This window comes from Medicago sativa, chromosome 5 (assembly GCF_051527215.1).
Source record: "Medicago sativa cultivar Bolivia chromosome 5, Bolivia_mono, whole genome shotgun sequence".
In the NCBI taxonomy this organism is placed as follows: Eukaryota; Viridiplantae; Streptophyta; class Magnoliopsida; order Fabales; family Fabaceae; genus Medicago; species Medicago sativa.
Window position 1 is genome coordinate 62,261,852 of NC_140753.1, and position 70,651 is coordinate 62,332,502.

The 70,651-nt window shown below is 33.6% G+C and overlaps 3 long non-coding RNA genes across 19 annotated transcripts; 2 read left to right on the top strand and 1 right to left on the bottom strand.

Moving 5' to 3' along the window:
- Positions 1-23,291: 23,291 nt before the first annotated feature.
- Positions 23,292-24,057, bottom strand: LOC146923825 (uncharacterized). The gene is made up of 2 exons (XR_015009896.1): positions 23,920-24,057; positions 23,292-23,511 (listed from the first exon to the last, which is right to left on the bottom strand). It is a non-coding gene; the product is annotated as an uncharacterized LOC146923825 (long non-coding RNA).
- A 2,820-nt stretch (positions 24,058-26,877) lies between these two features.
- On the top strand, positions 26,878-35,292 carry LOC146923826 (uncharacterized). 17 transcript variants are annotated; one of them, XR_015009893.1, is made up of 15 exons: positions 26,878-27,225; positions 27,717-27,742; positions 28,022-28,074; positions 29,405-29,480; positions 30,218-30,329; positions 30,412-30,501; positions 30,879-30,979; positions 31,565-31,687; positions 31,887-31,977; positions 32,689-32,756; positions 33,656-33,772; positions 33,853-33,949; positions 34,087-34,162; positions 34,760-34,888; positions 35,042-35,292. It is a non-coding gene; the product is annotated as an uncharacterized LOC146923826 (long non-coding RNA). The 17 variants fall into 17 exon arrangements; XR_015009886.1 differs by lacking the exon at positions 30,218-30,329 and adding an exon at positions 32,360-32,523 and having other exon boundaries at positions 31,544-31,687; positions 34,092-34,162; XR_015009884.1 differs by lacking the exon at positions 30,218-30,329 and adding an exon at positions 32,360-32,523.
- Positions 35,293-43,121: 7,829 nt separating this feature from the next.
- LOC146923827 (uncharacterized) lies at positions 43,122-44,675 on the top strand. The gene is made up of 3 exons (XR_015010933.1): positions 43,122-43,272; positions 43,722-44,252; positions 44,350-44,675. It is a non-coding gene; the product is annotated as an uncharacterized LOC146923827 (long non-coding RNA).
- Positions 44,676-70,651: the final 25,976 nt, after the last annotated feature.

The window sequence follows — 70,651 nt, forward strand, 5'->3', positions numbered from 1 at the left end:
TTTGAAGAATATTGACCGAATCACATAATGGAAAAATTAGGGTTCATAGAAAATTTAGACTCAAATTCGATTGGAATTGGGTTTGCTTCGGAAACAATCGATTTAGAGAATTCCTCATTCGATTTCATGAATCATTAACACAATATTGAGAAATTTTGGATCGAAAATGGGGTTCAGGGTAGATGACTTGAATTTGTTAAGGAACACAGTCGCTTTGCGTTGGACATGGAAAACCTTTTAAGAAATTTGTTAATACCATGTATTGAAATTCATCGATTCAAATAGCCATACCCATATATGATTGAAAACTAATTTCAAGTCATGCCACATACAAATAAAATAATAAAGTCATATACGACATACACAAACCCCTAATTTAATATCAAGAATAATTGACTCGATTTATACACAACAAATTGTGATTCAACCAAAATAGGGTTCATACGTGATAGCCATAATTGTATCTATTTGGCTCTGATACCAATTGATGAAAGTTTTAATTTTTTTTAGCCATAGATCACTAGATACAAATTATAGCATATCATCAATAACAAAGAAAGAACAAGAGATTGTGTACATTTGAATTAGGTTGATGAGAATAATCGTAGACAACGCCGACAACTATGAGAGGGGTAACTACCCTCATTCCGTCTAGCTCTAGGTTTTCACCAATATTCAGAATAATTAACCGTCTAATGGGATGACGTTTAAATAGCTAAACGGCTGAGGGCAGGGACCTCTCATTGGGCTTATCTAAATGGTCCAACCCATCACGGTCCATTTAGTAACAAAAGCCCAATCACTCAAATTCATCATATAATTAGTGCTTAACACAATAGACCATAATTTATATTATGACATCAACTTATAATAATTGATTATTGTCAATCCATAATTTATTAATTAAATAATTAATCCAACAAAGATTGTATGTCTTTTAATTCTTTGGTGAAACAGATACAAGGCATGAGAGAGAGAGAGAGAGAGAGAGAGAGAGAGAGAGAGAGAGAGAGAGAGAGAGAGAGAGAGAGAGAGAGAGAGAGAGAGAGAGAGAGAGAGAGAGAGAGAGAGAGAGAGAGAGAGAGAGAGAGAGAGAGAGAGAGAGAGAGACGTTTGAAATTTTACAAGGGATGCAGAAAATAAATACACGTATGTAGTTTATTTGAATAGCCTCATTATCAAAATGTATTGATAAATAGCCATGAGCTTGCGTGGAAGCATCTATATCATGCAAATTTATAATTCCTTTACTCTCTATGCTATGCTATATGTTTTTTAATTGTTCGTTCGAGATCAGCTTAGCTTCTGTCTGATGCTGCAACTTATTTAAGGATGGATAAATTAAATATTTTGGTGTATGAGCATTCCCTTTTAAGTTTTATCTTTCTTAATTGTGCCGAGCCTTTGAATTTTGAAACTACTTACAAGTGATTCAAATGTGCCCAACTTTTTTAATTACACGGCATTCCCTTTGAACTTTTTTAATTGTGCCGAACCTTTGGTTAATTAGTAAGTTACAAATGATTCAAACTATTATTCAATTTATAAAAATTTTAATTTTACGAAAATTAGATATTTTTTATTTTTAATATAAAATTTAGGCTAATTTTGTCAACGTGGTTGAAATTTTAATACTGTAGTTCATATTTCCTTCTTTTCAAACTTCCCATTTTGCGTGGTGTGGGGGTAAGAACTGGTATGGAAGAAATTTTGTTCCACTCCCCTTTTCTCTTATGCGGACTTCTTTGTTCTAAATTGTGTGATTTGGACAAGTGGTCGAGATCATTTAACTGAGTTAAGATGAATGATGTGTAATCTGAACCATCTCCTCTTCGGGTGGGTGGAGTGAAAATTGCACCTACAATAAAATATAATCACACCAAATAAGTGGAACGTATCTTCCTCCTCTTGTTCACAAACAATGCATGGAGGAGAGCACTCCACAGTCCACACCATGATTATGCAATCACATGTTATGAGGCAAGACACTTTGCAACACTCACGCCAAATAAAATTCTTCTCTTTAGGTGGAGCTTTAGTACACCAAATACAATCTCAATCATCTTCGACTTTCAAATGATTAATATTTATAATTTCATTGATACATAAATTATAAGCACATCACGATGTGTATTTCCCGGGCTTCTGTACTCTCCAAATCAACCTGTCTTGCATAGCATACCTATACATAAAGGTGATAGGTATTCAAAGCCTTTGCACGGTGAGTACCAAAGTCTGCAACCTTCATGTTTGCTAGCCATCCATGCATATCATTTGAAGAGAGCAAGTCAAAAGGTTTTAGGTCAGCTTTAGAAATTTAAATGCAAAGTCAAAATGTTACATTAATGGTAATTTGGTGTGTCAATAAAAGAAAGTAATTTGGTAAATTCTTCGTGGCCCAATGAAACATAGACATGTGACATTTTTTTGTCTTTTAGTACACAAAGACTTTTTCAAAGTGTGCCACTATCTTCTTTAACACAAACACCCATTGAATGAATTTTAACCATACCTAAAGTGTATCTTTCACACAAACATGGATTTTGATATCTCAATGAGACTATGAGACCCCTAACCTGGATTAAAAAAAGAAGTTTGACATGATAGGCTTGTACCAAAGAAATGTTACGTCAAAAAGGGGGCCATGATTAAGGGGTTCAGTAGGGACTAAGTAAATGAAGCGTAGTGGTTTTTAACTTATTTTACAGCTCTAAGTAGAAACGTTCATTATGATGAGTGACGCATATGAATATCAATGACATGGCGTAAATGGTATCACATGGTAAAAAAAACTATGAGATGTCAACTAATATATTTGAGGGTATGCTTTAATATTGATATATTGATGAGTGTTGGAGAGCCGTCCGAAACGAGTTAGGAGTTGTTGTGGTGGTAAGGATGGAAAGACACCACAATTGGGGTGGATTTCCAATTGATAAATCGAAGATACGCTACAATTGGCTTTGGAGGTTGTGGTTGATAAGTCGAGGATTAGCGCCACGGGCACAACGATAAATTAAAATGACGAAATAAAAACATAAAACTATAACAATTCAAAGGGATCTGACTGGAGGGAGTTTAATACTCTCGTGCCACTAAGCTTGAAAATGATGGATGCATTGATGCCTTCATGTTTACGTAAAAATAGAGTTGAAAATGGACAATAAATATCATCGAGAATGATCACGTGCTTGGTGGACTTCATTTCCTTTCTATTTGATTTGATTGGTCTTAAAATTATTTCTTTGAGCTACCACATTAGAATTTTAATGTGAACTCCATTCAAGTGACTTTCTAATTGCTATGGGCTACATGTTGACTACCTTCGTGTGCTAAAAACATGAATAAGCATCTACTACCTCCGTCCCGGTATAATTGACCTACTTTGGTTTTTCACACAGATTAAGAAAAGTGTATAAATAAAGGGGAAAGTGGAATATATTGTATTGGGAATGATAAAAGTAGTGTTATTTAGTGTTATATTGTATTGGGAATGATGAAAGTTGTATTGAAAATTGAAATGGATCAGTTTTTTTGGGACACTTTTTTTTAGAAAATGGGTCAGTTATTCCGGGACGGAGGGAGTATATGGGTGTTACTTTTTTTTATATGTTTCCTTCCACATGATCCAAGTGAACTCTTAATCACACACACAAATATATATTGCAATCAATGACTAGTATAGGAGGTAGCTAAGAAAAATATGCACATTGGAGCTAAGAAAAATACTATGCAAATTTAGAGATATTGTTGTACATAAAAACACGGTGAAAGGGCAATTTTCATTTGATGTGTGTTAATATATAAATAATCGAACATCTCTATTATATATATTTGCCTTAATTTTTTTGAAGAGTACACATGTCACCTTCAAATTCTAAAGAGCATTGAATGTTTCTCCATGTCATAAAAATGTGTACACCTATGAAGCATGTGACAAGTAAATGTACATGTAATCATGTCCATGTTCCAAGACAATCCTTATTAATTTGATTCCTTAAATTTTGTTTTTAATATAGAAATTATGGGTATTTGAAAAAATCATAAAGCTAATATCTGATTCTGGAATTAAAAGGAAAACAAAATAATGTGACTCATATTGAATCATATGGATAAAAGCATCAATAGGAAAGAAAAAAAAATTGAATTATTGTTTTGATTTATTGAGAAAAAACTAGACATGCCCATTTACATTTTCAATTTAGCGTAATATTTTTTCTTTCAGCTATAGTTTTACATATTATCTTAACCAATTCAATTTTTTTAATTCACATCATCACCTCACTCATTGTCAATTTGAATAGTTACTAATAAAAAATTTCTCTCACACAATTATCTTTGATAGTACAGTAAAAGCACATATTTTCAATTCTTAGTGGGTAAGAAATGCATTGATGTATCGATATTCAAAATCAGACTTTTATTGTATCAAATATTCATTCATTTATTATATCAGAAAATTAAAGGGGTAATTGATGTTATTTAATTGTTTTGTTTGCTATAAATATTGCTTCTAACTTTCAACATTTTCACACCATTTCAAAATTCATTCTTAATTTTTAAAATTCTTCTAAAATTTCTCTTTTGTTTATTCGAACTTCTTCATGGGTTTGTTATTCATATTAGTTGCTTTCTCATTCTTTAGTTGTTTGATGATGACAAAGCAAAGTTGGTGTAACCATGTTGTTTTACTTATTTCTTAAATATTACATGAATGAAAAAGATAGATATTAACTCTAGCAATACCTGTAAATTATGGAACATGAAGTGGTGTAGCACACCTCTCCACAATTTTTTATTCTTCACATTTGAGGGACAATTTTGTTGTATCAATGATTCCATTAGAAGCACATTTTGTTACGTGGTAGTGATAATTTCTTTTGTGTATAACATTTGAGTTTGTCTTTTTTATTGCTACAATTTTTATTTTATTTTTGAGAAATATTGCTACAATTTTTGTGAAGTCATGTTATTCGAACATCCAAAAATTAATAAATATCTGTTTAAAAATACATTGTTTATGAATAATGATAGGACTACAAGAAAGACCATACGAAAAAGCAATAAAAAATTGAATAATATCTAATCTTTATCTTTATCTTTATAATATAAATTTGACTTGCATCTCTATCTCTATCTCTATTATAAACATTTGTCTTAATTTTTTTGAAAAGTACACTTGACACTTGCAAATGCAATTATTCATTTAATTCTTTTATGACAACATATCTCTCTCATCAAAGCATATTCCTTCTTATTTTTCTGTGATTAAAACGTAAATAGTGTGACTAAAAAATGAATGGTTTAATGGCGTCTAAATGCTATTAACTTTCATTGCATTTTTTTGATTGCTAATCCAATGATTATTTGACAAATGTCATTATTATTTTATTGACCAATCCGATTGCATCAATTTGTTTTATTGCATCATCATTTTAATTTTTTTTTATTCTTTTTATTGCTTAACGCTTTTTTATTATATATTAGGAAAATGTTCAATTGTGCATAAAAGACATTGATCACACTACCAAAAAAAAAGACATTGATCAAGCAAAACGTTTTTTATTGTATACCTGGAGGCAGGAAATGTTTGATTGGGCATAAAAGACATTGATTAAGTTCACCCACACATATATGCATATAGCAAAAAGCGTAAGATTGGAATGGATTGTACAATAATCATACATTTTCCCCTAAAAAAATTCATACGTCTTTTTATTTTTTTTTATTTTGCGCGTATGTAATAAATCAGTGCCACAAATTGAGGATCTAAACAATAGGAGTAATGTCATTGAATTTTACCCTATAAATAAGAGAAATGATATTTTGACAACCACTTTTTGACAACTTTTGGACAACTTTCTCTCTCATACTCACATGATGTTGTTATTCTCTCTCTTCCTTTTTCTCTCTCCATTGTTTTTGACCAATAAGAAGTGAGAAAAACAAGGTTGTCATCAAATGGATGTCAAAATATCATTACTCTATAAATAACTATTCTACTTTCATTATTTCGTACACCAATTCGACATTCAGTCAAAGAATTCTAAATTCTATCAAAATTTTATATTTTTCATGTTTTCAACTAATTTAGTTGTTCTCTTTTTCCTTTTTTTTTGTGTCAAGAAATTGTTCTCCTTTTGTTAATGACTCCAAAACCAATATATATATATATATATATATATATATGGGTTTTGCTAGAAGCCAACTATGAATGTGTCTTTTAGCAATCCACACCTCAAGGTGTGGTTTCCACTTTTTAGTTATAACTTTGCTAAAAGGCACCTTCATAAAAATTAGTTGGTGTCTTTTAACAAATGCTCATAGAATAACTTGCTAAAAGACACCTTCATAAAAGGTGTCTTCTAGCAAAACCCTATATATATATATATATATATATATATATATATATATATATATATATATATATATATATATATATATATAGATTAATCCTATAAGAGAATCTTGGAGTTTGATTATTTGTATTATTTCTATATACCTATGATGCAAAAGAAAAAAATGGGGTTAAGACAATGGATTGATGATTGATATTTATAAATAATTTTTACATAATTTGATCGATTTCATAAATGATGAATTATGGTTTCAAGTTTATTATATTATTATTTATGTATATAACAAGTGAGGTATTGATGAAAATTGGAAAACATCTCTTATATCAAATGATGAATAAGGAGGTAGGATTTATTTATTTTTTGAGGGAAGGTTGGATTTATTTATTGACCCCAATATAAGTCTAACTTGAACCAAATATCAGCTGTTAAATCTAACGCATCAAATGGCTCATTGAACCTTCATCATGGGCAAATCCCTATATCCTCAACATGACTAAGCTTTATATTTTGATAGCATACAAATATTGCACGTACAGTTTGACAGTTTGTGGTTTGATCAACCCCAATCATCAAGATTAAATTATAAATCGGTGAACATACCAATATATCTAGATTATGTTGGTTCAGTGATCCTCAAATATGTCAAATGCTTAATTATTATTTTTTAAGAATTTGAAATGAATTTTGTCACGTGGCATCATATTATTTATAACATCGAAGTGAAATTTAAATTCTCCGATGTGGGGAGATAATCTTCTAGCAAAATATATAAAAAAAAAAAAACAATTAAGGAGGTAAAGATCAGTTTTGCTTTCAGTTTGTAAGTCTGGGTAGTTAATAGGCATGCCCCATAGTGAAGAATTTAAGTGTTGTAAAACTATGAAAGAGGAGGACAACCCGAATACATATGCTTCAAATTTGATATATATATATATATATATATATATATATATATATATATATATATATTTTATAAAGTTTTATAGGCCATTTGATGCATAAGATTTGACGACTGAGATTTGGTGTAAGTTTTATGACTTATACATATGATTTTTCTTTGTAGTGATAATAATACATACATAAAGGAGAAGTGAGTTAGTTTTAATATATCTAATATGATAATTAGTAATTTTTTGATATTAACCCTTCAATTCTCAAAGACTACACATTGTATAATCTGACCAAGATTTGTTCACTCATACATTCCACTATAAACCAAAAGGTTAAAAAAAAAAGATTTCAATGGTTTTACTTTGTGATGAATATTTTATTATTAGGACCGTATTCATTTGTAATTTTTTTTATTTTTAACTCTAATAATTGATAATTACCTTTATTTTCTCTCATTATATATATTTTTAAAAAGATCAAAATGAATTACATGTTAACCCGGAACACTATTTCCCTAACACAAGGTGTGCCAGAGATAATAGTTTAGAAGTTACGTCACGGGTTTATCAATAATAATAACAGTCAGCCAACACCCAAACATAAAAAAGGGTGTTGGCACCATTCATTAAAAGAAAACAAAGCTAACTTGCCTTGAACCACCAAATTACATCAAATTTTGGGTCTACACAAATTTATGAATTTGATTGTATTTTTGTTATAAACATTGCTTTCATTTTCAATATTTCTCACACCATTTTGATATTCATTCGTTCAATTCAAAATTCTTCCTTAAATTTACAATTCTAATCAATTATAATTATTAATTATTTTTTTAAAATGTATCATACCAATTAACCATCCATTATTGTATTTATAGTCATAGCAATGACAATCATATGGTTTCAATGCAAAGATATCATGTATTACAAAAAATAAATGAGGATGCACCTTTCTTTCCTTTCAAATTTGAAACCTTAACCATTCTTTCGTTTATTTGCACTCATATATTTCATCTACTATAGTCCACAATTTGTGCATATTTTTTTGCACACATATGAAACTCATTTATCACCCATGAAATTATCACCATGATTTATTGATCATAAAAATTTATAATATGTATGCATTTTGTCAACTTAGCATAACACATTAGCATTGTTCCATATATGGTTTGACCCCGCAAAGACCAAAGTAAAGGAAGTTGAAATAATATAAAAAATTTGAAATAGTTTGAATATTGAATATCAAAAATATTGAGTAAATGAGATCCAAAAACTAACAAAACATTTCATCATAACGTTTGGATTTTTTAGTGAGCCTACAATGGGATGGATTATTACATTTGTCTACGACAAACCCCACAAGTGATATTGACAACAGATCTTCATCAAAAACCTTAAGACATTAGGAGAGATTTGTAATCTCACTTATATGTTGTTCAATATCTAATTTTGCATCCAACGTAGAAGTTTAACTGACACATATCACTTTAACGTACATCTCTCCCTTGAGTGTGAAACTCTATATGTCTATGATATGGTGAAATAGCCAAATTAGGTCAAATTGACAAAAAAAAAATGTGGGTTGATGACAGTTTCATAGAGGGGTGTTTTCTTTTCTACTTTATTTCATGAAAAGAGAGATGTTAAATTAAAAAAGGAAAGAAGACGAAAATCAATTTGAACATGAGAGAAATGATAAGAAAAAAGAGAGATTTTCTAAAAAAATTATGAGTTTGTTGAAAGAGTTGGAGATTAACCGGTAATATCTAATTAGCACGTATTTTGTCAACTTAATATAACACATCTCAAATTTATTTGTTAGATCCCACCAAAGACCAAAAGTGATGAACGAATATGAAATAATAGATGTTGAAAAAAAAAGTATTGTGTTGACCAAAATAAAATTGCGTGAATGTGAATGACATCCAAAATAAATAATTTAAGATAAAAAATAAATAAACAAATTATATCCAAAAACTAAAAAAACAAATCATCATAATGTTGAAATTTTCAATGGATCCTATATTGGTTTGTATCATTGTATTAGGTTAAGAGATCACACAAATAAGATTGACACCACGTTTTTATCCAAAAAAAATTAGGCATACGTATATGAGTCATCTCATAAATATGTTATTCAATATCTACTCTTCCATCCATTGCAGAAATTTAACTAATATTTTACGCACTAACATCTATCCCTCAAGTATGCAACTTTATGTGTCCCTAATTATCTGACACAACCAAATTAGGTCAAGTAGAGGCACACCATGATCAAAAAGTTGGATTGGTGGTAATTTAGTGGAAAGTGGTTTCTGTTTCTTTCTTTCATGAGAAGAGATAAAGGAAAATAGAAAGAATAAAAAAAGGCATGAAAATAAATTTGAGATTGAGAGAAATGATATCTGTAAAAAAAAAAAGAATTGTGTGTTTTATCCATGAAGTTATAAGGAACGGAGTGAGTTATTGATAATTTTATGGGTTCGTTGAAGGGGTTGGTGATTTTTGGGTAATTAATTTACCAAAAAACTAGAAGCAATTTAAAAAAAAACATTTAAAAATGTATAATATACACTTATTTTGTCAACTCAGCATAGCACATCATCATTTTTCTATAACTGAATCCCACCATAGATCAAACTTGAAGGAATTTAAAATAATTGAGATTAATTAAAAAATATTTCATGAAAGCGAATGATATCCAAGAACTTAAATTTAATATAAAAATCAAATAAATGACATCCAAAAACCAACAAAAAATAGTTCATCATAATGTTCATAGTTCTGACGGAGCCTACAATGGGTTGGACCATCTCATTATTCTAAGAGCAACCACACCAGTGACATTGAAATCACATCATCATCGAAAATGTTAAAACATTAGGTATATTGGTCACCTAACTTATATGTTTTTGAACATCTATGCTTGCGTCCAATGCGAAACTTTAAGTAACAATTGCACATTAACATACCTCTTTTAAGTGTAAGACTCTTTGTGTATTTGATCAGGTGACGTAGCAAAATAAGGTTAGCGAAGACACACATTGGTAAAAAAGGTAGAATGATGGTGGTTTCATAGAGGAAGGTTGATTCTCATATCTTTCACGAAAAGAGATAAAGAAAATAGAAAAAGAATATGAAAATGAAATTTGAACATGAGATAATTAAAAATAGCGTGTGTTTTACCTGTGGAAGTATTGGAAAATGTAAATAGAGCGAGTTACTGATAATTTAATGGATTAGTTGAAGGAGCTTGAGGCGTGTAATGAACTCGATTAATAATATGCTACATCTTTTTAAAATATCTAATAAACATGTACTTTTTAAACTCAACATAACACAATTACATTTTTCCATTGCCAAATCTCCCCAAAGACAAAAAAAGATGGTATTTGAAATAATAGAAGTTGGATAGAAAAAATTGCATGAATGTAAATAACATCCTAAAACTTATTTTTAACATAAAAAAAAATTAAGCATATAACACTCAAAAATAAAACAAAAAAAGTTCATCATGACGTTCAAAGTTCTGGGGGAGCTTACAATGGGTTGGATAATCATAATTAACTAAGAGAAACCTGACAACTGAAATTGCCACCACATTTGCACCCAAAACCTTCAGATATTATGTATATTGATTGTCTCATTTATATGTTGTTCAATATATACTCTTGCATCCAATATAAAAGTTAAACCCACACATGACACATTAACATCTTTCTCTTAAATATGACACTTTCTGCATCTATATTTTATGAGATATACAAATAAGGTCAAAGACACAACATGCTAAAAAATATGGGCTGATGATGGTTTCATAGAGTGATATTTTTGTTCCTTTCCTTCACGAGAAGAGAGAAAGTAAAATAGAGAAATAAAGAAGATGAAAAAAGAATTTTAACATGAGAAAAATGAAAAGGGTAAAAAACATTAGGAGTGTGTGTTTTATCTGCGAGAGTATGAGGAATAGAGTGAGTTGCTGGTAATTTTATGGATTTAATTTGTTGAAGTTGGAGATTTCAGGGTAATTATGCTACAAAAATATTAGACTCATTAAAAAATGCCACATTATGTAAAATATCTAACAATCGTGTATTTTGTTAACTTAATAGGACACATCTACATTTCTCTATTGTCAGATTCCACCAAAAACTAAAAGTGAAGAAATTTAAAATAATTGAGGTTAAATAAAAAAAGGGAAATGCTAACCGGTGCCCCCGGGGCACCTGGTTAAGGATATGAAAAAGGAAATTATATAGTAGTTAATGCATTGAAATTGTATAATTAATTTATAATAAAATCAAAAGCAATTTCCTTTTATGGTAATAATTCCCTTTTATGGTATGCTTAACCGGTGCCCCCGGGGCACCGGTTAGCAGGACCCGCAAAAAAATGCATGAAAGCGGATGACATCCAAAAACTAAAATTTAAGATAAAAATTTAAACCAAATGATCATAATGTCAGGACTTATGTGGGAACCTACATTGAGTTGTATCATAATATTAGTCAAAGAGCAACCACACAAGTGAGATTGATATCACATATTCACCCAAAGTCTTAAGACAACATGTATAACAGTCATCTCACTTATATGTTACTCAACATATACTGTTCCATACATTGTGGAATTTTAACTCACACTAAATACATCAACATTTCTCCATTAAGCGTCAAACCCTCAGTGTCTGTGATTCGCCACCAAGAACCACTTCGACTACCCCCACAATGTTTAACTGGGTTATGATACCATTGTTGGGTCTTTTGGGGGAGCCAATACCGATGCAGATCAACACATTGGAGAAAAGCAGTCATGCAAGTAAGAATGATATCACATCTTCATCCAAAATTTTAAGGTTTAGGTATATAAGTTGATTCCCTTATTTGTTGTTCGACCTACACTCATATATTCAATGTAGGGCTTTAACTCACACTTGATACATCACAATATTTTCTCCCTCAAATATGACGAAATTCTAGCCCGTGCTTGGCACGGGTGTCCATACTAGTTTGACACAAAAGAATATCATAATTCAATTATTATTTTGCAAACAACATTAGTTTTTTTTAACCCACCTTCATTACACCATCTTTGACTGTCATGGTAGGTTTCTTTAAGATATTCCCCACGACAACAATACAACAAATTGCAAATTGTAAATTCATGTGTTATTGAATATTAGGTGATTAGCATGTGTTAGCTCGTGTGTCGGTCATGGTTTGAGATTGGTTGGTCATAAAGTTGATATTGGAGTCTGATTTTGTTTAAAGTGGTGATTATAAGCATGATCGACATTCTCACACCGAGTACCCCATTAAATATCTTTTTAGGGCCAGAAGTTGTATTTCCAAGTTTTCTTTCCAAATTTCCTCTTTCTCACCAATAATCTGTTGTCAATTGTGAATTCATCGGGGTTCATGGTTAAAAATTAATTATATAAAGGGTTAATAGTGTTTTTCCCTGTAATATAGGTCATTTCCGGTTTTCGCCCTTGTAAAATTTTCGGTTTGATTTGCATCCTTGTAAAACTTTTTTTTTCCGAAAAGCACCCCTCCTCCATCCAACTCAGCAAATTTGCTTACGTGGCGCTGATTTGACAATTTTTTTTCATTTTTTATTTTTTTTAAATGGCCAGGTGTAAAAAAAAATCCACATCAGATTTTTATTTTAAAAATATTTAAAAATAAATTTTTAAAAATAAAAAAAATCCAAAAAATAATAAAATATTCAATTTTTTTCCAAAAAATTAAAAAATCGAAAAATAGTTTTTAAAAAATAAAAAATTCCAAAAAATCATAAAAATATTCAGTTTTTTTCCAAAAAATTTAAAAAATCGAAAAATAGTTTTTAAAAATTCAGAAAAAATATTAAGATTTTTTCCGAAATATAAAAAAACAGAAAAATAGTCATATTTTTTTCCAAAAAATTAAAAAATTATAAAAAAAAACTATTAAGATTTTTTTTGGAAATTTGAAAAATTAGAAAAAAATCAGAAAATATAATCAGATTTTTTTAAAATTAAATTTTTTTTAAAAATTCTGGAATTTAATTTTCAAAATACAAAAAAGTAAATTTTCAAAATAAAAAAAAGGTCAGATTTTTTAAAAAACATTATGGAAAAAAAATTAATTTTTAAAAATCTGAATACAATATTAGAGGTTTTTATAAAAGTCGTGGAAATTCCATTTTTCCTATAATTAAGCTCTTCCTTAGAGGAGGTAGAATTCATAAATCATAAATCTTATAAAATCTTTCCACGACGATGGCAAAACCCTCTGATATTATTTGAGAGTAAAAATTCTTATTATAGCCCCAAAACAGATTTTTGTTAGAATCATTAGGCAAAACAAAATTTGTAGAATGAAATGATTTTTTTCCCAATATTTTATTAAAATTGTGGTATAAAATTTTCGAATAAAAAATCTGAATTTTTTCTATATTTGTATACAGATTTTTAAACAAATGCAGATTTTTTTTTTCAAAAAATCTGACCTCTTTTGTAATTTTGAAAATTAAATTCCAGAATTTTTTAAAATCTTTTTAATTTTAAAAAAATCTGATTATATTTTCTGATTTTTTCTAATTTTTAAAATTTTTGAAAAAAAATCTAATTTTTTTTCCATTTTTAAATTTTTTGGAAAAAAAATATGACTATTTTACTGAAAAAATATTAATATTTATTCTGAATTTTTTGATTTTTTAAATTTTTTTGGAAAAAAAACTGAATATTTTTTGGATTTTTTTTAAATTATTTTTCGATTTTTTAAATTTTTGGAAAAAACTGAATATTTTTATGATTTTTTGGATTTTTTAAAAATTATTTTTCAATTTTATTAAATTTTTGGAAAAAAAACTGAATATTTTTATTGTGTATAAAAACTGAATTTTTTTATTGTGTAAAAAAACTAAATATTTTTCGAAAAATTATTTTTCGATTTTATTAAATTTTTCGATTTTAACAAACTTCATTCTTGCTGATATTTATTGTGTATGTTTTGTTGATGTTGGAAAATTGCAGCAAATTTAATATAATCAAAGTTGTATAAAAAATAAGTATGTGTGTTGTGAGTGTGTACGGTTGTGAGTGTGTTGTGAGTGTGGAGAATTTAAGACGACATTGAAAGTTGGAACAATGAGTACATATGAATATAGTAGTGGTTATTTGAGTATTGTGTTTTGTTTCTTCTATTGGTATCTTTTTCCCCTCATTTACGCGTAATGGATGAAACATGATTTCTTGCTTTTCTTCACACTAGAGCAAATTTTGTTGGAACCTTTTTTGCAAACTAGAATTTTTTTCATTCTGAGCAGTAAGATTTTTACGGTTCATTTGATAAAGAAAAAGAATAGTTTCATTCACAATTTTAGCATTCATTATAATGTAAATTATAGAGAAAAATAATTCTAAAAAGAGCCTTTGTAGATCTTTGGGCTATGGCATAATCATCAGAGAGCAATACCACTGTTAGTTTGCTTCCATATTTGTTTGCTTACTAACCTATTAAAATTTTGACTGTTTTGTCTTCTTTCTTATAATTTAATAGTTTAATGACAAAAATGTCTTATTTTTGTGTTCTGAGTTTGTGATCTATCAATTGATGCTTTTGAAAGATTCTGGAATGCTACTATTTCTTTCATCGTTGTTTGGATGCTTGATAGCCTAAGGAGATTGATAGTGTAATTTTTTGTTTTAGTATAAGAAAGCTCATGCAAAAACAGACTTTTTTTAGCCTTTCTCAATGTGATGCTGAGTTTGGAAGTTATTAATAAATTCTAATTTGTGAACTAATAAATTCTAGGTTTAAAGTTCATTGGTCCCTGCACTTTCATTAGATTTTGGCATTGGTCCCTGCACTTTTTTTGTTCGGCATTGGTCCCTGCACTTTGTAAAAATATTGGTATTGGTCCCTCTGTTAATTTTCTGTTAAAAAAAACACAAAACTAACGGAGTGCCACGTGGCCCAATCATTTCATGCCACGTGGCACCAATACCAATATTTTTACATAGTGCATGGACCAATACCAATATTTTTACAAAGTGCAGGGACCAATACCAATAGTTTTGTGTTTTTTTTAACAGAAAGTTAACAGAGGGACCAATACCAATATTTTTACAAAGTGCAGAGACCAATTCCAAACAAAAAAAAGTGCAGGGACCAATGCCAAAATCTGATGAAAGTGAAGGGACTAAAGGCATATTTAAGCCTAAATTCTATATTACTTTTTTTTTTTTGTTACAAAATTCTATATTACTTTGATATAAGTTTGATTGGTTGAACTTATCCAATATTATTTTAATTTAAAAGTATCTTTAGAAATGTTAATCATGTATTAGCAAAAAAAAAAAATGGTAATCATGTAACAACATCATCTATTCTTTTTGTTTTTAAATGTTGTTGAGTGCATATTAAGATAATTTTAATCATAATATTGTATACTTATTAAGTTTGTTTGTGATTTTTAAGTAGACACGCGCGACGCGCGGGTCAAATGTCTAGTATAAATTAATTTTTTACTTTCACAAACTTTGAGTAGGGAGATTTCTTCTGACCTTTTTTGTTTAATGGACATTCATTTTTGTAATGCGCTAGTTTGTTGCATCCGAAGCAGGTTACTTGGCTTTTGTCAACTTCTCCTTTGGTGTTATCTTTCTTGTTTGGAAATTATTTCTTTATCTGATCTCTTCTTCTCATCATTCTTTGAATCTTCTTTGTGATGAGAGCTAGTTCATTTTCTACTTCTCCTTGGATGTTTTCTTCTTTCATTTGTTTATTTGATTTCTTCGCTATGTGTAGAGGCATCTTCATGTTCACTTTAAGATGCTTTGAGAGCAACCATCTTTCCTTTCCTTGTTGGTTTATCATCTTGAAGTAATGTCTCATGGGCTTTTAATGATCCAATGAGATCTTTAAGGGCTAAGGAGTTTAAGTCTTTAGCCTGTGTGATTGCAGTTACCATGGGTCTCCATGTGCTTGGAAGACATCTTAATATTTTTCTTATTCGATCAAGAGTGGTATAAGTTTTTCCAAGTGATCTTAATTCATTCACGATAGACGTGAATCTAGAGTACATTTCATCAATGTTCTCTTCTTCGTTCATTTAGAAGATTTCATATTTTCTTACACCAATATCTATTCTTGTTTCTTTTACGTGACTAGTTCCTTCATGATGAATTTTTAGAGTGTCCCAAACCTTTTTTGCAGTATCACATTCGTCAACTCTTTCACTTTCTTCCATGCTTAGTGCGCATGATAGAAAGAGTCGAGCTTTAGAATTTAGGAGTATTTTTTCTTTATCTTCTTTTGACCATGATGCTTCCGGTGTAACTATTTCCACTTTTGTGGTTGCATTAGTTGTCATGGGTATATGATTTCCATCGGTGATTATTTTCCACATATCCACATCTTGGGATCTGAGGAATAGTTCCATTTTTCCTTTCCAAAAATAATAGTTCTTTCCATTGAAGAATGGTGGTCTTGTGCATGATAGACCTTCTAGTATATATTTTTCTTTTGACATTGCCTTCTTCCTGAATCTTTTCCTCCAACACTTGTTGGGTAATTCAAATCAGAATTTTTTTTTTTAGAACTAAATCAAGTTGGACGACGAGGTATTTCTTTTATGACAGATACTACCCATACCCCAAATAATCCAAGTTACACCCCAAAGTTACTATTATACCCTTTATTCATGTTCACTGCACATTAATTATGTATACGTAAATTCAGTTTACATAGTGTATGTAAACTCAGTTTACGTAGTTTATGTAAATTCAGTTTACATGAGTTAAGTAAACTGAGTTTACATACACTACATAAATTGAGTTTACATAAGTAAGTTAAGACTGAGTTTTAGTTCATGTAAACTGAGTTTACGTAGTTCATGTAAACTGAGTTTACATACACCAAGTAAACGTGTATGTTATTCCTTCTTTTTAGAATATGTACGTAAACTAAATTCACGTGAGATATGTAAACTTAAATTACGTTACCCTTCTACGTAAAACTTAAATCAAACAAATCGATGTCGATAGACAAACGTGAAATTAACAACAACTCTAAACATCCATGGTAAAATTAACAACATCGAATAAATCATAGAGCAAACGATAAATAGAAACTCGAAGAAATTTATGAAATTCACTTACTTGTATTAATCGAGTACATATCAATGGAAGAGATGTTGATTCAATTGACGATTTTAGTAGGTATTGATTGCATATCCATGGTGGTTTGTGGTGAAAAAGGGGTGAGGGTTTAGAATGATAATAAAAAAAAAGGGTTTTTAGAAATTTAGATGAAGAGGGCAATTTTGGTATTATTGTAAAAAAATTCATAAATTTGGGTGTAACTATGATTATACAGGGTGAAACTAGAAAGAGTCTTCTTTTATGGGCGCTTCTACGGTGTCGTTAGTAAACTACTTTTTTGGAAAAGTTATTTATTTTGTTTAACCAATAGTATAACTGTTGATGATATGTGAGTTAGTGTCATGTTGGTGGACCACTCTAAGACTAAACATTACCTTATTACAAATCAGTCATCATATACAAAATATTAATTACTTTTGATTTATTAAATTATTTTATTTAAAATTAAATCGTTTATTAATTATGCACAAATTAAATCCTTTTTAATCATCTTATTTCTTCGGTTTCTCCATCTTCATCTGCAGGGGATTTCTCTAACCTAAATTATTCATTTCCTTTGTGTTTTTCTTCTCTTCCTATTCATATGCATAACAAAAAATCTCTTTTGACTCATACATGTAATCTTCGGTTTCTCCATCTTCATCTGCAGGGGATTTCTCTAACCTAAATTATTCATTTCGTTTGTGTTCTTCTTCTCTTCCTATTATATGCATAACAAAAAATCTCTTTTGACTCATACATATATATGTTCTTTGTGAGAAGAGCTTGTTTCATCTTTTTGCTCTAGGTATCGTAATTGGTTCCGCTCATCGGAGGAGAAACTAGAACAACTCCTGGATTCTCCGCATGATGCAGATAATATGGCTCCGCGAGAACCTACACAGGATCTTTTTGTTGTTGCGAAGTCTTCGAGTTGTGGATATGTGAATTTCAGAACCAAATTCTTCCGCCGTTGTTGAAGTTCAGAGAAGTTTGTTACACAGAAAGGGAGAAGAAGATCAAGTTTATCAAGGACAAGATCGTCGCACCTTCCGAAGACGATTCTCTCTATGAGGCATGGGAACGTTATAACGGCATCATCGTTTCTTGGATTGTGGCGTCGCTATCACCTGGGATCGCGCAAAGCGTTGAGAACATTGAAAAAGCTTACGATCTATCAATTCATTTAAGATTAGGGATTTTCACGGAGGTCGCCCAGATTAGGGATTTTCATCGTCTTCCAATTTCATGGATGTCGCCTAGATTTTCAAAGGTGGTTTTTCATGTTTGCTTTAGTTAATTATTGTTTTTGTGAGTTGTTTATCATAAAGAACAGAAGTGATTAGAGGTATGTTGCACAAAAATGTTCTTATTGGTGTTGGAGCAGATGAAACATTCTTGGTGTCGGAGCAGATGAATTTTCGAGTGAAAGAGATGAACAAATTCGAACCAATGAAGATGATACAATTTTGGAATGAAAGAGAGTGAAATAATGACAAAATAAGATGATAAGATTTTGGAGTGAAAGGAACGGATGAAGATGAACAGATGCAAACTGATGAAGATGAAAGGGATTAATTCAAAGTTGGTGTTTTACCATACCTTGAGTGGCCCGATAGTTTCATTAAAAAAGATTCATAATGAAAAAATTAATAAGAAGGGCACATCACTGTTTGAGTAACTCTACTGCTCCGAACTGATTTTCAGGGAAGGACAACACTCAGTGTGAAGAACAATATTTTCTTTAAGGATTAAGAGACTTTAAGATGATAGTAAAAGTAAGTGAAATGGAGATGATCAAGGTATACATCAAACTTCATAAAACATAAAATCGGGGGATTTTATGTGTTAACTAGCAATTTTGACAACCTTGCTCCCAACCTTTTTTCTTCTCATAAAACTAAGAATTGAATCTTTGACCACATGTTTAAAGGACTAAATTTCAATAATTTGGGTCGTTGGATTCTAGTCACCTTCCTTTTCTAAAGAAGCAATACATTCTTACAAACACAGTTCACTATCTTAAGCTGAAAATCCCTTAAAGTATGTTTCTTAAGTCAAAATGGTACTACATATGAAGCTGACGTAGACTCAAAGCCAAAAACACTGACATGTTAACATAGAATTAGCAAATGTAACCATGTATATGGATGTGATAATTGGTACTAATCTGCAGTAACTTAGTAGTAACATTATGATAATCAACGTAGTTCAAGGGAAATAGAGAAGGACTAAAAAATAAAACAGAGAAATCAAACACAAGCAAAATGTGGGAGAGAGATGAACCTTTCTTGGTCAGCAGTATTACTTACTTTACCATTAATAGTGACAGTCTTAGTTTGAACTTCAACTCCAATGGTTGACTTTGAGTCAAAACAAAGAGAAATGATATTTTGACAATCACTTTTGAATAACTTTTGGACAACTTTCTCTCTCATACTCACATGATGTTGTTATTCTCTCTCTTCCTTTTTCTCTCTCCATTGTTTTTGACCAATAAAAAGTGAGAAAAACACGGTTGTCAACAAAGTTGTCATCAAATAGATGTCAAAATATCATTACTCCAAAACAAAACTCATTCTTTGAAAATCTTATGATAGAGTATTTGAGTCTTTCCTACTGCTGAGTCATCAATTACAACCACCTTAGACATAGAATCTTTTGAAATTTAGTGCTTTAAATATGTGGTCAAAGTCAAAGTATAAATGAATGTTTGCGTGGGGGTGAGGGTGATGAATAAACCTCTTCTTTCTCTTTCGCACCACCCTTTGTTCGAAACCTGAAAACCCTAATTTTAATTTCTCATCTTCTTCCCTTTGAATTCATCACCCTCAATTTATATTCTTTGTGTGTCCATTGTCTACTGATGAATGAACCTCTTCTTTATCTTTCACACCAACCGAAAACCCTAATTTTAATTTCTCACACCAAAACTCATATTTTTCTTCCTTTTCCGCTCCATCACCCTCAATTCGCATCCCACGCGCCAAAAAAATCCAAGCACAACACGCCCTAATGAATTGATCTCCAAAAACTCGAGCTCTCACAAGGTATCACCCTTTTTAAAGAGTTTAGGAATTAATCAAACGAAATTGATTCAAATTCTTCCTAAAGCTTTCATTTCTATGTGTGATGATTATAGTGTTTTAGTTCATAATTTTCATATATTGTGTAATCATGGAGTTTTGCCAATGAAATTTCAATCTTTTTCTTTTGGTTGGTGATGTTCATTCCCAGTTTCTTGTTGTTCTTGATTGCTTGAAAAGATTTTAGGATTGATAGTGAATTGAATTGTATGTCTAGCTCAAGAGAGATTATTTATAGTTGGAAAAGAATGATTGATTTGTTTAAGGCAAATCAAAAATTGTTGTTCGAAGGTTATAAAACTGTTTGTAAGGAATTAGGAGTTCGAAAAGCTGATTTATGCAGAATCACCAAGGACAGTCCATTTGAGCTTATTAGTTTGGCATCAAAACAGGAACAGAAGAGGACTGGAGGGCAATGCTATTGTGACCCACATAATAATTTGGAGAAAACAACTTTCATGCTAAAACTAGGGTATGTGGAGAACTCTGAGGAGATGGAAGAACTAGTGAAATTGTTTAAAGGGAGAGGTGATCAGTTACAGGAGAGATTGGATTGCCTGGTAGAAGCTGGTTTGGACTTTGGACTTTGGATTGTAATGTAACACTGTGATTAGAATGATAAATCAAGTTCCTATGATTCTAAACCTGAAGAGAACTGTAATTCGAAAGAAGATTGATTTCATAAAAGACACATCAGGTTATACGATAAAATGTCTTGTGGGATACCCAACATACTTTTGCCATGATTTGGACAAAATTAGTGCAAGATTTTCAATCTATTAATGGTTTAAAAAAATGAATGCAATAAATCCTGCGTTAATCTTGAGTACCATAGTTTCATATAATGAAAAACAGTTTGTAAAATACTTTGTGAATATGCATCCTAAAGGTCCAACAGTCTGGCAAAGTATAACACGTTTATCAAACAAAGATAAGAATTAACAGCTCCTTATATGATATCAAATTTTGTTGAGATGTATATATATGCCATGCTAAATAAGTTGTCTTTGGTGCATGCTTAATTTCTGTTGATATTGTCTCTCTATTATTACCCTTGTTGCATGATTGAAGTATTTGAAGCCATTGAATACATAAACTCATGTTATTTACTATTTTTTGTTTACTTTTCTTACTTTGGAAAAGTTGTTACCATTAAACAAATACAAATGCGGAGGGAAACGTTTTGCCTTAGAAGATGTCTGATAAATCTAGTTAGGAAAGCTGTTATTGAGTTGGTTTCATTTTGGTTTCAGTTAGCATCTACATGAAGGGTTATTTTGTCATCTATTCGAAGGAAATGAATCAGACACTTCTCATCACTTAGTTTTTGACTCAAAAGAAATAGTCTTGTAATACTAATCAACAATATAAAGCAAGTTTCTTAAAAAATAAAATTGGAAATGAGAGAGGAGAACATAACTTATTCTTATGTTTGGATCTTCAGATATTTATAGTTAGCTTATTAATTTGACTTTTCTATTACCTTCAAATAGATTTCTATACATTACTATTTGATATAGTTTCTTCTGACAAACGTTTGGTTTGGTCTAAAATGTGATGCAGTAAATCAATCTATTTATGTCTTAATTTACTTGATTTTTTTAGTATACTGTTTCAATGGTGTGCTTTGGTGCAGTCCCTTGCAGAGGCACATATAGAGGCCACTTGTTCGCCCCACCCCACTGAGGTGTCTTGCCTTTGAGGAGGGGATGTTCCATCTGTAAGACTCAAACCCCTCTCACTAGCAACTGAACACTCATGTCTCACCATGTGAGTTGTTTTATGTGGACAATTGCGTTTGAATTTTGGTAAGTTACAGTAAGCACAACTTTCTTCGTGGCTCTGCAATGCACTTTAGGCGAAGGGGATTTGAAAGTAGGAAGTCACTATCAAGACTTTTGTCCAAACTAAGCTCACGAAAGGGTTCTATCCATGCCATTTTTTTTGGTAGTTTTTTCTTCTCCCTCTCTCAGTTTGGTTCTTCTACAGCCATTTTATACATCTAGTCATTCTTGCATCCTACCTTGCTTTCTCCTTTTTTTATTGTATTGTTTTCTTCTTGCCCCTTTTTGAGTTTTTCTTCTTTCAAACTCAGATGAATACCTAGAAATGCTGTCTCATTAAAACGCTTCCAATAATCAACATTAATAGTCAATCCATTGTTATCCTTCATCTATTGATTGGCTGTTTGAATTGTAGTTTGTAAATCTGAGCTAGGATCAATTTAATATTGCATAGTTTAAATCAAAGAGTGAGTTACTTTGAGTTGATTTTCAATTACATGTTTTTCTCCTAGGAGTTTTATAGTATGATAGGTATTTGATTTAACACAAATAACTTTAGGGAGAAACAATAAATTTTCTCTTTCGGGTTAGACATCAACATTTAGATTATACTATTTCTGTAGAAAATTTATAGCAAGATTTTCACCCTCCAAAATATGATTTTAGATTTATATTATAAACTTGAAACAACATTTTGTCCATATAATAGAAGTGTTATACCACTGTATCCTACCGGATTTTGAACAAAACACTGTTTTCTGCTATCTGCGATTGACAATACTTTTTAGTACTCTAAATTCCATTGGTTGCGGTCAACATGATTTCTGCTATCTTTTTAATTTATTATTAGTTTTAATTATTAACCTATTTATTCTACCTTTCTGTTTATAATATTCTGACAGGATGTTTTTTGTCAGTCTCTAATGAGCAGGTTCAATCAGTGGCGTTGCCAGGAACCTGGACCAGGGGGTTCATTTTTGCGAACTTTAATTACTAATAATTATAATAATATATTTAATTACTAATAATTATAATAATATATTTAATTACTAATAATTATAATAATATATATTCAAAAAATTACATTGCATCAGTGTACCTTGTAGTCAAAATACTTCATATGCATACTCTACATCGGCCGCTTTCCAGGATCGGATGGCAACTCTTCCAAATTACATGGAACATGTTGTCTTTGTCGTTGAGAGCTAGATCCTTGCTCAATTGATGGTAATCTCCTCTTAAAAAGTTTCTCCATAAACTCCTACAACATTCAAAACAACAATTTACACAACTGATAGCAATAACTTTGTTTCTATTCTGATACATTTGTTCCATGAAACAACATTCAAAACAACAATCTATACAACTGATAGAATTGTTTTTATTCTGATACGTTCTGTTCCATGAAAAATGCATATACACAAGCTGCTTGTTCAAAAATGCCTGTTCAAAACAACAATCTATACAACTGATAGAAGACTAGCAGTATACACAAATTATACAGTACACAATATTCACAATTTTAAGCAACTAAACAAATCAAACAAACAATCAATCAGCAAGCAAGCAGTAACAACAAGTCCCAATTTTAGAATATAACAAAAAAACCCCCAAATTAGAAACCCTAAAATTTCAAAATTCCCAAATCACCAATTTTCAGAATCATTACCTGTTGTGTTGCTGTGTATATGTTATTGGAGGTCGGAGAAAGCCAGAAAGGTAGTGACGTGGTGGAAGAAGCCACAGTCTGTTGGTGGTGCGCGCGCGGTGGGCGGTTGCCGTCTTCGTAGTTGAGAAGCTACACGAAAATAGTGCGAGAGAGAGAGAGAGAGAGACAAAGAGGAAAGGAGATGCGCTGCGCGGTGGTTTGTTAGTGGTGGTGCGCGGTGGTTTTCCGGCGGCGGGATTGAGAACGCAAGGAATGAAGAAAGGAGATGAGAGTATGTAGTGTAGAGAGAAGGTTAGAGAGAGGAATTTTTAAGAAAATGAGTCTGAGGTTTGAGTGTTAGACTGTCTTGGGTCATCCCTTGGGTCAAGGTGCAAAAAATTATTTCCAGGGGGTTCAAAGTACAAATAATATTGGGGTACTGGTGTAATTTGATTAAGTTCAGGGGGTTCAGTTGAACCCCCTCACTACTATGTAGCTCCGCCCCTGGGTTCAATGTTCTAAGATTCCCAACAATCTTGGTATTTGGTGTTGATAAGATACTCCAATTCCTTGTGAGGGTGCAGGAACTGCCTCAGCTATCGAATCATTTGCATCAGAGCAGCTGGAAACAAATGTTGCTCCTCCCAAAGTGACAGAGCTACATGGTCCAGTAAGTGTTTGCTCTCTTGCAAACTTTTGTTGATTGTATACTATTTGAAAAAGAAAATTAAGATATAAACATAAGTGTTGTCTATAGGATGTTATGGAAGAGAAATCCGGCTCTGCCACCATATGTTTTGTTGCCTTCCTTCCAAGACATTTTGGCGGGAAGCACTTCAGTGCCTTTGTGGAGGGAAAGGCATGTGCCTTTGAACAAATCAGATTATGCCACGTGGATTTGCCTTTATTTTTTAAAAAAATAAATGGAAAAAGCTGATTAAATGAGAACAAGGGAAAACACAACACACTAACACAGCACTTCACTTCATTCCTTTCTTCTGCAACTTAACTTCAACCATCAGCCACCATCAAGTGTCACCCGTCGTCCTCCACCTCTTCCCGCCGCCGAGATGTCTACCTTCCATGTGTTGTCGTCGTAGAAGCTTACAATCTCAACCATTCAGTAAAATTGTAAAATGCATATTCATTTAAGCTAATAAAATTGAGTTATAAATCAACATCAGATGCATACTGCTTGATTAGCCAGAAGCATTTCTCTCATTCCAGCCAACATGTCAACAGACAGATCAACAAAAAATTTCTCCTGTTCTTTTATTTGCGTAAACATTTCCAAATACTTGGAGCATAACTATGACTGAAAATTACACGACCGCCGGAATCAACCGCCGAAATCAACCGCCGAAAAAAGATTACACGGCAACCGACTTGCATCCAGTGACCGCCTTCGTTTCCGATGACTGTCACTGACGACGGTGATGTTACAGATCTGGTTGACGGTGAAGGTATGGAATCGGAAGCAGAATCTCTATTTAGCAATTGTGTTTCAGTAGTTGAATCCCAACCAGTGTTCACTCATTTGTCGGCGGTGGCTTCCCTTTGAAGAGAACAGAGTCGGCAACTCGTTTTCCCTTGTTCTCGTTTAATCATCTTTTTCCATTTATTTTTTTAAAAAAATAAAGGAAAATCCACGTGGTATAATTTGATTTGTTCAAAGGCACATGTCTTTCCCTCCACAAAGGCACTGAAGTGCTCCCTCATTTTGGGAAGGAAGACAATATTATTTCATTTTCAATGTTCAAGGTACATTTGTACTCAATCTTATTTCATTTTCAATGTTCAAGGTACATTTGTACTCAATCTTGTTTCATTTTCAATAATCAATATGACTTTAAAGTAATATGAACATAATCATGCATAATCACCATTGTACAAGGGACTTAAACCTTGATGATTTGATCCCGGAAAAAAGGGAGTTTTGTTTCAGTAACTTTCACAACAAAGCAGAGTTGTTTTCTACTTTTTGATTTGTCAATCAAACTATCTAATTATTACATGGAAATAATAAAAATTAGAACACTTGTAACTTTTACAAGCCTCAAAATAAGTTGTTGGATGAAATAACGATTAGGTTCATGCTAACAAGTGCATTAGTTAAGAAACGAAAAAGTTCAAACTTTATATTGAAAATGATAAATTGTAAACTTGAAATTACACCACTTTTCAACTCAAAATTTCTATATTGATGAAAAAAAAGTTTAAAATTTTTATATTTGTTTCAATGTCCAAAGAGCGCTCTTAAACATTTTCCTAAAACCCAATCAAGGATCCCCTCTCGCCCATCTCTAGAATCAATATAGATTTTGAGTTTATTGACTTTTGCCTTTACTTAGTTTGCCAATTATATTCATCACGTTGAAATAACTAAATCTTGTTTCTAATATAAACTCCTTTGGAATTTTTGTTTGGAGAAAAAACTGTTGTGATGCATTTAAATTTAACAACAGATTACAGGAAACACACGAGGGAAAGGTTTTTGGGAAAGTGTGGAAGTTTATCAAGCAAGATGTGTTATATGTGGCAAAGCTTGTGGAGTTGGATGGTAAAGACCATGAAAGGAAATCCAAGAATGCAGAATCAGCACCCAAGCAATGAATGTCAGAGGGTTCGGCGAAAGAGCAAATTTATAAAGGTAGAAAGTGCTCATCGCTTTAGGGTGTGTTTGGATTGAGGGTTTAGGAGGGGAAAGGAGGGGAGGGCTCACTTTTAATTTTTAAATTACAAACAATGTAAAATGTTTTTTTAAAACAAATTAAGTGTTTTTGAAGTATTATATGATCATTTATCATGTTATTAATTCATTTTTCTAAAAATTATTTTATAATGTCCGTGATCTACTAAACTAAATATGAAAATACATGTCCGTTCCAATTACCATTTTGCCCTTATTGGGGGCATTTTGGTAAATTAATTAATTGGACTCCCCTGCCTATATATCTATGTGAAAAGAAAAAAAAAAGGGAGAGAGAAACGGGGAACGGGAGAAGAAAGGGGGAACGGGAAAGGGAGGAGAACCATTCTCCTCCGTCGTGAAAATCGGCGGCGCCGGTGAGGAAGAAGGGAGGATGGAAAAGAAAAGAAGAGGAAACGAGAGAAGGGGGAAAGAAGACAGAAGAAAGAAGATAGAAGACAGAAAACAGAGAAGGGGGAACGGGAGAAGGGGGAAAGAAAACAGAAGAAAGAAGAGAGAAGACAGAAGAAAGAAGAAAGAAGGACCAGTGAGAAGAGAAGGAAGAACAATGAAGAGAGAAGAGGATTGGTTTGTTTGAGAAGAAGAGAAAGAAAAAGGATTGGGATTTTTAATTCAAGGTGATTTCTTTATTTTTACAGAATTTTTTTTGGTTAGGGTTTAATTTCTTTGTTTTCTTTTTATCAATCTGATATCATGCATGTTTAAAGTTTTGTTTTTCCATAATTTTTTTTGGTTTCAATGGTGATTAGAGTTGGATTTCTCAAGAAAGTTGTTTTATTGATTTTAAGGGTTTGATTTTTTGGTTTTGTTTTGTTGAAGTTGTTCGCTTTGTTGTTTGTTGATTTTGGTTGATTTTGTTTCTTCCTTTTCCTCCCCAACCGAACCCTAAACCCCAATTTTATATTTTGTGTCAATTTGTTCCTTTTAATTTATTTGTTGCATGTCTGTAACATTGAAGCTTCTGGGTTTGTTGTTTGGTGTCCTTTTTTGGAATTGGTTTTGAATTTGTGTTATTCTTTTATTCACACTTATTCTTGATGTTGATTGCTTTTCTGGGTTATCATCAAATACGAATTTGAATGTTGTTTCGGTTCTGTTTTTGATGCAGGGATTGTGGAAAACAAGTGTATTTGGGTAAGTATTAATATTTTGATATAAGATCATTTACATATGTGGTAGTTAAAAGTGGCTAAAAAAATTGTTTTATTATTAAAATTGGTATAGAAGCAGATATGATGTTTTTGTTATTGAATTGGTTTTTTATTTGGTTTTGTTTGAAGATTTGTTTTTAAGTGTGTTACATTTTTGAGTTTTTGGAATCTGGGTTGTTAAAAATTAAAAATGGAGTGTTGGAATAGTGTTGGTGGAGTTGTTGAAAATCAAGTAACATTCTCAATGTGATCCAAATTGCAGGTTTTTATGGTGTTGAAATTCATGGAGCTCATGGTTACACAATCTTTGTTTTGGTGAGAATAACTACTACTCAAAATTGTTTATATTAGAAACACATTTTCAAAAGAACTAAGTGGGGTTCTGAATTCTGTTTTATAGAATTTCTAATATGAGAATTTTTATGTTATTTAACACTGAGAATATATTTTTGTAACCTCTATTAATTATATGTATCAAATTTGTTACTCTGGATTGTATCTTTCAGTTGTGATGAAGGAGAGAAAAAGCTTTAACAATCTTAGTTATTCAATTGGAGGAATTCCCTGCTATTTCTCTGTTTGCTTATTTTAGATTCTGCATTTAACTTATGATATTAGAGCTTATGTATGATAGCAGAAACCTTGGGAAGATAGTAACTGAGGCATATGCATTTAGCTTATGACATTAGAGCTTATCAATGAAATAGTGCAGGAAGATATTTCATAAGATATTGGCATTAATTCAACTAGAATGGTTTTCACTAAATATTCATGTTTCTTCCTGTTGATGAATCATCCTTGGTCTTATTGAAATTTGTTGGACTTTGTGATCCTTTGTGAGTTATGGAACAAAAGCTATAAAACTTTTTTCTTTTTATTTTATAGCTTTTGTCTTCTACAAGTTTCAAAATTGCCTTTTAGTTTTCTTTCCAAAGTTGAGAATACATTCTGGTGTGATATCTTTGATTTCGTATTGAAAGTTAGTTTTTTCTGGTTTGAGTTTTAAGTGTCTTTGTAGAACTCACTCTTTTTTCTACTCAATATTTATATTTTTTGTTTTAGCTTCAATTTCTGTGTGTTGTATGGTTTGTTGTATGCAGAAAGCTGATGTTTTAATTTTTAAGGGTTTAATTTTCTGGTTTTGTTTTGTTTCTTTGCAGTTTTGGGTTTATTTTCTCATGTTTTGTCAGGTTGATTGGTTGAACAAGTTTTTATTTGATATGTGGTTCTGGTAGTCACTGCTAATTTTGTATGTAGTTATAGTACAATTGTTCAATCGAGTTTAAAGATTAGTAATTGAAAAGAAATTAAAGCCATGTGTATTAATAGTTTTTTGGATTAAAAAGAAGATTGAAATGTTTGCACTTCTGATATGGGTTTAAGGTGCAGGTGTTGCATGTGGCTTGATTTAACCCAAGAAGTGACATTATTGCAATGTTTTTAGCCACTTTTGTTTGGTGAAAAACTTATATGAATTTTGAACGCTTAGTGGGGTATATTCGAATGGGATTATAAAGCATTTTACAAGAGTTTTTTAAGCATGTATTTGAAATTGGGTTTGCAAACCATTTTTCGTATCCTGAGATATTTTCATCCTGAGATCACAAACGTTCAGATAATGTCCCTGATCTTTCTATTTTTGTAGGAGATACAATTATCATCTGATGCAATAGTGATGGTGAAGGTCTGAACTCTGAAGGAGAAACTTTGAATAGAAATTGGTGAGATTTTCTTCAAAATCCTGCATAAAACTCCCATTCACTTTCTTTGTGCACTGTTAGCTTCTTTTAAACTTTATCCTTATTGATACATATTTTCTTTTCCTAAATCTTTTATTTTGTATTCAATGTAATTCGGCAATGGCAAGCATGTTACCTTTGTGGGATGAGAATAGTTTATTTTGGTCCAGGTTCTCTTTAGATACACAGATGTAGTGAAATTGGCAATTTAGAATTTAATGAATCAGATCTGAATATACTTTGTCATTGCTTTGCCCTTGATTTTACTAAGAAACCATGTCATGTGTGTGTGGATTTAACAGATTATTTTGAAAGGGAAAAAAAAATCTTTCACATGTTTTTTCTATTTGGTCTATTTTTGTTGCAGAGGTGCCTCGTGTCATGCCTATTTGTCCACACCAGATTTGTTTTTCTGAATAACCATTATCTTTCATTGTTGTTGTTGCGCGATTGTTTTCCTTTTGTGTTCGAAGCATTCTTTTGGACTTCTCAATCCTATTTTCTCTCTGTTTTTCCAATTTTTACTGTTTCAAACTTTCACTAATTTTAGAGTTACATTACAAGGGCTATCATAAAGAATAGTTTTTTTTTTATAAGATATCATAAAGCACATGAAGTTGAATCAAGCTCCAACATTTGTTTTTCTTTTTTCATTCACTTTTGACTTCCACATTTGATTTCATTTCTAACTGATATCACTTATTTTAACCTTATTCCAGCTATGTTGTAAACTAGGAGTTGTAATCTCAACATATTTTGTTTGTTTAAATAGCATATTTGATTCATCAAATATATGCCTTTTGTCATATACATGGATTTGACAAGACATAGGTAAATGAACTTACAATCATAAATATATTGCTTAATTACTCAGTTCATTGATTGGTGTTGATATTTCCCTTTAACGTATCAGCCAAGGTTAAGGTAGAACTTGCCAAGTCTAGATTAATCCAAGCTGCTGTGCTACTATACCCATCATTTATCACCTCGGATGACATCAAGGGTAAGGAATTTTACATCTGTATGTGTTTATTTACTTTACTTGACAATTCATGAATCAAGTTTTTCTTTTTTCTTCTATGCCTTCTTAAAATCATACATGTTTTGCAAAAAGTTGTGGCGTAAATAGTCCAGCAGTGTATATCATTGCCTTTTTCGTGACCCTGACGTAGGCTAGACAACCCGTGTAGTCGGCTTGGTCTATTCTGACTCTAAATTAGAAGGAAAAACCATTTATTAACTTGGGAAGCACACTTTTTTTTGTGTGTTTTGAGGACTAATTCATTGTATATCAATTCTAAAAGACCATAATGCTAGGGATATCACAGTGCTAAGCTATATGCACATAACTTAATAGTTAACATTTGGTGTTAATTTCAGGGGTTAGTATTCCAGTTGCAGTACTTGGAGCTGAGATCGACAAATATTGTCCTCCAGAACTCCTCAAACAGTTTGATGAACTCCTAACTACTGAACTTGGGGTAGTGTGATTAGTAATTTGTAAAATATATTTATATTTATAACAATGGATATGAGTGTGTTTTTTGAGTGTTTCTTTCGATGTATGCAACAAATGTCGAATCACGTAAATCTTTATGTGTCCCCGACAAAATCCTACAACATTAACATCGTTCTTTCAAAATTAGTTTAGAGCAACTTTAATGTGCCCTAAAACTTTGCATAACCTTTCACATTCTCTTTCTGCAATGAGGTAGAGATGATGAACTAATCTGTTCTTTCAGGATGGTTGTTATGTAAGGCTAGGATTCATTTCTTCCCTGTAGCATTTACAATCCACGTACATTCACTTCTGTTTGTTAATTCAGGAAAAAAGCTTGCTTGCATTTTAAGTCAATTAGGCATGTTAGTTATGAAACATAGACATGTAGATTTTACGTAAATCCATGTATATGCTTTTGGTGAAACTTTGCAATTTTTGTCTAATTTGCACCGGGTTGCCCTTTTGCCCTTAAATGCTCTCTTTTCTTCATTGATGATTTGTTTTTGCTGATGATTATGTTTTGTTCTTGGAACTGTGAAAGAAGTGTATATAACCAATATTACAGCTTCGGCGAATACTACATTTGTTCTGCAAGCTTCGGAGTCTTCTTCTCTTCCTCCTATACTTAATGCTCTTGAAGTTTTTACTATAAGTGATATATTCAATGCAGGAACAGATAGCAGAGATGGTAAGTGGCCAAATTCTTTTTGGAAGAACAACTTATAAATTAAGAACTTAACATGAAACAAAATAAAGTCAATCAGTTTTCATATTAGCTATGAACTGTTATCATAAACTAACATGCTTAAAGGCTATTTTTTTTTGGAAATAGGTTGAAAATAACTTAACTCATATTTTGCATCTATAAACAATGTTACTGATTACAGGTTGTGATGGCTGGTCTTGACAATGCTGGCAAAACAACTATACTCTATAAGCTTCAAATTGGAAAAGTTGTATCTACTATTCCTACCGTTGGTGTGTCTAATAATCTTCATAATTGACTTTCCAATTTTGTTGTTTAAAATCTTTCTTTGGATTGATCATGATTCATCTTGCATTGCATCCGTTTCATGTGTTGTTTCTGTGTTGGTAACTCAAACATGTTACGTCTGTGATGTGATATATCTTTCTCAGCTAAGAAGCCGAGACACACAGAAACATTCGCATTGTTAATTACTCATTAAAACAGAAAATTTAGTCAATATATGATGATTACAATTATAATACTTGTCAGCATACCAAATAAGCATAGTTACATATTGTTCCCCTACCTATATCAGTATATAGTCTTTCTTTGCATCTCCTCAATAAGCCTTTAACTATTATAACTTTGTACTGAATGAGTACTTTTTTGAAGGGATAGGAGTTATAGGTCTAAATCAAATCTTAAGATAGGAAGAAAAATGCATTACAAAATAAATTTAGCAAAGTGGTAAGAGTTGGGCTTTGGCCAATACTCTAACCTCCACCAGTCAGAATTCTGTTGGAGACAGTTAGCAACAGCTGACAATTCAGTAAGAAGTTAGTTACATCTTTCTATACTATAAATGTATCATTGTACTTCATCACATTCAGATTGTATATACAAGAATAATTCAGATTAAACTCTGCTAGATTCTCTCTCACTTTCTCTCATTCTCCCTTTCTAACAACGTTATTGGACATATTTAATTTTGTTTATCTTAGGGATGCAAATGCTGAGGAAAAGATGAATCCATTTGCTGAACAAGAGGCATGGGAGGAACATCAAATTGGTAAATATCTCTTTATTATTACGCTCCTTATAGTATGCAAAGTAGTTTGATTTCTATGTGTAAAGTATTATTTTACAAAATTAAGTTTTTAATTATCCTTTCTAATTGTTAGCTTTCATGTGAGCAGTTGGTTAAATATAAGAATCATATATAAGTTGGTTCTAATTTTACAGCTCCCACAGATAAGTTGTGAAGTTGAAAGAAATTTAATCATTTCTTTGTGACAGTTTTTTAAATAAAATATGACAGTTTTTTGGTATGTACAACGCTGCTAGCTACCATGGTTATTTACTATTGTGTTGTATTTTTGGCTCAGTCAGATTCACTTATAGTTTTTATGTGTTTTGGTTAAAGATCTTTATGGGGTTAATGTGAGACCTGTTGCGCCATTTGGTAGTTCAAGTAGAAAGCCTCATGTGGATTCTTCTCTTTTACACCGTTGCTTACCAGATGAGCTGCTCTTTGAGCTATTGTATTTCACATGATGTATTTAACTACACTATTTGGTCATGACTTTTTGATATGGTGTGAGACCAGTTACAATGTGCGGGAGTAGTTGGTTTGTTTTTGGTTGTATGCTCATACTTCAGATAACTCATGTGCGATATTTGGCGTGGGTCTGTTTGGTCATTTTATGAAAAAACGTTAGAAGACATTAACAAAGCTCTTTGTACACTAGAAACTTAAAAGAAGGCATCTTTTTTACAATATTAAATTAAAAAATCATCTCTGTCTCTCACTTCCACAACTTATTGATGGTATTTGGTGCATTATCGTTGATTCTAAATGCTTGAGAACAGAAACTGTTCTTAAAATAAGAAACAGAGAGGTTTATGGTTAAAAAATCATTATCAAATACGAGCAATGTCTCAGAGAAATTCATTGAATACATTTTGCAGGTATTTGCTCAAGTGACTCCATATGATATGGGAAAAGCCTCTTGCGTGAGTTGAAAATGGCGGTATACAATTCGTAACCCTGTATTTTGGCACAATGCATGCTTGAAGGGCTGGCAGGTAATGTCATTGGAGGTTTTGAATATGGATCTTCTACTGCTTATAAGTCTAATTTCTGACTACGGAGCCTTTTTATGAAGCTCTCTGGAGCGGTTGAAAACTATAAGATACTTCAATCAAAATACGACGGCTCATGGCGGAAAATGTGGCTCTTACGACCAAGGTTGCGATTTGACGGTAAGCACAAATATCTCTTATATCATAGCCTTATTTCCTGCTCTTCATATTTATTAGTGACCTGTGATGATTTAGTTTTTTTATTGCTATGTTTTTTTTTTGCATACTGATTTCCCTAGATTGTGTGATTATGAAAGGTTAGACTTGAAATGAGAATGGCAAGGTCCTGATACATTGATTTGCTTCAATCCTTCTGTCAATCTTAAGGACATGGTATGTAATAATATTTCACATTCATTTGCACTCTGTTCAAGGGAACAGAAACAATGTAGCTACTAGAAATGGGGTATATTTCCTCTTACTAATTAATTTATCATTCTTGGAAGTAATTGAGGTATATAATAAATATTAGAATAATAGGACTCTCATAATATTAGGACATATGAATTTTGTTAGATTAGTAGTCTTATTTTTAAAAAATTATCCAAGACTGAAGCTCAAAAGAGTTAGAATGGTATAGGCACAGGCACATGCACAAGTAATAATCCCTTAGATAACCTTTGTGCAGAATAATGTTTTGTTCTTTTCACAGGTCAGATATAAGTTTCTTTTATAAACAAACATGTATTAGTATGTATTAGGCATATTATATTTCTTAGATTTTAATAATTGGGTTATGATTTGCCAGAAGTTGTGGATCAATAGCATACATTGTTCAATATTTTTCTGCGATCCCTGATTTTAAAATACTGTGCAAGTTTAACTTTATATCAAATAAGTCACAATATATAGAAATAACCAGTTCTTAGGTTACGACATCACTTTCCCCTTTATATAATATATTAACATCAATTGATTCTTTCTTTGCAGATCCCACAAAACTCAGCTGGCCCCATTGAGTATAGAGCACATCCTTTCTGGCTACAAAAATATTGTCCATCAAACACAATGCGGGTTCGCCACCAAGAAGACTCGATTTAAGAAATGCTATTGAAGCTGGTAAGTTTGTAGATGTTTACAAATCTATCCAAAACGATATGTGCTTCGATCATAGTACAATACTGATATTTTTCAGAACCAGGACTGTTGCTTTAAAGGGCAGTGGGACATTTTGAAAATCAACTAACATGCTCAATGTGAAGCAAATTGCAGGTTTTGATGGTGTTGAAATTCATGGAGCTCATGGCTACCTACTTGAACAATTCATGAAAGATAAAGTGAATGACAGAACAGATGAATATGTGTTTTAGCAACATAATTGTTTTTTTTTCAATTATCTTTCTTTTCGAGAAATTTCATCCCAAGATGTTGAGCATATATGAACACATTCACATTATACCAGCATATATCAACACATTCACATCCCTGAAACAATAAATCTTCTAAGGTCAATTAGTTTTAAACTGTAAATGGATCATTTCATTTGGTGAACTTCTAATATTTATCCCTAGGGAGATTGTTTAAGTTCTATAACAAGTTTGGCTAATCTAAAAAAAAATAAATAATGAAACAGTTATAAGTTGATAGCAATGAATTTAAAGAAATCAATTTGAACTTAAATAAAGCAACAGAAAACAAATCATGCAAAATGCATGTAATATCTAAATTTCGAATCAGTTTACTTTTAAGCGTATTAACAAATGTGTGTTTGCCAACAAAATTATCCGAAAAAAAGCAATCCATCCCGTGCGAAGCACGGGTTTGTAACTAGTTTATAAAAGAAAAGTAAGTCCTCCCCTCCCTTCCCCTCCTAAACCCTCCATTCAAACACACCCTTAGGTAACTTTCATGCATGTTTCTGTTTCTTCCAAGAAACAAATTGTAGATTCCAATCTTCTTTCCAAAATTGTTGTCCATATATAAGCCATGAATCATCAGCTGTGGTGCCCAACCTATGACACTTTTTAAATACTTAATTTTTTATTGAGTGAAATTCATATGTGTTTCACACTTTAAAAATTGATTCCCATTTAAGTAAGTTAGATTTATATTTCTTCAACAAAAAAAAAAAAAGTTGTTTGATTTACATGAGTTTCAAACCAATAAAAATGTGAACGTTAGGAAGAATAATAAAAGGAGTATACAAAGGTAATATATTGAATTGAAAGTGATGAAAGTAGTATTAATTAAAGTTATACTCTCTCCGATCCTATATGTTTTTTTGGTTCTATTTATAAGAAAACGTCACAACTTTTAAGGTATAATTATTGTTAAAAAAACTTTTTTACCCCTTAATTAATGTTTGTATTTTTAGGATATATTTGTAAAAATATTCAAAAAGTTAGATTAATTAATGGTTGCTTTGATTTTGATGTTTTTTTTTATAAAAAGGACTAAAGGGAGTAATTAAAAAAATGGTTATGCTAATTAGAGCAGCATATGTTAAGAATTTTGTAACTAACAAACAAATACTATTTATTAATCCATCTGCTTCAAAATGAGTGTCGCTTTAACCAATTGCACACAGATTAAGAAATGGAATAAAGTAGTCAAATGTCATAGCAATTTTACCAAATTATCTTAATCAACTATTGGTTTGTTTTTCATTAAAGAAAAAATAATACTTTGGAAGTAGTGTAACGTATTAATTGAATGGTACAATTGAAACTTCACCAAAAAAAAAAAAAGAATGGTACAATTGAAAAGAAAATGTTATTATTGCATTGGAAACTGAAAGTGACATTCATTTTGAAAATTTTTCTTGGCTAAAACGACACTCATTTTAAAACAGATGGAGTATGAAAAATTAAATTTCAACTTAAAAAACAAATGGACACAATTTCCAATATATAATTTTTATTTTAAATATCTTAACATGTGTCTAAGAACACAAGGTAACATTACATTTTCTTTGAAAAGAAAATTAATATTGAATCAAAAAATGAATTATGATTTTGATGTTGTCTAATTCTATGATTGAAATTTGTTAATTACTTATAGCTAAAACACTCAATTTCAACATAGTGATTGACATGAATGCTAGACATGTCCCCGACACGCCAACACGATTTATGTCAAAAACAGTGTTGGAGAACTGATCTCCGAGAAATTCTTAGGTGGTCCATGACCAAGAAATTTTCTTTGGTCACAACCAAAGAAAGAAGAGAGAGAAGAGAGAAGAGAGAGAAAATAGAAAATACTCCCTCCGGTCCTTATTATAAGAAAAAGTTGACTTGTTAGGTTCATAAAATAATTAATGTATCTTATTGTAAATCTAGACTAGATACATTACTTACACAATGAATCAAAAAAGTCAATTGTTTCTTATAATAAGGACCGGAGGAAGTATTTGTTTATTTGTGAAGAGAGAGAAGACAAAAACTCCATGTGCGACCAAACCAAATTTCTTGGTCCTGGTTCACACAAGAGTTTCTCCTGATCTCCACCCTCAGATAAGAGCAATGAAAATACACCATTGGATCAACATTAGAAACAACACCTTTCAATTTCTATTCATCACTTCTCTTTCTCAGTTCACTAAGATGGTATCAATCGCCTCATGATCCCTAGATCAACGTTTTTCCCCTTTTCTGGTTTGTTTGTTCGATTCAAGCTTTGAGATCTTCAACACAAACAATATCTCGACTTCAACCAGCAATGGAAATGGAAACTTGGGTTTTGGTTGATCTTCCAGATGGTGTGAATCCAATAGGCAATACAATCAGATGGGTCTGTTGAAAGATTCAAAGCTCGTATGGTGCCCGAGGGACACAATCAGATAGTAGGATTCCATTATTTCGATACATTTTCCCTGCTCGTGATTTATTATTTCCCAGATCATCTAGTAGTATATGATAGTTACAGCTTAGGCAATTATATTTTGTATGTAGCATGTGTTAGTTAGAGTTGTTCTCCTTCTATCTTTCATATAAATAGATGTATCACTGTACTTTACCTTAAGCTGAGAATACATGTTCAATTTCTATTCATCATTCTTCCATGGATTCTCTCTGATTCAGGAGCTTCCTCACTCGAAGAAGATTGGTGGGAGGAGTAGTCTCCAACAAGGCTTATATGTTCTGTCTCTCAATGATGTAATACTTTGTTGCTTCTTGCAATGATGCCACATTATGGCATGGCAGATTAGGCCACATTTCTGCTTTCTCAATTTTGAGCAATAAAATTCCTTTTAGTTTGTCCAATAATTCCTTTTAGTTTGTCAAATTACTCCTACGTGGTAAAGATCCAAATTATCACTGCATGAAGGCTTTTGGTTGCCTATGTTTTACAGCAACTCTGCCTTCCACAAAAACTAAGATGCTACTTTTGTTGGGTATCCTCGTGGCTATAAAGGTTATAGACTTTATGAATTATCCTCTAGGAAATTCTTTATTTTTAGAGATGTTGTTTTTCATGAATCATATTCCCGTTCCAAATTTTACCCAATGACCAGCCACTACCTGATTCCCTTGATGATCCTGTTATTCCTCCTCCTTTACCAGATATGGCTGACCCTTCTCCTGCCTTCCCTACTAATGGCGTGTCCACACCTGCACAGAAGTACCCACACCTGCAGTGTGCAGTGCCCATACCTGGTGTCTCGACAGTGCCTACACCTACTGAACCAGCGGTGTCCACATCTGTAGTTCCCATATCCGCTGTCCCATTAATGCCTCGACCCCTTAGACAATCAAATAGAACAACCAAAAAGCCTGCATACTATAAAGACTATGTTCACACTGTTTGTTCATATACCAAACTTAGCCCAACCTATCTTACTTTCATTAATCAAATTGATTCCACTTATGAGCCCAAATATTTTCACCAATTCCAAGAATGGCGCCAAGCTACAATGAAATTAAAGCTTTAGAAAGCAATCATACTTGGTCCCTTGTTCGTTTACCTCCTAACAAAAATTGTATTGGATGTCGATGGGTTTACAAGGTTAAACACAGTCCTGATGGTTAAACACAATGTTTAGTTGCCAAAGGTTATACTCAACAAGCAGGGATTGATTTTTCAGACACTTTCTCTCCCGTTGCAAAGCTCATAACTGTTCGAGTATTATTGACTAGTGCTTCTGCAAAGAAATGATATTTGTTACTGATTGATGTTAACAATGCTTTTCTTAATGGGAATCTTTTCGTGGAATTGTATATTGAACTTCCTTTAGGTTATAAAACTGATGATAAAGGACTGGTTTGTAAGTTGAATAAACCCTTGTATGGCCTTAGACAAGCTTCAATGGTTTTATAAATTCTCCTCCACTTCACTGCAACATGGCTTCTCACAGTCAAAGAATTATTATTCTTTGTTCACACTTGGTTCTGGATGTTCCTTGGAAGTGTTGTTAGTCTATGTAGATGATATTATTGTCTCCGTTCCAAACCTTCAAAAGGTTCATGAGGTTCAATCTCTTTTCCAACTCAAAGTGTTGGGTGACTGGAAGTACTTCCTTGCGTTAGAGATCGCAAAATCAAGCAAAGGTATTTCTCTATCTCAAAGGAAATACACATTATCTTTGTTAGATGATACTTTGTTCAACTGATTCTGGACCCATCTTAGACCCTTCTCTATATAGACGGTTAATTGGTAGCCTGGATATAAGTTTCACGGTCTACAAGTTGAGCCAATTTATGCAATCTCCTACAACAAATCACCTCACTGCTGTACATCATTTGTTAAGATATCTGTGCACTGCTCCTGGCCAAGGACTCCTGTTTCCTGCAAAAAGGTCTTTACATCTCACAGCTAATGCAAACGCGGACTGGGGGAGCTGTATTGACACCAGACGCTCCACCACTGGCATGTATACCTTCTTGGGCGATGCCTTGATTTCCTGGAAATCGAAAATACATCCCACTATGTCTATGTCATCTGCAGAGGCTGAATACAGGGCACTCTACAACAGCCAGTGAAGTACTATACGGCTTAAATGATTTCTGGTCCACTTTGAAGTTTCAATTGATTTCACCATGGTATTTTGTAAAAATCAATCAGCTGTTCATCTTGCCTCAAATCCAGCACACCATGAACGCCAAACATATTGATGCTGACTACCATTTTATTTGAGAGTTAGTTCAATCTCAATTCATTAAGTTGGTACATGTTCAAAGCCAGCACCAAGTTTCGGGGGATTATTCTTGTCTAACAGTTTCATAGGGGGCCATGGCTACCTACCATGCGCCATTTCAGCTGACAAAACCTCGTGACTATTTTTGTGGATAGGAAACAACTGGAGTTTAAAATGACATTATTTTATCTTTGTATAGTCTGACACTATTTATGTCAAATCACTGATAGAAATTTCATTTTGCTTTATATTTTTTAAGCACTTTTTACAGAAAGGGATGGGTTAAAATTAAAAACAAAAGAATTACTTTTTTACGCCATTTGAGTTGACTTTGTTATTAAGGTTGCTACTATCTCGGTTTTGATTGTCACTACTGCTCAGCTCAGCTCGTTGTAGCTTATTCCCACAAAACTTGGATTTACACTTCATCGACAAATGGGTTTGCGTCAGACTTGGCCAATTGGGTCAAAACTCTCTTTCCTTTACGAAGATTCTCGAGATGGGTTATGAGCCAAGATGGCATAACTTTTACTACACTCATCAAGGGTCTCTGTCTCAGAGGTGAGATTCATAAAACATTGCACTTTCACGCACTAGGATTTCATTTGGACCAAGTTTGTTACGGGACCTTGATCGACAGATTATGTGAAGTTGGAGAAACAAGAGCGAGGGTCTCATTACCTTTCACTTGGGAGTTATTACCTATTAAGCAAATACACGGGCACCGGACACGAAACGGACACAGATACGTCAACACAGGTAATAATTTGACACAGATACAAGGTCCCGTTGCTATTCGTTCGGGAGTTATTTATTTCTCTCTCTGTTTTTTTATTTTTTTTTATTTCATTGCTATACTTAAACTTATAATACTTCCATCAGTAAACTGTCACTTTGAATTTGTTTCTAGTTTCCACCAAAAATCTCTGCAATCACCTAGAGTAGTAATATAATTGCAAAAGATCTGACTGTAAAATTTACTCTGCTAGACTTAAAACTCCTATTTTAGAGCAGATTTATTGATCCTTAAAAAGGCACATGTTGAAATGTACGTCATTTTGATTTACATTTGTAAAACATGTTGAAAATGGGTTTCCCTTTAAGCTTTCCTACATTTCGTGATGCATGTTCTTCTTTGATTTGCTATGGCCATTGCGCAGCTCAAATATGTCATTTACTTTTAGCTGGTTGTAGTGGAGTTTCTACTCCTCGGTTAATTCCTTTGTAGTTTTGCAATTTTGGGCATCTGCCCTCTTTGTATCCAAAATTAATTTTTTGAAAGGATGGATTGATTTACTTCAGCCAGAAGAACATGGTGAGTTGGTGACCGGAACACTAGTTAGTACATAAGTGAATTAGAAACACTAACAGGAATAGATAAAAAATGTCAACTATGTGGTGTGGATATCTAGAAAACTTTCTATGCAGTTGATTTCATCTCAATATTAACTTCATTAGAAATATAACTTGTTAGATTTTATTTGTTTATTTTTTTTAGATTCATTTGTTTATACATTTCGTATTGACAAATTCATTTCAGATTTATTTCTCTTTCCTTCTACGGAACCTCGAATGATTGCCAATGCATGTGTGATAGTCCTGACTGTTTTTTACATCCTTTTCTGTCTCAATAAGAACGTACATCTTACAACCATGTGAATCTAATTAAGCAGATATGTCTTCTGAAACTGATGATGTATTGAATGCTATAACTCAACATTATAGGCATATATAATTCTCGGAATTTAGGGCATTGTAAAGCACTGGGAGATTGCATTGTAAAAATTAATGTGTACTGAATGTGTTCAAATACATATTTTTTCCGCCAGAACTTTTGATTGGTGATCAAGTGATTTTCACTGCAACTACTACTAGCAGCAATTGCCATTGACTGTCAGTCTCTAAAGTTGTATGTCATCATTGTCTCTAGCATGCAGTTGGCTGTGGTGTGTAGTAGCAAAGATCATCTTACTGACTTTTTTTCTTGTTGGTAGTCAGTTATGTTAAATGTAATTCAATTTCTGGTAGATTTTAATGTGTAGTTATTTGTACCATGGTAATAATTTTATAGTTATGTGGAACACGGAGAAGCGTTATAAGAAATTCTTGAGAACCTTATCACTAGTTTAAAGGTGAGTTCTTAGCTTAACATGTGATACCATTATCAGAATAAATTAGAGCCTTAAACTCTTTCCCAAATTACCCTGCCACTATTTCATGCTAAAATATCACCCACAGTGCTTCTCACATTCATGCATATCTTGGTGCAATTGTTGTCTACCTTTATGTTCAAGCCTTTAAGCAAGTACCTTCAACAAATCCTGAACCTGACAGATACAACTTAGTATGTTTTTATAAATTATTTTAGCTCTGAATTTTAGCCGAGTTATTTCGCATCTAATTTTGTTGTTTCTGTTTGTCTCAGAATCATGTTTTCTTCAATAAAATGGAATGGTTTTGTTCACTTCTAGCTGGTACAATTGATTTCAAATTCTTACAACTAGTCATATGCTTTGATTTACAATTCTTTGTTGTGTTGGTGTTTATTTAACCATTTGTCCATTTTGATATTTTTTTTTTCTACTGCGAAGTTGTGCCTGCTGTAGTTATTTTCTGATTTTGGGATTTTGTAAAATTCTATGTTGAAATTTTTTTCTCCCCACATTTTTATAGTCGAATCATTTTATGGGATTTTTTTTATAAGTGTTGAAGAGAAACAGAAGAGATAGCTTGCGGGTCATGTCCAACGTGATTTGGTACTAAAAAAAGAAAAACTTGTAATTCGAACAAATACCAAATATGGAATTGATCCCATGTGAAACCACCTAAGCCTGAATGCGTGTATATTATATGGTTTGGTTGGTGTGAGAAAATTAATATGTATCAGACAAACAACTCTTTTGTGTTACTTGAAGGTATTTATTCATTCGGTTTTACTTTCTTGGGATAAATTTGCTTTGCTATGCATAAAAACATATATGCTATAAAAGTTGGAGAATCCTTACAAATCAAATTTTTAAAAAGTTTGTTACATGAGATAATAGGGAAGGCAACATTAATATATATTTATATTTATGGTGAAATTGATATATATCATTGTCAACTTAATAATAATAATAATAATAATAATTATATATATCTTTTAATCCTCTAATTCTAAGACACTGAGTTTGATTGAAAAAGAGGTTATAAATAGTACACCCTTTCTCATTTCAAAACTACAGCAAAACAAAACAAAACAACCATCATAAGACCCTCTCCTCTCAATGGGCACTCTCAAGCTTAAGTTTGCAATCACTTTTGTTCTAACATTTCTGTTCCTCTTTGAATTACCTATGAATGAAGGTGCTAACGGAAACATCATAGCTGGGTATGTCTGCTTCCACTCTTTTCCCTTCCCTCCCTTCCCTTCCCTTCTCATTTCATTTTTTTTTTTTTTTTTAAGAATATGATCATATGAAGCACACGGGTGTTTTTATATGTTAATTTTATATCATCATATGAATGAATAGTGAGTGGAATCCCAACTCCACGTTACGGGACATATTCTTTTAACAAAAACAAAAGATATAGTATTAAATTAAAATAAAAAATGCGAACACCCAACAAAACAAAATGACTACTCCTTTGGGCCATATGTTATAGCTTTTTTTTTTAAATAAATTTTTGTAGTGTAATATATTTTTGTTATAATTTTTTTAACAAAGAAATGTTTAAGGAAAATATCATTTTAAATATTTTATCATTTTGTTATAATTTTTTGTTGATACTAAAATTTTGAAAAAAATTTCTAAAAAAAAACTATCTCTTACTTCGCAGTTCTATGGATTCCCCACCAAAATCCAACCCCGACAAAGCCGACAGGAAGTGGGTTTTGCCTGCTGTTCTCGGGACAATGGTTCTTGTGATGACCATACTAATCATATTCCTTCTATTTTACATATATGACCTCAAAAATCCCACACCCTTGGATGTGGAGCAGGTCGAGATGGTGAACACACCTCCTCATCTGCTCCCGACTGACATGAGGTATTTTTCGAACTGTTTCTGAGTTGGTTTCTGAATCTTGAATAAAATAGCCATATGATACTACTTTTTTTTTTCTTCATGCTATACTAACTATGCTAGAGCATTCACAATGAAGAACCTCATAATTACATGGATCATATTATAAAAAAAAGTGTTGTTTATATTATTTTATTATAGGTTAACCATCTACATCATCATCCTTCTATTTTACATTCATGACCTCAAAAATTCCACACCCTTGAATGTGGAGGAGGTGGAGATGGTGAACAGACCTCATCCTCCTCCATGGTCCTCCGCTCCTCCGCTTCCCAACGACTCAAGGTATGATAAAGTGACTCAATATCATCATTGTTTGAATGTTCTAAGTGGGAAAATTGACTAATCTTGATGTGATCCATTCCTCTTACGAACATGCTAGGTAATAAATGATTAATCAAGCTACAAATTACAGCAATCAACAAGGTAGACACCAAAAAGAGGATCATCAAAGATAGATAGATATATGTCCGTGAGGAAGCTATGCAAAAACTAAGCTGCATAATTACTATGGTAAATTGTATTGAAGTTTTTTTTTTTTTTTTTACAAAAATATCAAGTTAAATAATGTTTTAATCAGGGAAGTAAGACTCATATGGATAAAACCTCACTTGTAAGAATGTAAGAAAGATAGATCATCTGGAGCTCAGTAAGGCTGCAGAGCCATTATTAAATCTGAATTTCAAAATCCAATGCACTTTAATTCAATGGCTTTGCAATTGCATTTTGATTCAATGTTTTTTGAACGAGAAATGTCAGTTGTTAATGGGAGACTTAAACTTATGACCTTTATTATTTAAGGTTGTACTGTAGAACTCCCCCCTCTTATTAAAAAATAACAAAAAGAAGACGAATAATAGAATGAGTGTTGAGAAGATGGCGTCCCTAACATTTCTCAAATTCTATCGATAATATTTTGTTTATGGTCAATGTTTATAGTTTTCAATAAATCAAAAAGAAAAATTATGTTTCAGATCAAAATTCCTCTAATATGTACACTTAATTTTCTTTGCAATATTGCATCAAATCACGAAGGATAATTAACATCTGTTTTAAAATAAAAAAGAGCACACATTTGTACTCTTAAAGTGTTATCCATATTAGTCTTCCGTAAAAGAAAAATCAAAACAAATTCTTTCATCTATCTATAATAAAAGGATAGTGTAAACAAATTCAAGCATGTTTGGATATTGATTCATGAATGACTCCTCAAAGTAAAATGAGATTTAGCCATATATATCTGTAACACACATTTCTTGCAAATACACATGCTTAATGTACAATACGATGGTACGTGTGAGAAGTTCATGTTGTTAAACTTGCACTTGTGCTGCAGAATCTATAGCTATTAATAAATGGATTTTGGTGTGGCCTTTTTTCTCTTCCAAAAATGCCCTTCGATAACTAATTTATGGCAGCTTCCTTATCCACAAATTTGTTGTTGGTCCAATGCAATAGTATAATAAAAAACTCGTTGTACTTAATATTCAAACCGAATGAATAAATATGGTTTTGTTTTAAAGAGAAAACGATGATATTTTCTAGTACACGTAGAACAATAACACAATCATTGAATGCAACAAATGCAATTTAGATGGGACTAACTGTATTTATTTTTATCTTGCCATGCCTTGATATATCTTAGTCTTGTGGGAATAGAACAAGTAATGTAAAACTTCCACACATGTTCTGAATTCATTTAATGGTAATTTTATGTTCCCCTTCTTTGACTTCTTTCTTTGGGTCACTGTTCAAAAATCACTTATGTATTTTCTAGTACACGTAGAACAATAACACAATCATTGAATGCAACAAATGCAATTTAGATGGGACTAACTGTATTTATTTTTATCTTGCCATGCCTTGATATATCTTAGTCTTGTGGGAATAGAACAAGTAATGTAAAACTTCCACACATGTTCTGAATTCATTTAATGGTAATTTTATGTTCCCCTTCTTTGACTTCTTTCTTTGGGTCACTGTTCAAAAATCACTTATGTATGTTTAAGAAATCTGGGCTAACGTAAATTAAAATCACGTACCAAAAATTAATTTAGTTCATGTAGGAGGCGTAAATTAGAATAAAGGGAATTGAATTTATCGAGTTTACTTATAATTCACAAACTGAATTGCAGAATTCATTTTAAAGGATGACTTTGTGTTTCAATCTAACATTTCATCAAGCTTGATCACATATCTATAGATTTTTGTGAGAGTTGAAGATTTGGGTGATGCAAAAGAGGGTTTTTTCAAAGAGTTATATGAACAAGGGCGATTTTGGTGTTATAATTAAATTTTGAATGAATTTGGGTGTAACTAGGTATTTTTGGGGTGTTACGGTTGAGTAAAATAGTAACTGCATCAAATAGAAGTTGACATTACTTTCTTCCTTATTCTTCTATATCATTCTATTTCTTTATCCCATTCTTTCTCTCTATCTCTACTTTGTTACCATCTTTTTTTTAAGATTAATAGTGTTTTACCTCCTTGTAATATATGTCATCTCAGGTTTTCTACAACGTAAAATTTTTGTTTTAGTTTTTGTCCTTGTAATTTTAAGATTTTTGGTTTTGAGAATAGAAGATGAAGGCATCGGCGACAAACATAAACCGAGAAGATAGTAACCATTTGTAGTGGGGACACCACACAAGACTGCGTTTTTTTTTTTCAAATTTCCGGGCTTGCGCCCATATGATCTCGGCATTAAGCCATATTGGGAAGGACGACAATTAGTAATTAGTTTTAATTTTTTGCTTTTCTTTTTATTATTTCTTTGATTTTGGAGCATTTCCACTCAATGTAATTTAAATTTTATTCAATTCAATTTGATTATTGCAATATTCAAATACGTAAAATGGGTGGTAAATTTATTTATTTGTTGAAGTAAGAAGATGGTAATTAACCTTATGGTTCATGTATATATTTTATTGCCTATTGCATTCCTTCATTTTTCTTCTTTAGTCACTAACATAGAATTGTCCAGCCTTATCGATCAAAAGCATAGTCCGGTAAGATTTAATACAATTTACTTATGTTTCAATAATCAATAGTTAGTGTAATATGTTTTTATCCACTCTTTCAATCTATCTACTTATCAAAGGAACTTAAAAATTATGCAGAAAAAATATTGACAAGGGCAGGAAGATTGATAATGCACGAATCTCCTTGAGTCCAATGGCATGATTTGACATCATTGTTATTGTTTTTTTGCTTTTGGTTGTAAAAAGTTTTGTATTTTCACGAGTTTAACTATTGTGCATAATGTATTAATTTTTTGGTCAAATGCATCTAAAGGTCCTTTAAGTTTTTCGTTTTTCCTAAAGTGGTCCTTTAAGTTTCAAAAGTCCCAAACAAGTTCTTTAAGTTTCAAAAGTCCCAAACAAGTCCTTTAAGTTTTTGAATCGTTTCAAATAAGTCCTTTTAGAGGATGATGGTGATGATTCAGATGATAGCAACAAAGAGCATTATCCACCATTTGTCATTCCTCAAAAGATGACTAATTTTAAGTGGGTGTTAGGAGCCAGATTTGGTACCAAAGATGAGTTCAAGGAAGCAATTACCAACTATGCTATCTACAATAGGACTTGTTTGAAACGATTCAAAAACTAAAAGGACTTGTTTGGGACTTTTGAAACTTAAATGACCACTTTGGGAAAAACGAAAAACTTAAAGGACCTTTAGATGCATTTGACCTAATTCTTTTTTACAGTGTATGTATTAATTTGACTTACAAAATGGATAAAGGAAAATAAGATAGACAAAGGAGGAGGATATTATTACATATCGACCCATAGTTGCTAAGGTTAAAGCATTGATTCAACCTTCCTTCTCTTCTTTAAATATTTTCATAATAATTCATTGAGAGATAATGAAATAGAGAGAATGATGTGATATATATATATATATATATATATATATATATATATATATATATATGTGTGTGTGTGTGTGTGTGTGTGTGTGTGTGTGTGTGTGTGTGTGTGTGATAGGTTGATGATGTGATAAAAAGAGAAATAAAAAGAAAATGAAGTATTGAATATGGATGTTAGAAAAAATGGGGTGTCCAAGTACCATTATTGTTAAAAAAAAAAAAATCTCTATTTTCATTTCAAAAAGAAAATTCTCTATGTTTACTTAATCTTATTTTTCATTGCATGATTTGCTTATTTCAAGAAGGTGATGTCGCTAATTAGAGTGTCTGAAAGACTTGGAAAATATTGATGTCTTGCATAGTTGCATTTTCATAATAGTCGAAGGTTATGTTAGTACTATTTTTTTTTTTTTTGGATTTTAATTCAGATATCAATTTTGTCGTATTTCTATTTATTTATTCACGGCAGGTGTTTGCTATTTTGCAGTTTTACTTAATTTTCAAGCAATTTTTTAGTGATTTCGTAAGAATTTTTTTAGTAGGCAATTTGGCTCCTTCGAATGCAAGTGTTCTCCAGAAATCAAGACTGGCTGATTAAAACAATGCCACTTGGAATAAGGAATGACTCAAGACTTCGGGATATAAGCAACCACTTGCAAAGGAATATTTGAAGCTAATTTTCTCTCAAAGAAGTAAACTTTAGAAAATAAGTGATTTAATTTCTATGTAATTTTAGATTGTTAAAAATCTTTATATGGTTTTTAAATGCTAATATGGTATTTAGTTTGATATTTTTAACCGTTTTGTAATTTCACATATTTGTAAGACTTGTTAGTTTGACAATATAATTGAAATTTCTTTTATTTTGCTATAAATATTGTGTGATGTATATAAAAAATATTGTCAATCTTTTATATTATTTTTTTTAAGAAAAAACCTATACTAACGGATATGTGGTTCTGTACCCATGGAAACACATGGTGGGTAAAGCTATTAAATAGTTGTCTTTAGTCGTTGGTATAGCTTCAAAATTTTGTCCAACAGCTGTGAATGACCATCAGTATAGGCTATTGAGACGGAATTATGTCATGAGATAAGAATTCCATACACAGCACAAATAGGTAGATGAGAGATGATCCTCTTATCTAAGACCTCTAGTTGTCCTGAAAGTAATCAAACACTTCCCATTCCAAATAATAGACTGATACGCTAAATGTAAAAGCTGGTTTTCGAGTAACCAGGAACTCCAGTAAGAAAATGATTATTCTATTTCATACCCAAATAGGTTCAGTAAATTCGTACATATAGAGAGGGGTTTCTAACCACCTCCGATAATTCAGGAAGGAGTGAGATCCTATCCTTTACAGCCAGCAATTCATAACTAATTCATTAAAGAATATTCTAGAGATCCTACCCTTTTCCCTGATCCCACCTTACACATAGTCTTCTAAGTGTTTGGGTTTGGTAATCTTCCTCTTGGGCCTTGGTGATTTGGGCCGATCGTCTATGTGGTCTTGTGGCCTATCATTCCTTTCCCCATCAGATTTATCCTTGTCCTCAAGGATCCAATCTTGACTGACTTCATGTCGTGGAACCCACGTGGCTTCCTCCGGATTGAGTCCAGACCACTGAACCAAAACCATTGGTGTTGGAGGGTTAGTAGCTACGTCCAGCTTCTCATCGAGAACAGCGACTGGTACGAGGACTGGTTTGCCTTCAAAAGTTTGTTCTGGTAGCGTGGCTGAAGTGGTCGGTGTAGGTCCCTGGTGGAGTTTGAGGACAGAGCAGTGGAAGACCGGATGAATCTTGGCTTGAGGTGGTAAGTCCAAACGATAAGCCACCTTCCCAATTTTTTCAATCACTTGGAAAGGCCCATAGAAGCGCTTCCGCAATTTGTGGTAACTCGGAGCACCAGAGACAGTAATCTGACGGTAAGGACGCAATTGAACATATACCCATGTTCCAAGTTCAAACTCGACCTCCATGCGTTTGGAATCAGCATTAGTTTTCATGCGTAGTTGAGCCTTAGCAATATTCCTGCGCAGTTTTCCCAGAATTTGATCACGTGAACTAAGAAGGTGGTCTGCAGCGTCTACAGACGAGTTGCCTGGTACGTAGTCTGGGATGGCAGGGGGAGAACGTCCATAGATAACCTCAAAAGGGGTGAGTCCGGTGCTAGAATGTATTGAAGTGTTGTAGCACCATTCAGCCCATGGTAAGAAAGAAACCCATAACTGCGGTTTCAGGTGCACAAAAGCGCGCAAATACTGCTGCAAGGTGCGATTGACCACCTCTGTCTGGCCATCACTCTCTGGATGATAGGCAGTGGACATGCGCAGCTGGGTGCCGCAAGCTTTGAAGAGCTCCTTCCAAAAACGGCTAAGAAAAATAGGGTCTCGGTCGGAGATAATGCTCCGGGGCATGCCATGTAGCTTAGCGACCAAGGTGACAAACAAGCGTGCCACAGTGTAGGCGGTGTAAGGGTGGTGAAGAGCTCCAAAATGTGCTCCCTTTGAGAAACGGTCGACGACCACTAAAATAACTGTACACCCCTCTGATCGAGGAAGACCACATACAATATCCATCGAAAGATCTTCCCACAAACGCTCCGGAAATGGAATAGGTTGCAAAAGTCCCCCAGGTCGTTTAGCGACATACTTAGTTTGCTAACATATCAGACATTCCCGGACAAAAGTAGTGACATCAGTGGTCATAGACTCCCACCAGAAATTCTCTTGGAGACGAGCCACAGTTTTCTTTAGTCCCATGTGACCCCCAGTGGGTGTGGTATGGAATTCAGATAGTGGCACCGGAATGAAAGGACAGTGAGGTGGAAGCCAAATCCTACGCTTGTAGAGGATCAACTCATCTTGGAGGACATAGGAAGGAAAGGCAGTGGGGTCCTTCAAAATTTTAGCACGAAGGTTGATAAAATCAGTGTTCTCGCGAAGCATAGTACGAAGTTGCTGCAAGAGAACTGGGTGAGGAACTGAAATTATTAAGCACTGGCCAGAATTGTCCTCGCCAATCCGGGACAATGCGTCAGCAACGACGTTCAAGGATCCCGGTTTGTATTGAATCTCGTAGTGGAATCCAAGCAGTTTTGAAAGATAGACATGCTGTTCCGTAGTCTGAATGTGTTGAGTCATCAACTCTTTTAATGGTTTGTGATCAGTTTGGATAACAAAAAAATGTCCCAACAAGTATTGACGCCATTTATTTACTGCAGTAGTGATGGCATGAAGTTCCTTCAAGTAAGTAGAACGAGTAAGCATCTGAGGGCTGAAAAGCTTGCTGAAAAAAGCAATGGGTTGCTTATCTTGTGATAGAACCGCACCCATACCAATGCAAGACGCATCTGTCTGTAGAAGAAAAGGTTTTGTGAAGTTCGGAAGAGCTAAGAAAGATGCTGCATTCATAGCATCTTTAAGTGCAGTGAAGGCTTGCGCAGCGGCAGTATTCCACTCAAATGAGTCTTTTTTGAGCAATGATGTCAGAGGTGCTGCGATCAATGCATATCCTTTGATAAATTTACGGTAAAATCCTATGAGCCCCAAGAACCCCTTCAAGGCTTTGACTGTTAGTGGTTGAGGCCACTCTCTCATGGCAGACACCTTTGCTGGATCAGGAGAAACCGTTCCTGCTGCAACAATGTGACCCAAATACTCGACTTGTTGCAGTCCAAAACAACACTTGTCTGGACGGAGATAGAACTGTGCGCTGCTCAGTAGCTGAAAGATAGTGGTTAGGTGTGTTAGGTGAACTTCCAATGAGGGACTGTAAATCAAAATGTCATCGAAGAAAACAATCACAAAGCGACGTAAGTAAGGCCGCAGTAAGTTATTCATGGTGGCTTGGAACGTTGCGGGAGCATTGCTAAGTCCAAACGACATGAACCGAAATTCATAATGACCATCGTGGGTGCGGAAGGCAGTCTTGTGAATGTCCTCTGGTCGCATTCGTATCTGGTGGTACCCACTGAGCAAGTCCAGCTTAGAAAACCATTGGGCGTGTCCCAATTCATCAAGCAACTCATCTATTGTTGGAATAGGGTAATTGTCACACACCGTAATGGCATTCAGTGCGCGGTAATCAACACAAAACCTCCAAGAGCCGTCCTTCTTTTTTACCAATAAAACTGGTGATGAAAAAGCATTGTTGCTGGGTTGAATTTCCCCTGTCTGAAGCATTTTAGCAACTTGCCGCTCAATTTCTTGCTTCTGAAAAAATGGATATTTGAAGGGTCTTCCTTTGACAGGAGATGCATTAGGCATGACTGGAATAGCGTGGTCCGTTGCTCGGACAGGAGGAAGGCTGGTGGGTTTGCGAAAAACCTCGTCGTGTTGGTGTATCAGTGCCTGAATGTCCGGAGAAACCTCGGAAAATGTAGCCAGCGGTGGAGGGTCAGTGGACAAATTAAGGCAAAAAAGACTCAACACTTGATCAGAGGATACTAATTTACGCACCTGATGAATGGAAATGGTATTGGGCTGGGGATCAGGATCTCCTGTCAGCTGAACCATATGTCCAGATCGAATAAATTTCATAGTGAGGTTGCCATAATCTGTGAGGATTGGTCCCAATTCCTTGAGCCACTAGACTCCCAGAACGGCGTCAGCTCCACTAAGGTTAAGCAGGTGAAGGTCGATTGAGAAGTCATGGCCCTGAATGTTAAAGTCCACCTGTCGTGTGATGTGGGAGCAAGAAAGAGTATCACCATTTCCAACTAGCACAGATAAGGGCCTAGTGGGCTCAGTGGGAAGGCCCAATGCCTTAGCCACCCGAGTCTGTAAAAAATTATGGGAGCTACCACTATCAATCAAAACCTGGATCGGGCGACCCGAAATATGAGTTGTGACCCGGAAAGTTTGTGGAGTATAGTGACCCGCAAATGCGTGGAGACTGAGCTGACCCGAATCATCATCCGGTGAGGTCGGTTCACTGTCACCTAACAATGCATCTTCTAAGTCAGCCTGAGACGGATCTTCATCATCATCGTTCACCATGAGTAAGAGGAAACGGCTCTTGCAGCGATGGGTTGGGCCAAATTTCTCATCGCAATTATAACACAATCCCTTGTCACGGCGAGCTTGCATTTCGGCGGCGGTGAGTTTCCGGAAGGGAATTTTGTGCGACGTTGGAGTCGTCGGAATGAGCGGCGGGGTGGTTGACGGAGGAGTAGTTGTCGGAGAAGACAACATAGATCTTGGTCGTGAGGTGAAACGAGGATCACCAAATCTATCTTCATGAAGCTTAGCAAGCTCAGCAGCTTCAGTAAGTGTCATAGGTTGGAGAGCTAACACCTCCCGTTGGATCTGGGGTTTGAGACCTGAAACAAAACATTCAGTTAAAAACGATGGAGGAACGTCAACCACTCGGTTAGCCAAAGCTTCGAATTCCGTCAAGTAGTCAGAGACAGATCCAGTCTGCGTTAACTTGCAGAGGCGAGCCTGATTGTTGCGGAATCGCGACGGTGCAAAACGAGATTCGACGGCATGGGCCAACTCCAACCAAGAACGAAGTTGAGTATTCCGTTCCATCCACTGGAACCAACACAGTGCGGGTCCGTCAAGGTAAAATGAAACGATGCGCAATCGGTCCGATTCAGGTGTGCGGTGGTACTCGAAGAAGCGATTGACCGCAAAAAGCCAATCCATGGCTCCCTTGCCGTCAAAACGAGGGCAATCGAGCCTGGCCTTGGGTATGAATGGCGGTGGGGTGGAGTTCTCCGGTGACTGGTGACGAACGGAAGATGAACGGAATTCCGCAAACTCAGTGGAAAGAGCGTCGAGCCTGGAGTTTATGGCCATCATCATCTGGATAAGTTGGTCGTTGGAGGAAGATGAGGATGAGGCTAATTTAGTCATGGTGTGGAAGGAGAGTGAAACGAGAGCACCAAATTGATACGCTAAATGTAAAAGCTGGTTTTCGAGTAACCAGGAACTCCAGTAAGAAAATGATTATTCTATTTCATACCCAAATAGGTTCAGTAAATTCGTACATATAGAGAGGGGTTTCTAACCACCTCCGATAATTCAGGAAGGAGTGAGATCCTATCCTTTACAGCCAGCAATTCATAACTAATTCATTAAAGAATATTCTAGAGATCCTACCCTTTTCCCTGATCCCACCTTACACATAGTCTTCTAAGTGTTTGGGTTTGGTAATCTTCCTCTTGAGCCTTGGTGATTTGGGCTGATCGTCTATGTGGTCTTGTGGCCTATCATAGACAGTTCGGAAGAAGTTACAGCACAATGCATAACGAGGTTGATTGTACTAGAGGGAAATCCAAATTGAATTAGACAATTCCTCAAATAATAGGCTTTTTCTAAATCGATTTTATAAACCACATCTTCTTTCTTCTTTTTAGATTTTCTCGTAAAGTGGATAACCTCTTGGAGCACAATAGCATTATCACTCATACCTTTCCCAAGCAAAAAACTACTTTGAAAAGGACCAACAATTTGATCAAGATATGGTCTGAGCCTATTAATCAAGACCTTCGCTATATGGTTTTAGAGAATGTTGCACAAATTAATAGGTCTGAAATCCTTGAAGGTTTGGGGGCTATCAACCTTTGAGATCAGAATAATGAGGCTATAATCAATAGAAGTATCAAAGGTACAAGTAGCGAAATCCAGAGAGACAAAGTTCCAAACATCATCCCACACAATATGCCGATATTGCTTGAAGAAAATACCCTGGAACCAATTAAGACCTGAAGACTTATAAGGATGCATGTGATCGAGAGCATTTGGAACTTCTTCTTTAGTGACATTCCTAATTAGAGTTTGCCTTGGATCATCCAGCAACTTGGTAACCCCTATGTTGTTTGCCTCATCAATGTTGCGATGATGTTTGCCTCATCAATTTTGAAAAAAAAAACTTTGGGCCTCCTCTTGCAAATTATCTTCATCAGTGCACAAAAATCCATTTGGTAAGTGAAGCCCATGAATTTTGTTCGTTTTTCTTCTAATAACAACTTGAGCATGAAAGAATTTGGTATTTCGATACCAGTGAAGTTCTTCCTAATAATCTACGATATTTTTGATTTCTTGTTTTATTTGTTGCTCCAAATAAACAAGCCTGGCTGAGTCCATCCCGTCAAGGGAAACTTGAATCCACTTAATTCTTCTCTCAAGTAAAGACTTCTTCTTATGAATATTTCCAACCAATTTTGTATTAAAATGTTGAGAGTCATCCTTTACCTGAGTCAATGCTGCAAAAGGGCAGGGTGTTTTCCTTCTTCAAGCTGATTGATTAACTTCCTAGTACTCAAGATGAGTAATCCAGACTGCCTCAAATATAAACAGTTTCTCCCCTCTCGTCTGAGCTATGATTTCAACAAGGTAAGAGGAGAGGGTGGTAATCACAATGAAACCTACTGAGTACTTCCACAAAGGCCTTTGGGAAACCTAACATCCAATCAATATCATCAATACATATATCTAGCCGTTTGTGAATTATGTTTTGCTCAATACAAAATTCATATGCCAAGTATACATGCCACACATAGTCGTAACATCGAGAAGATTGCATGCATCTATCATGTTTAGGAAAGCTTTTGCGTTGCGTGAATTGAAAATTCCACCCTTTTGTTCACTAGGAAGAGGGATTTCATTGAAATCTCCCATAAGCATCCAAAGGATCTGGTCCTGGAATATTATTTCTCAAAGAAATGAGGTACTTCCACAGCTCTGATCTTCTTGTGTAGGTGGGACTAGCATAAACACTCGTAAAAACCAACAATTATTTCCCAAGGAGAGTTTTAATGTAATTGAGTCGCTGAACACATCAAAGATATCAAAAACTATATAACACCATTGTGCTTAAGATAGAATCAACACCCCCTTGACTGGCCTCTAACCTCTGAAACGACAACTTTACTTTAACCATAATTTTTCCCCAAAAAAATTAACAAAAATGCAGCGGGTCTCCATCACAATAACAAATGTACGGAGAATTTCTCCTAATCAATTGCATCGTATGCCTTCTAACTTTTTTATTAATAGCTCCTCAGATATTCCAAGAGAGCAAGGACACATCCTTGAAGCCACGCATCACAGTGATATTGAATGTTATGAGATTTAGTAGATACAGAGACCTAACTAGTGTAGTGTTATTACGTTGATGAAGTAACTACCTACTAATGCAACTGAAAACCAATTAGTTACTAGATACAACATGATTTTACTTACATAAATAATTTTTGCAACAATAGAAATTACTATAATCATGTGAACACAATAGAATCCATTGTGTTAATTGAAATAGTTACAAGACATTTTATATTCTTCAAATAATGAAAGGCTAGCTGTGGTATGGTATTGTTTATGTTTTTTTTATACACGATGCTTCCAAAAAAATTTATTCCTATTTATATTTTGGACGAGGTCATCCAAAAGGGAAAGATACAAATACATAAAAGTGTGAAATCAATATACAAAAGCAAGTACAAACATGTTAAATGTTGATAACTCGTGCGATGTTGATGACTTATATACATTAGTTTGTGCGACTTGGTCATTCCAAGTTCTGTTCTAGGATATGATGGAATAATGCACAACTTGGTCATTCCAAGTTTGCTTTCTAGTCCAGGAGATATATAGTCCTCTTTTCCACTTAGATTCCACATTTTTATTGTAAGTGTATTTTCTGATCATGAGGTTTACTGGCCGCATAACCACAGTAGCGTATTGATATCACAATAACATATGTGTAGTATCTCGTGCCTCGCTTGGTATTACCGTCACCAGAAAATGTTTTGCAGCTCAATCAAGGTAGTTGAACTCATGAACTATGAACAATATCCAACATAAACATTGACACGATTTAGACATTGACTTGTCGACTCGACCATAATTTCAAAACATAACTACACGTGTCAATGTCATATTTGTGTGTGTCAGACCACTACCCTAAAAACAGACAATGAACATGTTATAAACTAATATCGTAAGTTCTCTACATCAGTCTCATGTGTGTTTATATTAGTAGATAAGCTCAAATAAGTCCATCAAAACAAGCCTAAATACATAGTTAGATATATGAATGAATTGATCGAGAGAATTAAAGACACCTTTGTCATCTTCATCGTAATTTTCCATAGCGATGTTTTCTGTTATTTTCTAAAATTGATAAATTTAAATTTTAATACATATGTAATCTATAAGTTTTCAAATTTCTTACCATAAAAATATTAATTCAATTTTTTATAATAAAAATTTTATGTCTTTATTTCTATTTTTTTTTTACTGAAAAATGTCAAATTTCTTCTGTTAGGTCTCATTTTAATATTCGGTTTAGGCCTCACATTATGTTGGACCTCATTTACTTTTCTTTTTTTTTTTAATGACAAATGTTAGTATGCTATTCCCACCGTGTTTAAATAAATGTCGCAATTTTAAAATGTGTATTATCCACCTAAGTCCTAACTTACTTTGACCATATTTTTTAACTAATATATAAATACAAATATTAACATATAAGATGTTGATAAATTTTCCTAGTGAATATTTTCTTAATATTAAAATTTGATAATTTTTTATTATAAATAACTAAAAATGATCAAAATTGTGTATTGAATGTGTGCGGTGGTTAAGTGCGACATGCATTCAGAGACAGAGGGAATAATTTTTTTTTTTTTGACAAAGAGACAGAGGGAGTAATTGTTATTAAACTCTTAACTTCTTCGCTACTTATTTCTTAGCTCAAAACAGTTAACCTATCTAATCCTATAACTCGATCATTGGAATCAAGCTTGAATTGATTTGAATCACCAAAACCAGAAAAATGTTTGGAGTTGGAATTTAACTGGGTAATTTTCATCACACCTGACTTGATTAGATTTTTTTTAGGGGTCCGACTTGATTAGAATTAGCAAATAAGAAAATGTGTTTTTAATTAGATGATTCAAATCAACCATAACCTGGTTAAAAAAATGTGTTTTACAAAAACATGGATTAAGTCCATGCACGCTTGATTCGGTGATTCAAATCATAATCCAAAATGAATTAAAATAATACTGAGGAGGGATATATTGACTTCAAGAATAAGTCTTAGTCTAAATCTTATCCTATCCCTTAATTTCCTTTTGATCCAATGGTTCTAATCTTTTTTATTAGTTCATAACACGAGCATCACTCTCCTGTATCCTTTCCGTCATAAAATAAAAATTCACACAGTATTTCAATTGTTTAATTGCTTCAACTTTTAATCACAAGTTGATTTTGCAGATCTTTCTTTCATATGTATGGCATGTCTCCTCCTCAAATTATCAATTTTATTGACTACCACTTCAATCAATTGACAATTTTTTGTTTGAGAAATGATATTTGAACATCCATTTAGTGACGACTTTTGCAACAACTTTCTCTCTCATACTCACATTTTCTTTTACTTTATCTCTCTATTGTTTCCTTGCCAATACCACTTTTTTCTTTGTAAAACATGGTTGTCAAATAAGTTGTCACCAAATTGGTTGTTCAAATAACACTCCTTTTTATTTTTAGGGATGGTAAATAAAACCGAAAATTTTATTTTTTACGCCGAGAGAGAAGAAGGAAACTATTAAAATCTAAAGGGAAAACTGATGAAAAGAAGTTGCAGTTTATTCTTTACCCTCTTTTTGGAATTTCAAAAAAATTGGATCAAAAGCAAATTGATCATCATGAATGGGGTTCGTTTCGGTACGGCCACAGTCATTGATACGTTCATTGAAAATTAGATTTTGGAGAATGTGATTAGAGAAAAGAAACCTAAAAATGGTAAGGTAGCAAATAAAAAAAAAAACTTGAACCGTTAGATTAAAAAAAATAAATAGAGGATTGGGATTTGGAGCAAGTTTATACATTTACTTTTGGAGTCAATATATCTCTCCTCTTATTTTAATGCATTTCAACAATTTTTAACGTGACTTTAAACTAGGGAGCTTCTATGAAGAAGTCGAGCAATTGACTTCTTCGATGAAGTCGTTTAATTCAACCAATCAGATTTCAAGTCATGACACGTCAGATGTTGGGAGAAATTATAATATGGATCACTTGCTTTATATGTTCCATCATAGATAAGTTATTTCAATATCTTAACGGTTAGATTTGTTTGGTCTCTATGTTATTGTGGTACACCCTCTACACATGATTTCTTTTTCTAATTTCAATTCTCTCTCTAATTATCTTTCTTTATTTACTCATATATTATTCTCTCTCTTCCAAATTTTTATTAAATCACTCTTCAACATCTTCATCATACCTTCATCATCTTTATCAACTTATTCATCATCTTCATGAGAGGAGGAAAAAAAAATCCAGATTTAAAAAAAATAAATATGAAATTACATGATTAAAAAAAAAAACAATTCAATTAACATTTCCATTAAAAGACATTTATTTTCAATCCTTCATTGTTTACATCACAAAGCATGTACATGATGATGATAGGGTAAAGTTGCAATGTGTCTTGTGTTTTATGAAGCTGCAAATCTACCAAAGTAAACCTACCACCACACTAAAATGTCAAGAACAACAACATAGAAGTGACCCATTTCACCAACCACCCCAAAACGTTCACAAAAACAACAACAACGAGAACTATTTCATCCAAACACACATCCAATCTTCTTATTCTATTATATCAACGATTTGTTAACCTCTCTTTTGCAAATTTGTTTTCTCCAAATTTGGGTATTTTTTGTTCAAATAAAAATTATTTATTTCACTTTGGGTGTTTAAAGTTGCAGAAAATTGTTTGTAATCAAAAGGAAATGTTGTTTTGTTCATGATTATGTGTTCGAACTGAATTTTTGGTGATAAAATAAGTTAAAGGTAAGTTTTTTTTTTTGGATCGCATGGGTTGAAACCGAGTCGTTACGACCCGTCTGGAGCTAGAAGATTGGCCATACGCAAATAAAAAATAAAAAAATTGGCCATACAGAGCCATACGCAAATAAAAAATAAAAAAATTGGCCATAAAGAAGAATCGAACCCACTCGAACCCACACCTACAACGCTCAACGAATTACTTTACCATCGCAACATCAGATTAATTCATGAAACATATGCGTTATAAATCTATTTAAGTGCTATGTAGGTTTTAAATCTATGTCAACTACGCCTTAATTGATTCTTTATGGCATATTAAACATTTTTAATGATAGTTATGAGTATGTTTTCAATTTCAATGCACATCGTTTTCCATGAAAAACGGTCATTCAAACTCCAATATGGAATCATTTCATTTTCTTCGATTTTTCTTATGATAGAAAAATTTAGAATTGAAAAAGAATTGGAATTTTAGAGATCGAACTGCGTACATGAGATTGAAAAAAAAAAGTATTTCTACCGCCATACCATGAAGTTGTTTTTGTCAAACTTTAAACTTTTGAAGTATTATAATAGCATAATGTAAGTTGAACTTTTTTTACATATTAAATATTTTGATTTAAAATAACATTTTTTTTACATAAGAAATAACGTAATGTTATTATTACCATTATATATATATATATATATATATATATATATATCTTTTGAATAAATTATTACTATATTTATATTTACATAGTTAGTAATAGACATTTCTTAAAAAAAATAGTAATATATATATATATATATATATATATATATATATATAAGTATAAATAATGTCAAATTACTCCATTTTTTAAAAAGTTTGTAATATTTTTTTTTAATAATATCTAATTCAAGATTTGGTGGAGTACATTATGATTTTTAAATTTAAATGAAAATTCATTGAAAAAAATTAGTGAGCATTAATGAGTCTGATTAGGAGATGTCATGGTAGAATAAAATGACAATTAAAATCCTTAATTTAGTGATTTAGTGAATTTTAATAAGGTTAATTAAGGAGTTTTGGTGGTAATCATATTTCTTATTATATAATATATATATATATATAGTAGTAGAAAAAGAATATTTTTTTTTCATAAAAAGTGGAGCAATTGGGTATTGTTAAAAAAATACATAACAAACTTCTTAAAAAAAAAAACTATTACAGTAGAAAATGTGGAAAAAAATATATATTGTAGTAGGAAATTTTGATTACGTGCATATAAGCATATAAAGTCTACAACGACTGTAGTGTAAATATTTAACGGTATTATGCATATAATTTAAAAATATATATAATTCAACAAAAAAAATTACATTAATTTTTTTGATATTTCTAAAATAGTAATGAGTTTTAAAAAAACTTATAATATCGATTAAAAAAAATATATCGATTTTCTCATATTAATACATAAAAATTTGCATCGCGGATATAACCAAATAAAATATGTGACAGACGCGGTGCAAATATTTAACAGATTTTTGCATATAAAAGAAAAAACACAGTATTTAATAGAAACATTAAATTAATCCTATTAATTTCATTTAATATATTTAAATATTTCATAATATTATCAATATAATTACTTTTATATAATACCGCAATGTTTAAATTAAAATTAATTGTCTGCACGTGACATTAAGAAACTATCTCATTAGAAACCTAGTAAACTAGGAAGTACGTTTGTCCAACGACTAAAAAGAGTCTAGGTCACAAACGGAAACAAATATAATCAATCAAACCGTTGAATATGACCTTAATTCAGTAAGAAGAAAGTAGGAATTGAAATTTTTCAGATCGGAATCTGATTGATAGGTCGATCTGACAAACTATCCCATTATAAACCTAGTTAATTAGGAAGTACGCTTGTTTGACGTCTGAAAAGAGTCTAGGTCACAAACGAAAACAAATATAATTAATCAGACCGTTGAATATGACCTTAATTGAGTAAGAAAAAAGTAGGAAATGGGATTTTTCACATCGAAATCTGATTGGTAAGTCGATCGGACAAACTATCCCATTAGAAACCTAGTAAGTACGCTTGTTCGACGACTGAAACAAGTCTAGGTCACAAACAGAAACAACTATAATCAATCCGACCGTTGAATATGACCTTAATTGAGTAAGAAAGAAGTAGGAACTGAAATTTTTCAGATCGGAATCTGATTGGTAAGTCGATGTGACAAATTATCTCATTAAAAACCTAGTAAACTAGGAAGTACGCTTGTTCGACGACTGAAAAGAGTCTAGGTAAACAAAAACAAATATAATCAATCAGACCGTTGAATATGACTTTAATTGAGTAAGAATGAAGTAGGAACTAGAATTTTTCTGATCGGAATCTGATTGTGCAAATATTTAACATTGTTTTCCATATAAAATAAAAAATATTTATTAAGAACACTAATTAATGTTGATATTTTGAAATAACCACGAGTTTTCAATATTTTATCATACCGATTTTCTACCATCAGTACATAAAAATATTCTTCTTTTGTGGTACACACTCTACACATGATTTTTCTTATAATTCCGATTCTCTATCTTCTTTTGATAACAGGAAATATATTTTATTTTGCATATATTAATAAAAAGACACATTTTTTATAAGATTATTAAATCTAATAAAATATGTGTTACCTAAAAATATTTAAATGGACCTGTCTTAATAATAATATATTTTATTTTTAAACGCCTGATCTTCTTAATTTTATGAGCGTAATGGTAATTTTGCAAAATATAAAACCAATCTGTTTTCTCTTTCTTCGTTTAAAATATAATAAAATCGTACTCGAGATTTTTTTTTATAATTATCCTTTTTAACAATAAGAACGAAGCATAAACTATAATTTTGGAAATCAGAATATTCGATGTAAGTCGATTTGACGAACTATCTCATTAGAAACCTAGTCAACATGAAACGACATTTGCTCTGACGATAAAAGATAAAAAAATAAAAAATATTGGCAAAACACAGAAATCAAACCCGCGTCCTCTACATTCACAAAATAAGATTAAACCAACCCAACACCAAATATATTCACAAAATCTTAGCATTATAATTCTACTTAATTGCTACGCAAATAATATAAAGTAATAAATTATCATTAATTTTATCTATTCTTAAAAATTTGATTAACCCTGCACTAATGTTTTTTTTTTCTTTTTTTACGTTATGGTGCGCTAATGTTTTTGAATGAAACAAATTTTTCATTCTTGATGGTCATTAATTGGATTAAATACCATCAATTTTCCATGCTAAATTATACTCCCTCCGTTTCAAAATACATGTCCAAGTCAACCACTTCACATATACCAATGCACAATTTTGACCGTTAATATCTTTAATTATCTAAAGTAAAAAATTATAAAAATTTAATATTTTGAAAATATTTGTCGAGACAAATCAAACAACATCTTACATGATAATATTTGTATTTATACATTAGTTAAAAAGTATGGTCAAAGTAAGTCAAGTGAATAGTGCACATTACAAAAATTGGACATGTATTTTGAAACGGAGGGAGTAGTAGTTTCCTATACCGATTATTCATTCTTAATGGCTCATTAATTAGATCGTATTTTCCAATTAATGTGCAATTAAACTGTTCAACGACTTTTGGATATTTGTAGAAATTTTTCCTTAATGCAAAACAAAAATAAAAACGCCAGGGAGGGATCGAACCCGCAGCAACCATCAACCATTTTAAAGATCACTAAACCATCACTAAACCACTGCGATGCGTGCAAACTATTGTGTCCATCAAAAGTTGGATTTAAATTAGGGTAATTGACTTTTGTGTTGAGAAGAAAATGAAGATGAAAATAATATTGAGATTCATGGTATTTGGAGGTGTATTTGAGTAGCTATTTTGTTTTTTGTTCAATAAAGATGATGATGAACGTATGAAGATGGTGATGATGTTCATAATCTTCGTGGGTTTTTTTATTTTTAATAATGAAATATTTTTTATAAAAAGGATTTTTTTTTTGAATCGGCAAATATTATTAAACGTCATCCCCGCAAGACGCAAGGTATGGACGAAACAAGATACAAATGGTGCCGCATATAGACATAAAAAAAAGAGTTATTATAAAAAGGTTTATTTAAATAATTTTTGAAATAGAAGGAAGAAAAATTCAAAAAGGAGAAAGGAAATAAATATAGTGTGAAAGACACACAATAACACCAGTGAGGTGATTAATCTGATGGTTCAAAAAAGCTAGTCTACAGTGGAACATATTGAGTATGTACACGCTATATTCCAAGCAACAATCAACACACATGACATGTGGCACATTATCATTGGATGTAGGGTAACTTCACCGAAAAAGTCTGTACTTGCAAAAAGTACGGTAAGGATTCTAGGGTTAAGAATCGTATATTAGGGTTTAGACTGAGGATTAGATGCCTTGGGAATGCTCCCAAGAGTGGTATTTATAGCCTTCCTTGGGCTTGGGCTTTGGTTACTTGGTTTCCAAGCAACAGGGGTATTTAGGTATTTATGGTAGTCCATGCGGTTTCTAGATGCTCAATGAGTCGGTACCTTTTGCAGGGCGCGCCTGGGGCTGGAAAACCTTTCTGGAGGGCGCCCTGGCCCTTCTGGAGGTCTTAAACCTCTAAAAGAGGTCCTGGAGCCCTTCTGGAGGTCTCCTAGAACTTTAGGAATATTATGACGGTCCACAGCCCCCCAAGCACAAGTCTTGGGATAATTCGAAGTGATGATGTCAGGGGAATAGACCTTCTGGAGGCCGTTGAGTCCCTTAGGAACGTTATGGCGGTCCACAGCCCCCACGCACAAGTCTTGGGATAAGTCGAAGTGGTTTGTATGCTTACTGTTAGTCCATACATGTCACCGAGCGTTCACATGTCCCGCCTGAAGTTTTTACCGGCGACGTGCATCATGGGCGTTTTGATGAAGGCGTTAACTCGCCTCTTGACGAAGGCGTTAACTCGCCTTCTTGACGAAGGCGTTAACTCGCCTTCTTGACGTTTAGTATTCATGTGGCCCCCGATGGTCGCCACGTGTCAAGATCTGACGATGCCATTCCACTCAATCGTCTCGGACACGCTTCCCGAGGTGATCTCGTCTATTTAAGGAACGTGTTTGGCATTTCGTTCATTTCTTTTCTTTGCTTCCGTTTCGTTGTGCGAAGCTGCTCCTTTCGTTTTTCTTTTACGGCCTCAGCGGATTCAGCGGACATTTCTTCCTTCTTTCTCAAGTATTCCCGATCTCCTATCCTCATTCATTTACTTTGTTTTTTGCGCTTCGAGAGAGTTCGATTTTAGGTATGGTGTTGATTAGGGAGGCGATGAAAAGGGGAAAGTGGTTCAACCCATTGATCTAGTTGAGAAAAATCGTTTGAGGAAGGAATGCTTAAAACATGCCACTGGTACTGATGGAATGATCAATTGGGATATGTATTATGACGGTTTACTCGGGGAGGAGTTATTTAGTGATTTATGTAGTGAATCTAGCGCTAATTCGGGTAGTGAAAGTGAGTGTGTGTTATTGTCTGCCACTTCAGGGGCGAATCGTAAGGAGGACGAGTGCCAAAAGATTCGTCCGTTTCAGGCTCCTTTAGGTTTGGTTGAAGGCGAAAACTCTGTTAGGTTAGCAGAAATGGTCCTATTCGCCGAGGAAGTGCGGTTGGAAGAGTCATTGTACGTTGATGTTTCTGCTCTGGACTTTTTTCGGAGTAAATTTGATATCTCGGCGACTGGGCGGGAGGAGGATGTAGTATTGTTGTCCTGTGACTCTGACGAACGTGCCTGCGACCAAGAGATGATGGGCAAGGGCGACGAGTCCTACTTCGTCTATACCGCGGTTCTGGAGGAGTTTGGCGTGAAAATTCCTTTCACGCCCTTCGAGATGGATGTCTTGAGGCTCCTTAATGTGGCGCCTACTCAAATACGCCCTAACAGTTGGGCGTTTATTCGCGGTTTCGAGGTTCTATGCAAGTCCTTGGGTCTCGAGCCTGCGGTTGGCGTGTTCTTCCATTTCTATGGGACCAAGGATGTTAACAAAGGCACATGGATCTCTATTTCGGCCCATTCTGGGAAAAGGCTTTTTCCTACTTATGCATGCAACTTTAAGAAAGAATGGCGGGATACATTTGTTATGGTACAGGGGGCTCCGGAATGTTCTACATCCTCCGTGTTGGTGAACGGTGTACCCAAGTTCCACTTAGATGGACTAGCACCCCTTTGGCGGTGAAAGGTTATGATCGTGACGCAATGTCGCCCTATGAGCATGCACTTGTGGACTTCTTGGAGGAGGCCCCATTAACCAATATTCATGAGATGTTAAATAGGGAGGGCGATGTCGTTCGTCTGAATGCTTATTTACGTGAGTGTTCTCTTAATTATTTGTATTGAGTTCCGTTAGAGAATTGTCATACGTTTTTACTAAATGGTTGCACTTGGTTTTCCTTTTAGGGGAGATGTTGCCCCTTACTGGAGCGGAGATGAGGAAGTACATCGCCGAGCTTGAGAAGAGCAAGAATCCTGACAGTTATGTGTCCAGTGGCTCGGCGGGCGTTTCCTTAAGGAAGCTAAAACGCAAAGAGCCTTCTGGAAAGGGCGAGGCTGGGGTTATTGAGGTGGATGATCTAGAAGGCACTGGGGGGGACACACCCTCGTTTCCGTCGAATCTCCGTCATCCAAAAAATCAAGAATAGCCCGAGGGGCTAAGGGTGTTGGAGGTCGCCCTCCGTTGGGAAATGAAGTTGGTGGGACGTCGCTGAATGACGAAGCTATGGAGTCCTTCTGGCATTCGGAGTTCGACATTCGTCGGTAAGTATTTTTGATTGCCTTTCAGTCGATTGTCTTTAATTTGTCTCGAACGAGAGGTGACTTATTATGATCTGGCGTCTTGTAGGTACATGAAAGAACAAGTGCCATTCGCGAAGGTTGATGTCGAAGCTGGGGTGAAAGCCAAGTGCAGCAACTTGGTAGCTGATATTGGTACTGCTGCCTTGAGGACCTTGTTGCTAAGTCATTGTCTGGAGGTGAAACAGGATCAAGTGGAGAAGAAGTATAAAGACGCTGCAGAGGACGTTGAGAAGTGGAAGCATAAATCCACTGGGCTAGACGGCCACCTGAAGGAGGCGTTGAAGGACAAAAAGGCCGCCGAAGATGCTCTGGAAGAGATGAAAAAAGCCAAAGAGGCAGCAGAGGCGGAGAGGGATGAGACTAAGTCTGCTTTAGAGAAGTCGGAGCAGGTGCAGGTGCTTTTGTTCAACCCTGACGCTAAGGTGGAAGAGCTTGATCCCTTTAAGGTGATCATTGATGGCGAGCTTGTTGATGATGAATGATTCATGCTTGTTTTGATAATTTTATGGTTTGTAACTTAAACTATGGCGGCTTAATGCAGCGCCTTTGTGAACAATTTAACTTTTTGCTTTTCTCTAAGTGTTTTTTGGATTTTGTATGGGAACTCTTTAGTTTTTAACTCATGATGCACTTTGATTATATGGTCGCCACTCGCGTGAGCCTGTTGTTTGTTTTTTATTTTGTTGCCCTTACGTTGCGTGGTCGCCCTTTTGATGACGATCTATTCTAGGTTTTTTCGAGGGTTGAGATTGTCAAGTTTTATTAGAACCTTTCTAAGATTAACGTTACGTCAGTCGAACCCCGCCAGAGCCCTTACAGGGTTGACGTTTTGGGCGAGCATCAGAGCCCTTACAGGGTTGAAGTTAATTTCAGTCGAACCACGCCAGAGCCCTTATAGGGTTGACGTTTTGGGCGAGCATCAGAGCCCTTACAGGGTTGAAGTTAAATTATCTACGTCAGAGCCCTTCCAGGGTTGAAGTTAATTTCAGTCGAACCCCGCCAGAGCCCTTACAGGGTTGACGTTTTGGGCGAGCATCAGAGCCCTTACAGGGTTGAAGTTTAATTATCTACGTCAGATTCCTTCCAGGGTTGACGGACCTTGGCGAGCCTGCATTTAAAATTTTGACAATGATATTTCATGCAATAATAGGAATTAGCAACTTTCGAAAAAAGGAGAGGGTGCCTCGTTAAAAACCCCTGCCCTTGCAGGGGAAAAGAGTGCTACCCTAACCTTCTGTTTATTCAAATTACTCAAAGAAGTCACAAGTCATAGTGGTGGTCTTAGGCCAGCCTTATTCAAAAAGATGATAAACTACGAAAAAAGGAAATAAGCGAAAAAATCAACTGTAATAATGGCGTAGATTAGCTATGTTCCAAGTGCGGGGGATAGCTTCTCCGCTTAGTTCTTCCAGATTGTAAGCTCCATGGGAAAAAATAAGCAAAACCCTTGAGAATCGAGGTCCGAGAGTTGTTTTCGCTACGGGAAGGTGTTAGGCACCCATAACGACTATAATATCCTATAGGAACCGTCTTTACTTTCTACGCGCGCGCTTTATTTTTAAATGCTATTTGAAAGATGATATTTACACCTAAGAGTTTACTAAGTCAAAAATTGGAGGGAGAAGAAGATGTTTGAATTTTTATTTTATTTGAATTGAAGGAATATTGGTTCCTTGCCTACGTACCCTTTTAAGGGATCAAATCCACCGTAGTTCTTTTCCAAAAAATGTTTTTGTTTTTGTTGATTGATTTTAATTTTGAAAATGGGACTTTGAAGAATAAGAGAGAGAGGCCTCAAGGGCATAAGATTGTGAAAATATGAGGTTGAATTAGTCATTTTGCAAAAGAAAGTCTAAGTATTATTAGAATTCATTAAAGTTTTTGTTTAAGAAAATAAAGGGAAAATACAATGGGATTTTGATCCCAAGGTTTATTTGGAAAATGATTTGAGTGATATTGTTCATGTTTTTTGAAAAAGAGAATTTTGGCCTAAGTTTCAAAGTTCTTAAACATACATCTAAACATACATTCCCTAAACATACATCTAAGGCATGCATTCCCTAAACATACATCTAAAGTATCCATGTGATGTGTGTGCATGTGTCGGTGCTTGTGTCGGTGTACATCATTAGAGTCCATTGTCCTTTACATTGGCCCTAGTTTACATGCTATGGTCTTGCAAGAAAAGTAAATGACATGAAAGTAACATTACAAGCCCCTAATTCTTTACATGCTAGTTCTTGGCAAAAATTAAATTGCAAGAAAATAAAGGTGAATATGAGATGAGATGGGGATGTTTATGAAGTGCTTATGGAACAAGAAATAAAAGGTTAGTAGCACAATATAGAGAAATATCATGAAGATTATAAGCAATCAAAAGGCTCTTAAACACGTAACTAGAATTAACAAAGAAAAGATGATAAATATACCTAAAAGTTCACTACAAGATAATGGCAAGTGTAGGGCTTATAATTCATACATTATGGCAATTTTATAGAGCATTTTTCCTTCAGCCATAACATGGAAATTAAATGGAAACAATCAAGACAAGAAATCATAGCAAGATTTTAGGTGTATTTATCACTTTATTTCTACAAAAAAACACATCAAGTTACTTAAAGCATACGATACCGAAAATTCACCACACAAATCAAAGTAATTGCATATATTCCAGAGGTGAAAGATTTAGCATATTTAACATCAAGGATCCTTAAAAAAACATGAACAATTTTTTGGAGGTTTTTCACACAATTTTAACAAAAGAAAAAGTATTAAACTAACAAGAATATCAAAACTCATCTCCATATATTTTCAGTTCAAAGTTAACATGTAAAAATCCTCAAGAACAACTAAAACTAACAAGAAAAAACATTGATAATTTTTTAGGGATTTTATTATGAATTTTGAGGCAAACAGGGGGTGCGGTAAGCATTGCAGGGGTTTATGCAGCAAACAGAGAAACAACAGCCACAAGAGTAATGGGCCGAGAGAAGCCTGGCCTAGGGGAAGGAGGTTGGGCCGGTTCGGTCCAACTGAAACGGTTCAGGAGGAAACCGAACCGGCCAGGGGTATATAAGCATCATACCACCGGTTTTTAATCACTTTGACCTAGTTTTCTCCTTCTAAACTCAAACTTCTCTCCCTCTCTAAATAAAACCAGTCGCCGGAAACTGAAATGAGGAAGATGACCAGAGCTGCTCCGACGCGGTGGTCGGCCGGAGAGCCGCCGCGTCCGAGCTTGTTTTTTTGTTTTTTTTCAAATTTTTTTTTTAGGGAACCCACTCCTCTTCATCTTCCCTTCTCAAATCCAGCATCAATTTTTCAAAACAATCAACATATAGGCTTAGATCTAGCTTCAAAATCTCAGAAATATTTTCACATACCAAACGAAGTTTAAACAAAACAATCAACACTGGATTCACGATGTTTAAGCGAAAAAGAACAAAGAAACAATACCTTTGGTTTGAATCGGAGAACAGTGGAAATACGACGGGAAAACTTCTAAAACTCTTAGCTCCGGTCTGTTTTGTTCTTCTCCCACATGAATTCAGCTTCTTCTCCCTTCTCTAAACTCGAATCAGCCTTGCTGATATTGATGGTTGAAACAAGTTTAATACTACTGCTCTTTCATTTCGAAGATGGAAAGGTTGTTGTTTATGAACGAAAGTAAACGCTGCGATTCTGAATTGGTGTTCATGAATGGTTTGGATCTCATTTGTGTATATGAAAGTGGGTTCGAAATCGTGAATCAGTGGTTGAGTGTTCGAGATTTGTGGATGTATGGATGTGCTTGTGTGAAATCTCGAAAATCACAGTGTTGTTATTAGGTTTTGTGATGGTTTGTGTGTTGAATCCGTGAGTGAATTTGAGGCTAAGATTGGTGGATGAATCGGTTGTGAATTGATTGAAGGTGAAGATTCAATTATGAAGGATTCAAGCTTTTTGGTTATGGAGGTTTTGTGGTAGTGGAAGTTTGTTAGAGATGTGGTGGTTATGGAGGCTGTTGAAGCTTTTGGCTATGGTGGAAGGTTGTTGAAGCTTTTGGCTATGGTGGAAGTTAGTTAGAAGAGAGAGAAAGTTGTTAGAAGAGAGGGAAAATTGAGAGAAAATGATTTTGTGATTTTTGTGGAT